Raw genomic sequence first — 67,183 nt, 5'->3', positions numbered from 1 at the left:
GGCAACTCCCATTGTAACATCACTGTTAAAGCATTTTGAAATAAAGACTTTGATTTATTCCCTGTACCTAGAGGTTTTTAGAAGGAGAGCTGTTTGACATTAACTACTATCTGAGAATAAAGGGGGGGGGGGAGAAGTGTATGTGTATTCACAGTCTAAAGGGAGCAAAGGAACAGCAACAATGGAAAATACAGCTTGTCTTGTGCTGACTTTTTTTTTTTTTTTTTTTTTTTAAACCATAACCTCATGGCTGGAGAAATTAAGGTACAGTACCTGTATCTTTCTCAGCTACTTCAAGGCCTGGTAAAGGTGTTCCAAGACAGTAACTCCTTGCTTAATGTGGTAGTTATGGTCTTAAAAAATGCTACTTTAAGCAAAATTATGTGAAGCAAATCCAATCTCCCCATAAGAATTAATGTAAATACAGGGGTTAGGTTCCAGGAAAACTTTTTTTGCCAGGCAAAAGACATTTTATATGTATATGAAGTATAAGTTTTATAAACAATTTAATACTGTACACAGCAATGATTGTGAAGCTTGGTTGAGATGGTGAAGTCAGAGGGTGGGATATTCCTCAGTGAATACCTTACTGTTAAATGACGAACTAACACTTGGCTGAGCCCTCAAGGGTTAACACATTAAGGTAGCCTCACACTCTACAAGGCAGTACCAATGGAGACATCATGGCAGAGAGAGAGACACACATGGTGTGAGACACCCCCCCCCCCCACACACACACACACACAGAGTGTGTGTGTGTCTCAGTCTCTCTCACATGGTTTGGGGGGGAGGAGGGACACACACACACACACCATTTTGTGAGGAAAAACGCACATTGCCCCTTTAAGTACACTGCCTTTTTAAGTAGATTAGCAAGTCGAGGCAGCTGCTGCCAGCAAGCTCCCTCCATCCTGAGCCCTGTCATACACCCCTCCCCCCCCGCTCTGTGGAGATGGGGGTAAAGGAGCAGGGGGGAGGGGGACACCCTGACATTAGCACCCCTCTTCTTACCCCCCCATTGCACAGCAAGCAGGAGGCTCCCAGGAGCAGCTTCAAGGCAGAGGGCAGGAGCAGCGCATGGCAGTGCGGGGAGGGACAGCTGAACTGCCTGGCAATTGCTGTTGGGCAGCTGCCACACAGGGAACTTAGGGGGGCTGCCAGTCCACCCTGGTTCCAAGCCCCCACCAGCTAGCTCCAACGGGCTGCTCTTTCTGCAAGCAGTGGACAAAGCAGGCAGCTGCCAAATAATAATATTATAAGGGAGCATTGCGCAACTTTAAATGAGCATGTTCTCTAACTGATCTGCAACAAAAGTCCCGATTAATGCAGTTAAGTGAGGCGTTACTGTATTGGGTTGTGCATGGCATTATTTTTTTGGGTTGAGAGTAGGAACCCATGTCCCACATTCTGAGTGGGGTTCAGAATTTAGCTGAAAGTGGTGCCAGTGCTGTTGTCATCCATTCTCTAGCCTAGAGGTGGGCAAACTATGGGCCACATCCAGCCTGTGGGCCCGTTCTGCCCAGCTCCTGGCCTGGAAGGCTAGCCCCCAGCCCCTCTCCTGCTGTCCTTCCTCCCCTGCAGCCTCTGCTCACTGTGCCATGGGTCCAATGCTCTTGGCAGCAGGGCTGTGAGCTCCTAGGGTAGCAGAGTCTGGCCTGATCTGGTACTCTGTGCTGCATGCAGTGCGTGGCTGGCTCCAGCCAGGCACCACAGCTGTAGCGCTGCCAGCTACCGGTGCTCCAGGCAGGGAGCGGGGGAGAGGGGTTGGATAGAAGACAGGGGCATTCAGGGGTGGGGGCGGTCAGAGGGTGGGGAACAAGGGTGTTGAATGAGGGTGGGGGGTCTGGGGGTGGTCAGGGAGAAGGGGTGGTTGGATGGAGCAGGGGTCTGGGGAGGGCAGTCAGGAAGGAAGGCGGGGGCATGGTCCCTGGGGGAGGTGGTCAGGGGAAGAGAGCAGGAGGGGTGGATGGGGTAGGAGCCAGGCCATGCCTGGCTGTTAGGGGAGGCTGTGCCTCCCAAAACTGGCCCTCCATACAATTTCTGAAACCTGATACAGCCCTTAGGCCAAAAAGTTTGCCCACCCCTGCTTTAGCCTGATTGGTTCAGGATGCCTTTCAGGATCAGGATGATGAAGCCCCAAAGGTATCCTGATGGATAGCAGGGTCCCAAGAGCCAATGGGTGTGGCAGTCATGATAAAGCTCACTCCTTTCGGGTCCCCCATTAACTGACTAGGAAGGGGCAGTAGCCTCATCCCATTAACATTAACCAATCAATACACAGGTGACTTCAAATTCTAGAACTGGGAGGAAACATTTATAGTTGAGCTTGCAAGATCAATTAGTGCCTCTACCAATCCTGGAAGACCCCTTATCCCTGTTCTTGTAAGCAATCCAATTTGAACCCGTCTACTTGTTTTTGACTCTTACAAACAATTTTATATAAAGGTTAATTTGGATAGTTTTAGAATTTAGGCCTCTGCATGACGACATCCCTTCTCATTATGAATTAAATTTGTGTAGTAGTTCTGATGTTATATAATTGGTTATGTTTTGGCTATATACAGTGTATGTCTTGTAGTATGAATTAAGGTATTGGAATAAATGAATAGGATAGTGGATGCTAGTATTAGCCATTTTCTTTTTATTCATGATTTGCAAGTAACAGACAGGATCTTGTCTGTGTCTATGTTAATTAGATTAGAGGAATTTCAAAGGTCTAGGCCCCAATGTAGGAAAAGATACTAAATCTGTCAACTAAGGCATAATTTACAATGCCTTTTTTGTTTAATATAAAACACTATTTGTTACCTTTTTGAAGGTCTCTGTAAAGAACTGTTTGTGTGAATGAGGAATGCATGCATCAGGAAAAGATAAGGTGTGAAGACCATTGTTGAAGCCAGATGGCCAAGGGAGAAGGACTGAAGAGACAGGCATCCATGATTGAGGAGGGGCAGATTGACTGACAACCCTGAGGTGAAGGCTAGCACCTTTAAAACACAAGATAATAGATTAAATCTAAACCAGACAGGATGACCCTCCTGGAGGTGTTTTGGGCCATAAAAGATAACATTCACATAGGAGTAACCACTGACACAGCAAAATCTATAGACTTCAATGGAGAATAAGGACTATCTGAACAGGGTACTTTGCTATGGGGCTTTGGGTTCGTCTTGCCAACAACTCCAGGAGCATCGGATTGCGACCGACAGAGATCTGCTACCCTCTGTGACCAATCTGGCTGGCCACTAGATTGATCCAGACTCTGAACTGGTAACTATAACATCGACTGGTGGGACTGTGTGCATGGTGTGTGTGACTGAATAGCATATGCTAATTGCTATATTTTCAATAAATGCGACGTATTGCCTTTCCCCTATAAAAAAAGATCTCATGTGCTTTGTTTAAGCATAACCATGTTGGTTCATAAATTACAAATATAAAACGAAGTACTTTGTATTTTAAGGTTTGCAGATTTGGTATCCCAAAATTGGAATTTACCTTTTGATTAGATGTTATAAAACTTGTTAGCTCTTTTCAATATTAAAGCTTAAAAATGTATTGCATTTGTAGTAAACGGAAACCCTAACCTGGTGTTGACAGTGTGTTCATAGATGCATAAAAATATGGTAGGGCTAACTACTTTTTTTGTCTGTATGCCTAGACTGGGTAGAGAGGGGGGGGGGGGAGAGAAGAAGGTGGGATATAACGCCCTTTCCCTTTTTTAAGCCTGTACAGGTAAAGCTGCACACTTACACAAACTGAGAATTCTATGCAGAAATGGTTAAACTTGCTTACTTGGAGAAATGTCTAGTGTTTAACAGTCTTTTTACCCAAGTATAGTGTTTCAAAAGAAGCAACAAATTCATGATCTTTGGAGCCATTTTTTTTGGATTCATCAGCCACTTGCAAAACCAGAGGTAGTAAAAATAGGCAGGCATTTTTATTTCATGACAGATGTTCACCTGTTTTACCCCCAGCATCTGTGTGAGGACATCATGGCAATTTAGCCCATCTCAGGAATCTTAATCTGCAATACTACGCTGACTTACATGCATAAAATAAATAAAGCACATTACAACAAAGTTTGGTGCTGCACTAGCCTTTAGTTCAGGTGCTTGACTGCAAACCTGCAAACAGTCTCTCATTGTGGTAGCAGCAGACCTGAATCAAGATGGCATTCTGTTAACAGGAGTTGTTACCTCTGGTGTTAATTTAGTATGGGTGTGGGAGGTTTTTTTTTTTTTTGGTTTTTTTTTTTGTTTTTTTTTTTTTAGCAATTTAAGGTTAAGATTTTACCACTTTTTGTTTGTTTGTTTAAAGCTTATCCTTTACATGAATGTAGGTTTTCTGATTGGCAACAAACTTGAAAATATATGAAAGAAAAACACAAAGCATTGGTTAAGAGTAAAATTCCAAAAAATATTAAACCCTTATTTAATGATTTAAAAACCTTTTTTGTTTTGCATGCTTAGCCCAAACATACTCAATGTGTTCAAGAATTTTAAAACAAGCTTTTGTGTAAAGTGGATAATGGTGACAGAATTTACAATAAAGGTTTCCAGTTTTTATAGTGCTGATCCTTTTAATGCTGCATGTGAATTATGCTGTGTACACCCAGAAAGATTTGGATCTACAATTTTTGATTTACAAGGGCAGATGTAAAGGCCACAATTTTTGGCTTAGGGTGCCAATTGAAAAAGGGGTGTCTTGGACCCAATAGGAGGCTAATAAAACCCCACACTTAACGTTTCTGTTTTGCATGTCATTTTATGACTAGCAACTCCCATTGTAACAAGCACTATTATAATTTTGTTAACTTTTTATCAAAGACAGAAAAAGAAGGAAAAATAGATAAAGCAGCTGAAATGTAAAATATTTGTGACCAATGCACCCCTGTATTCATAGCCAACATACCAATCTTTGTACAAAATAGCCTATAATGCCGTGGTGAAATGTGTCACCATTATATGTAAAGTTACAAATTCCCCATGTATGATGTTGGGAGTATATGTTCAAACCCATGTCGCCCTGATTAGGCAGGAGTGGTTAAGCAGGTCTATCTTAAACAAAGAAATGTGTTTACCTCAATTTACATATAAGTAGTAAATGAGGAGGTCCTTGAGACAGCCAAGTGGAGACCAGGCAAATCTGCATTTCACCAGAGACAGGGAAGATGAAAGCCTGGGGCCACTTTCACTCCCAGACTCCACATTGAATAAACTTTGCCTTGAGGGATAATCCTCTAAGGAATCCACTTTAAATGGGAATTGGACTAAAAAGTGAGATGCAAAAACAGCCCAGGTGTCTCTTCTCGCTCTCAAATTCTTTTACCTAAGAAGGCAAAGGCAGCAGCCTTTTGGGGGCAGATGCTGACTTGAGCATTTGGTCCGCTATATTGTTGAGCATGTTGTAAGAATTTTTACCTGGAACCAAGTCTGGTTTGTCTTAGTTACTAGCAAGTGTTTATCCTGTAATCATTGCTAACTTTTTAATGGCTTATACTTGTACTCACTTAAAATCTTTTATTTAAATAAACTTGTTTTATTTTTTTTAAACTAAACTAAACTTAAACTGCAGCAAGGGAGGTTTAGGTTGGACATTAGGAAAAAGTACTTAACTGTCAGGGTGGTTAAACACTGGAATAAATTGCCTAGGGATGTTGTGGAATCTCATCTCTGGAGATATTTAAGAATAGGTTAGATAAATGTCTATCAGGGAAGGTCTAGGTCTAGACAGTATTTGGTCCTGCCATGAGGGCAGGGGACTGGACTCAATGACCTCTCGAGGTCCCTTCCAATCCTAGAATCTATGAATAATCCAGTGTTCTGTTTAAACTGAATTGGTTATCTCCAGTTAAAGTAGCAAACTGTTGTACACTGACCCCTTACAGGAGCAACAGACCTCTATCTCCTGTCCAGGACGGGCTGGACAGTGCAGAAAACACATTTTGTGGAAAATTCTAGAGTGGGATTGTGCTGGAGATCACTCTGCAAGTAGTAACCAAGGCTGCTGGAAGCCAGAGCATGACTGGTGTGTGGCTGTTTGAGAGTGGCCCAGGTTGGGAGCTAGAGCAGAAAAGCATTGTGAGGCATCTACGGTTACAGGGCTAGTGGTGACACAACTCCTCACTAATCTGGATTGCACCCTGGAATGTGATAACATTAATTAAGACAAGGAGGGTGAGGTAATATATTTTATTGGACCAACTTCTGTTGGTCATTGCTACAATGACGTTATGCTACAGCAGGGGTCAGCAACCTCTGGCACGCGGCTCGCCAGGGTAAGCACGCTGGCGGGCCGGGCCAGTTTGTTTACCTGCCGCGTCCGCAGGTTCAGCCCATCGTGGCTCCCACTGGCTGCGGTTCACTGCTCCAGGCCGATGGGGGCAGCAGGAAGCCATGGCCAGCACATCCCTTGGCCTGCGCCACTTCCCGCAGCCCCCATGGACCTGGAGCAGTGAATGGCGGTCAGTGGGAGCCGCGATCGGCTGAACCTGCGCATGCGACAGGTAAACAAACTGGCCCGGCCCGCCAGTGTGCTTACCCTGGCGAGCCGCGTGCCGGAGGTTGCCGACCCCTGTGCTACAGGTTTTGCATCTATTGTTCTGGCAGGGTGTGGTACCACTTTGAGTTGATGTATCCCAATCTGTGGGGAGCTTGCTTCTCATGATGAACTTAGTGAGGCTGGGAAATTGTTTGAAGTCCAGAATACCGGAAAGATTTATTTCTGGATGGGGTCCCCATCAAGTATGGGTTGCAAGTGTTGATACTCTGTATGGGTTCCAGTGTGGCACTATATACAAGGACTGAATGGTCAGCTATGAAGTCTTCATTTTGCAAAGTGAAGAGGTCATGCAGAAATGAAAGGTGGTGTGTTTTTTGCATGAGAGTTAATTCAAAAGCATAGGGATTGTATAGTTTCACCCACATCGTAGTTGTTGGGGCATTTTATGCACGTGTGGTGTACCTCATTCTGTGCTATCTCTGCGTGTGTGGTCAGTGGGTATTTTCTGTATTGAAGCAGGTCCTCTCAGGATATGATGGTTGTGACGGGTTGGATCACAGAAACCCCTTTGGGAGCTGCCACCCAATGTGCAAAAACTACCCCTGCTTCTGTTTTCCCTGCCAGCTCAGGACTCCAGCACCCTGTCTTGCTGAGCCAGACACTCCCATCTGCTCCAACACAGACCCAGGGTCGGAATCACTTGCCGCAAAGCTGCAAGTTTTCCTGAAAACAGCTCACAGAAGTGTGCTTGTCTTTAGCACTCAGATGCCCAACTCCCAATGGGGTCTAAACCCAAATAAATCCGTTTTACCCTGCATAAAGCTTATGCAGGGCAAACTCCTAAATTGTTCGCCCTCTATAACACTGATAGAGAGAGAGGCACAGCTGTTTGCTTCCCCAGGTATTAATACATACTCTGAGTAAATTACTAAATAAAAAGTGATTTTATTAAATACAGACAGTAGGATTTAAGTGGTTCCAAGTAGTAACAGACAGAACAAAGTAAGTCACCAAGCAAAATAAAATAAAATGCGCAAATCTATGTCTAATCAAACTGAACAGATAATCTCACCCTCAGAGATGCTTCAGTAAGTTTTTTCTCACACTGGACACCTTCCAGGCCTGGGCACAATTCTTTCCCCTGGTACAACTCTTGTTCCAGCTCAGGTGCTAGCTAGGGGATTCTTCATGATGGCGCCTCTCCCCCTCTGTTCTCTTCCACCCCTTTATATATCTTTTGCATAAGGCGGGAACCCTTTGTCCCTCTGGGTTTCCACCCTTCTCCCTCCCCCCGGAAAAGCACCACGTTAAAGATGGATTCCAGTTCAGGTGACACAATCACATGTCACTGCAAAACTTCATTACCCACTTACCAGCACACACATATACAGGAAGACTAACAGGTAAACACAGCCATCTGCAGACAATGGTCCTGGTTAATGGGAGTCATCAAGATTCCAAACCATCATTAATGGCCCACACTTTACATAATTACAATAGGCCCTTTGAGTTGTATTTTATATTTCTAGTTTTAGATACAAGAGTGGTACATTTCTACAAATAGGATGATCACACTCAGTAGATTATAAGCTTTGTAATGATACCTTACAAGAGACCTTTTGCACGAAGCATATCCCAATTACATTATATTCACTTATCAAATCTTTATAAAACTATCCCAGTTATGTTATATTTACTTATTATCATGCTTTTATAAAACCATATAGACTGCACAACATCACAATGGTGTTAAGTGGCACCAGACTTTGCCATAACAACGGATGCAAAAATCTGTGGCCAATGATCCATAACCCTGACAACACAGCCATGTGTAGGAGCCATGAATCCTGAAAGCTTCCCAAGGAAACCTGTACAACACCTTCAAAGAATGGGCTTCAAAATTTAAATTAATTCTGCTAGACAAAAATCATAGACTCAGTAGAAACACTAGTTTAATATCTCATTACAGAAATCTGCAACCCACTAACTCTTTCCTGACTGAGGAGGTGTTAAGGGCCCACTTCATTTTGAATGGGTTCTTGCAACACGCTGGCCAAGACCCTGAGAGCCCAGGGCTACGAGGTCCAGATACACGCCCTGCTCGTGGGAGCCCTGGGCTCCTGGGACCCCCACAACGAGCCGGTTCTGAGAGCACACAGAGTTGGTCGACGCTACGCCCGGCTCATGAAACAGCTCATGGTGTCCGACACTATCAGGTTGTCCAGAGACATTTATACGGAACATGTCACAGGACACAGTCAATACCACACTGAGTAACCAAGACTGCCGACCAGGGAAATGTCGCTACTTTAGGTAAAAAAAAATCGGATGTGGCAGCAACATGATCTTGTCTTTAGCAAACACGGTGTAAGGAGGCTCAGCCATAGGTGCTGTGATTTTGCTGATTCGTCTAGCTGAGGTGATTGCTACCAAAACCATGACTTTCATAGTAATATGAAGGAGTGGAAAAGTCATGAATGGTTCAAAAGATGCTCTGGTGAGGCATTTGACTACAAGATTTTTCAAGTCCCATGAGGAGCTAGGTTGTCAGACTTCCGGGTACATGTTCTGTATTCCAATAAGGAAGTGTCTATTGCAGGGGTGGGCAAACTACGGCCCGTGGGCCAGGTCCGGCTCACATCCCATTTTAAGCCAGCCCGTGAGCTCCAGCTGGGGCACTGTGTGGTGGGCTGCACCACGTAGCATGGCCCTGCTCTGGTGCTCTGGCCAGGGCGCTGGGTCGCAGGGCTGCCCAGAGGATTCAGGGGGCCCAGGGCAAAGCAATTTCGGGGGCCCCTTCCATAAAAAAAAGTTGCAATACTACAGAATACTATATTCTTGTGGGGGCCCCTGTGGGACCTGGGGCAAATTGCCCCACTTGCCCCACCCCCGGGCGGCCCTGCTGGGTCGTGGGCCACACCACACAGCTCGGCCCCACTCCAGCGCTCCAGCTGGGGCACCGGATCAGAGGCTGCACCACGCAGCTCGGCCACATTCTGGTGCTCCGGCTGGTTCAGGGGCCACTCCAGCGCTCCAGCCGGGGCGCTGGGTTGGGGGACCGCACCATGTGGCACGGCCCCACTCCAGTGCTCTGGCCAGGATGCTAGGTCACGGGTCGCACCACGTGACTCGGCCCCACTTCGGCACTCCAGCCGGGGCGCAGACCGCACCACGTGTGGCTCGGCCCTGCTTTGGTGCTCCAGCTGGGCGCAGGGTCAGGGCCGCACTACGCGGCTCCCGGAAGCTGCGGCATGGCCCCGCTCCAGATCCTAAGCGCTCCAATGGGAGCTGCAAGGGCGGTGCCTGCTGATGAGGCAGCATGCAGGGCCGCTTGGCCGCGCCTCTGGGTAGGAGCCAGAGAAGGGACATGCCACTGCTTCCTGGAGCTGCTTGAGGTAAGCGCCACTCAGAGCCTGCACCCCTGAGCCTTTCCCCATGCCCCAACCACCTGCCCCAGCCCTGATCCCCTTCCCACTCTCCAACCCTCTTGATCCCAGCCTGGAGCACCCTCCTGAACCCCAAACCTCTCATCCCCAGTCCCACCCCAGAGCCCACACCCCCAGCTGGAACCTGTACCCCTGCCCCAGTCCTGATCCCCTTCCGCCCTCCAAACCCCTCTGTCCCAGCCCAGAGCATTCTCCTAAACCCCAAACTTCTCCCCAGCCCCACCCCAGAGCCCGCACCCCCAACCCCAATTTTGTGAGTATTCATGGCCCGCCAAACAATTTCTATTCCCTGATGTGGCCCTCAGGCCAAAAAGTTTGCCCACCCCTGGTCTAGTGGTTGGGTGAGAGAAAACTGATGTTCCCTCCACCTTGTGGTGAAAGGCTGTAATAGCCGCTACGTGTACTTTGATTGAGCTTATAGATAAATCCGATTCTTTGAGTTCCAGTATGATCGGTAAAGGCACCGTGACTACTGTTAAATTTTTTTGTTGGCACCATAGTGAAAATCTCTTCCATTTTTGGAGGTAGGTATGGTGAGTGGTGGATCTCCTGCTATTTAATAACACCTGTTTCACTCTTTCCGAACAGGCTAATTTGTTGCGTTGGAACCATGTACAAGACATTCTTTGAGGTGAAGTTTCTCCGGATTTGGGTGGAGAGTCTGGCCTTTGTTCTGTGAGAGGAGGTCCGCCCTCAAGGGGAGAACTCGTGGGCACAAACTGCCAAGCACATCAGGTAAGGGAAGCAAGTCTGTCTGGGCCACGTTGGAACAATCAGTATAATATGGCCCTGTCGGTCTGTAACTTGTGAATGACTCATGGGATTAGAGGCATCGGTGGGAATTCGTACATGAGTGCTGTGTCCCACGTGTTCAGGAAGGCATCCCCTAGGGATTGGGGTGGTATTCCCTCTCTGGAGCAGAAAAGTGGGCACTCGTGGTTCGTTGCTGACCTACACAGATCTACTGATGGAAAGCCCCATTCTTGGAATATCGCTTGGAGGACACTGTCATGTGTCACTGATAGTGATTGAGGCCCACCATGAATCTTAGAAATCATCATGTGAGAGCCGGATGTATGGTAATATGAAAATAAGCATCTTGGAGGTTGAGGGCTGAAAACCAGTCCCCCTTGTCAAGCGCTAGGATGATAGTGGCCAGTGTGACCATTTTGAATCTGTGATTCCTCACAAATTTGTTGAGCTTCTGGTCTCCATCCACCATTTTTCTTTGTGGTGAGAAAATAATGGGCGTAAAAGCCCTTCCCTTTGTATTGAGTTGGAACTTGTTCCATAGCACCCAATTGTAGAAGATAGTTCACTTCTTGCTGTAAAAGGTGCTCATGAGAGGTGTCCCTGAAGAGGGACGGGAAAGGGAGAAGAAAGGGATGGCGTAACCCAATTTTATAATCTCCAGTACTCCTTGGTCCATTGTTATTGCTGCCCAGGCATGATAGAATGGGTGCAGGCAGTGACCATAAGGTTGGGTAGGAGTATCTAACAGTGCTGTATTGCGGGGAAGGTTATTCATGCCCTTGACCAAGACTTCAAAACTCTGGCTTGGTGGTAGATAGTTGCAAAGACAAGGACTGAGTTTGGAGAGCCCTATGTCTTGTGAGTGTTATTTATTTCTGTTCTGGCCATTATTGTGCGCGATGGAAAGAGGTGTCTCTACCCTTTTGGTATGGTTGATATCGACATTGTTTGTTTTGGTGGTGTCTATATGCCTAAAGTGCATCGAGTGGCCCAAGAGTTCTTCATCAAGTGAAGAATGTCGTCAGTTTTTAGGGAGAAACTTTTCTCCACAAGGTAGATCCTCCGCCTTGAGTCGGAGCTCTTTTGGGATCCCAGACAACTGCAACCACAAGGCCCTGTGCATTATAACAGCTGTCGCCGTCATTCTCACAGCACTGTCCGGTATGTCCATTGAAACCTGTAGGGCTGTACGGGCAATTAGTTGCCCCTCTGTCATGATAACATTGAGTTGAGGGTGTTTTTCCTCTGTTAAGACCTCAAGGAATTCTTGCAGGTTACCGTAGTTATCGAAATTGTACTTGGCTAGAAGGGCAGATTAATTGGCTACCCTGAATTGGAGTGTAGCCGATGAGTATACCTGGACTGGAATTGTTTGCTGCGGTGATTGGCGGCTTCCAGAACTAGGGAATTGGGTTGTGGATAAGAGAAGAGAAAGTCCATCCTCTTAGCTGGGACAAAGTACTTTCTGTCAGCTCGTTTGCCGGTAAGTGGTATCACTAATTAATAATTTACTAAACTACAGCTAATCTATCTCTTTCTATAGAGAGAAAAAACAAAGAGGCAGCACTGCCACTGAGCTTCGTCTGCAGCTGAGGACAATTAAGAAGGAACAGAAGAGTTGTGTCGGGAGCGCACTACATGAGGTGCCAACAGCACCATGAGATGACGCGTGTCCTGACCAAGCACTGCTATTGAAAATCTCCGATCTGTGGCGCAGGGATGCACCGACACCTAAAGTGGAGCACCTACAATGACACTACTCAAAGAAGAAAGCTGGGTTTTAAATTTTTCTGCTTGTTATGGACAGCCAGAAAACTAGCAGGTTTATTTCAGAGGAGCAGCCGTGTTAGTCTGTATCCGCAAAAAGAAGAACAGGAGTACTTGTGGCACCTTAGAGACTAACAAATTTATTAGAGCATAAGCTTTCGTGGACTACAGCCCACTTCTTCGGATGCATAAGCTTTCGTGGACTACAGCCCACTTCTTCGGATGCATATATGCATATATGCATATATGCATCCGAAGAAGTGGGCTGTAGTCCACGAAAGCTTATGCTCTAATAAATTTGTTAGTCTCTAAGGTGCCACAAGTACTCCTGTTCTTCTTTTAGCAGGTTTATGACCATGGAGAAGCCATGCAAATGAAACCTGAACAAGTGAGTTCTATTCAGACTTTTCCCTTACTAGTCTCTTGTGAAAGATGTTGGGGTGCATTTTAAAAGGTATTTAGGCACCTAAAATGCAGCTAGACACCAAATGGGATTTTCAAAAGCACCTACGTGCCATCGATTTCAAAGGCACTTAAGCACTTTTGAAAATCCCAATAGGCACTAATCTGTATCTTTAGGTGCTTAAATACCTTTAAAAATTTGGCCCTTTGACAAAAGCTTTCTGAAAGCTCAGATGAATGATAGGCCAAATCCTGTGCTCCAGCTAAGCTGTTCTTGATGAGACTGGTGCTGGAGGAAAAGGTGGCTTCTTGCACCTGTAAAATCTTTTGGTGTGCAATCTGACTGGTTGACCACATCAAAATGGCCACACAATCAGCTGAATAACACTGTGCCTGACCCAATTCCTCGTATAAGCCCTAGAACTCCATCACAGACCCAATCTGGTGCTTCTGCTTCAATTTTTATTAAAAAAAAAATAATGCTGCTGCATATTGAAAAAATAGCCCAAAGTGAACTGAACTGAATATAAAAATAAGGTATTGAAGGGAGGTGGGAATGAAGAGGAGTGGGCTTGGGGGCTGAACAGTGTACAATCTCAGGATTCCTGCTGCTAGTGTAGTGCTGCATGTGACAAAGGGACTTAGCCCTGGTCTACGCTATGAGTTTAGGTTGAATTTAGCAGCGTTAGATCGATTCAACCATGCACCCGGCCACACAACAAAGCCATTTTTGTCGACTTAAAAGGCTCTTAAAATCAATTTCTGTACTCCTCCCTGATGAGAGGATTAGCGCTGAAATTGACCCTGCTGGGTCGAATTTGGGGTAGCGTGGATGCAATTCGATGGTATTGGCCTTCGGGAGCTATCCCAGAGTGCTCCATTGTGACCATTCTGGACAGCACTCTCAACTCAGATGCACTGGCCAGGTAGACAGGAAAAGCCCCATGAACTTTTGAATTTCATTTTCTGTTTGGCCAGTGTGGCAAGCTCAGAGGTGATCATGCAGATCTCATCAGCAGAGGTGACCATGGAGTCCCAGAATCTCAAAAGAGCTCCAGCATGGACTGAACGAGAGGTACTGGATCTGATTGCTGTATGGGGAGAGGAATCTGTGCTATCAGAACTCCACTCCACCCCAGAAGGCTGCCCAAGCAACAGAAAGCTGGCATTCAATAAGTTTTGAAGTGCAGTGTGGTCTTGTCCTTCCCTCCTCCCCTCCTCCATCACCCCTCCCGGGCTACCTTGGCAGTTATCCCCCCATTTGTGTGATGAATTAATAAAGAATGCATGAATTTGAAACAACAATGACTTTATTGCCTCTGCAAGCGGTGATCAAAGGGGGGGGCGGGGAGGGCGGTTGGCTTACAGGGAAGTAGAGTGAACCAAGGGGGTGGGTTTTCATCAAGGAGAAACAAACAGAACTTTCACACCGTAGCTTGGCCAGTCATGAAACTGGTTTTCAAAGCTTCTCTGATGCGCACCGCGCCCTGCTGTGCTCTTCTAACCACCCTGGTGTCTGGCTGCGTGTAATCAGCAGCCAGGTGATTTGCCTCAACCTCCCACCCCACCATAAACATCTGCCCCCTTACTCTCACAGATATTGTGGAGCACACAGCAAGCAGTAATAACGATGGGAATATTGGTTTCGCTGAGGTCTAACCGAGTCAGTATACTGCACCAGCAAACGTCCAAATGCACATTCTACCACCATTCTGCACTTGCTCAGCCTATAGTTGAACTGCTCCTTACTACTGTCCAGGCTTCACGAGTCATGGGAGCAAGGGGTAGGCTGGGGTACGGTGCCCTAGGCTGGGAGAGCAGGCTGAGGCAGAAGCCTCCAGCTTGCATGATATTCCAGGCAGGACTGAATCTCCATGAGACGAAACTTAAAAAAGAGAATGACCTGGAGTCACTCCCATTGATGTCCAGGCGCCCCAACCGACCTCACCAAGGTCTGCCAGGAGCACACATGTCTGCTCAGGCACCCCTGACCGACCTCACTGAGCACCCAGGATATGACTATGACAGCTAGCAGTCGTACTGCACCGTCTGCTGCCGTGAAGGCAAGGAGCTGCTGCTGTGTAGCAATGCAGTACCACGTCTGCCAGCAGCACCCAGGAGACGTACGGTGACGGTGAGCTGAGCGGGCTTCATGCTTGCCATGATATGTCGTCTACATGGGTAACCCAGGAAAAAAGGCGAGAAACAATTGTTTGCTGTTGCTTTCACGGAGGGAGGGAGGGGGGTCTGATGACATGTGCCCAAAACCACCCGCGACAATGTTTTTGCCACATCAGGCATTGGGAGCTCAACCCAGAATTCCAATGGGCAGCAGAGACTGCGGGAACTGTGAGATAGCTACCACAGTGCAGCACTCCGAAAGTCGACGGTAGCCTCAGTACTGTGGACGCACTCCGCCGACTTAATGCGCTTAGTGGGGACACATACAATCGACTGTATAAAATCGATTTCTAAAAAATCGACTTCTATAAAATCAACCTAATTTCATAGTATAGACATACCCCTAGTTAAAGGTAACTTCATTGAACAAATCTTTAAAATGATAAATTAGCAGGAAAAAAACCAGTTGTCAGTAGTATAAAACTAATATATATTTTAAATATTTTGCCTATTAACATAGGAATTGCTTATTTCCATAGTATAGTATCTGCACAATTTATTGATATAAATACATAGCTTGAAAACAAATGAGATTTTTGACATGTCCTGCAACTTAATTGTACTGTAGTGACATATATGTGATATTTATGGTTACATGTAAGAGATTAGCAACAAGAATTAACTACCTAACCAATTTAGACACACCTACTGTTTCCTACAAAAGGGAAATTGCATAAGATCTCAACAGCAAGCTATTTCCTGGAATAATTTCTGTACATAAAATGGTTCTGCTATCTCATACTGGCTTTGGTGAAATCAAAATTTAAGTTCTCACTGTGCATCTAATTTTTTGCCACAGGGAATCAAGGATATCTTTAATAGAGGGTTGAGAGTCACACATGATCTGGGGCTGGAAATAACATTTTTATTTCAAAGGTCAAATGAGCTATCACTTATCCCAATCCGCGTGCTCTCTGCAGGCAAAGGCAGACAAAGGAGAGAGGCAGTATTCTGACAGTTTGCAAGCCTGATAATTTGTTCTGTGTATTTGGGACAATGCCTGAAATACTGATGGAAATGGAACAGGTAAGGTTCTATATATTTATTAAGAAGATGAGCAAAATACTTTCATGTATTGCTGAAACCTGGGGGTAAGGGATGGTCAATGAGGGAGAGAGAGACTTTTTTAACTGCCCCGTCTGTCAGAGTACCATAAAAACGGCCATACTGGATCAGACCAAAGGTCCATCTAGCCCAGTGTCCTATCTTTTGACAGTGGCCAATGCCAGGTGCCCCAGAGAGAATGAACAGAACAGGTCATTATCAAGTGATCCAAAGATAAATTGAAAGAGCAAGTTGACCAGCTATATCTTGTTTGCTGTACCTCTGGGTGACCATTTTGTAAATTACATTGTAACTGAATGTCAATTGCACTGATTCTAATGTTCCATCTGATCATAGTATGCAAGTACACATACAATGATGTAAACTGGTAGGAAATACAGATTAGATTTATATAAAAGTTACTAAAATTCTGTGCACATTACAAAATAAGTATGATTTCAGGATTCTTTATCCTTCTATGCTTTTTAAAGATCAATTATTAGTTACAGATAAAATTAGTTACATTGTAATGTCATTGTAGTATATTGGTAATGAAAATGCACATAAATATATCAGACTAATATACCAGCTTAACACTCAATTTAACACCTATTCAGTGTTACTGCTTCCTGGATCACAATAAGTTTGTAATAATAATAACAATACTTAATCATTAATCAAGGATTTCAACTTTTGTTCTTTAAGTTTTCAATGTTTAGAAAACTTAAAGCCCCCCAAAGACTTCCTCTAATGAAAAATGTATTAAACTCCTGTTGTTTTGTGGTATTTATTGTCTTGTATTATACAGAAGAGTTTACAAAGGGGCTTAAAAGTTGTATATGATCCACTAAATTACTTTTTTTATTTAAAAAAAATATATAAAGCAATTGCATGTATATGGATTCTAATTTTAAGAAAAATAATGGAAGTGCTGTAGCAATCATGAGGGAGAAGGTGACTGTAGAAAATCTTGAGGTTGCTTTTATACACACCTTTTTTTTTTTTTTTTTTAAATTTTAAATTTCAATGTCAAGTTGTCAACAGTTTACAATAAATAAATACTATATCCCTGGATCAATTCAGATTATAGAATCAACAACTTTCCCCCCTAATTATTCTTATCTATATATTTCTATTCAATTTTGTATAGCTTTCTTTCTTTCTTTCTTTCTTTCTTTTTTCCCCCCTCAGCTTGTCGTTTGCTTTTCAGGTTTGTGTTAGTTCCTAAAACATCAGCTATTTTTCCTCCCTAGATTTGATCAGATCAGCAGATTTGTTATTTGCTGAAGTAATAGTAGGTGAAGACATGATTTGTGTGAGTGTAGCCAAAAGATTGTCTTTGACCTCCATCCTGCAAGCATTTATACACATCCTTAGCTTTACTACCATGTGTATACTAAACTTAAGCACATGCATAAGTACGTGCAGGACCAGGGACTTAGGCTTTTGTGAGTGCCAGAAGAGTCATGTGATAGCAATACAAATACGTCTTTCATTTCGAAGTTGTTCTCACAAAAGCTATCATAATTTAAGATTTAATTTGTTTTTTTAATATAATTTATATAAATAATTATTTTTGTGCCACCTTGTCATTGTAATGTGGTCTAAGGACGGTTGTAACAATGATCGCTTATATATGTCGGCTCATAATATAGCAGTCATGAGAAAAACACTACATTACCCTCAGAGAATATGATGGAAATTGTGTCAGTGATGTGCAATACATTTTGCTTATTTCAGGGTTTTCTCAATTGTTTTTGCAAAAGTGACAATTACTTCTAAAGTTTGTTTCCTTACTTGATTTATTTAAATTATTTTTCGTTCATAATTGTAAGTAGAGAGCTATACTTTATTTGTATCAAGCATCAAATGTTTACAAGAAATGTGTGGATGGTTTTTCTTAGGTGTGAAATGAGTTATTAATAGTTGTATGTTGGCCTGGAATTCCAAGACCTCTTTTTAATTATATAACTGTAGGCCTTGATCCTAAAAACACGTACGTACATGTTTAATTTTATGCAAATGAGTAGTCTCATGGACTTCACTGAAATTTAGAACTCTACAAAAGAATATAATTATGATTTAAACTGGGTTAAACATTCTTATCAAAGTTACTCAGTAACATAAATTATAACATGAGAAAAATAAATATTAAAAATAACCAATAGATTTTTTTCCAAATGACCAGGATCCAAGTTTCACAACTTCTATAAAGCACAGAACCCAATTATCTCCACACCTGGATAGAATTTTTCCTAACAGTGATAGAAGACAGAACATTATTTACTATTTATCATGGAATTCAGTAAAAGAGTTTTTCTCGGTTGTAAATTTTGGGATAGAGAGCAACTGACCTTCATCCATTCTATAAGGTTTTAAACTTCCCTATGCCAAAAAAGCATCTTTAATGTCTGTTTGTTATAATGAACAATTATTCCTGGGATTTGCTGGGTAATGTCGAGGCAATACAACTGAATTCTTACCTTCAGAAATACTAAGACCCTGTGACTATCAGTTTATTTTTGCTTAACTATGCAAAAGCAAATGATACAACCAAACCTATAAATTCATAAAACTGAATGCATGCCTGTAAATAGTAGAATGTCAAGCATTTTCTAACAAAACATTTTTTGTCAGGAAACGTCACTTCATTGAAACTGAAATTGTTTATGGGAAAGTACACCTCTACCCCGATATAACGCGACCCGATATAACACAAATTCGGATATAACGCGGCAAAGCGGTGCTCGGGGGGGCGAGGCTGCGCACTCCAGTGGATCAAAGCAAGTTCGATATAACGCGGTTTCACCTATAACGCGGTAAGATTTTTTGGCTCCTGAGAACAGTGTTATATCGAGGTAGAGGTGTATCTACTTCAATTAACCTCCCAAGTAGAAAAATATTTGAAAAAAAAAAAAGTTTAGAAATTGCCAAAATATTCCATTTTGACATTTTCAAAATGAAAAGTTTAATTTTCTGGTTCAAAATGACTTTTTTTTGTTTTAAAATGTTTTACACTAAAAAGATTAGATTTTTAAAGGTTAAAATCAAAATGAAACTTTTCAAAATAATCCAAACAAAATGTTTGTTGACCTAATCCTTTTTTTTTTTTTTTTTTTGCTTATTGGTTTGTGAATATGTTTGAAATTGCAAATTTTCATCCTGATTTGGATTAGGTAAAATTTCAATCTTTAAATTTCTCATGGGATGGGAAAACAGTTTCCTATCCAACTCTAGTGAATAGTAAAGGAACCTAATTGTGTTTTTTTGTTTTGTTTTGTTTTTAAATAAATCCAAAAGAGTAATTCCCCTCCCCACTCCTGGTGTTTGGTAGGAATGTTACACTAATTTTGATGATGCTACCATTCTGAAAATCATATGTGCACAGATCACATTTATTTAACTGGATTTGTGAAACACTGTATGTTGAGCACATCTTCAAGGTGTTGGTCACAGATACCCTCAACTCCCACTGGAAACACTGAGAATTGAAGGAGCTCAGCAGCTGTAGAATTTGACTTTCTACTCCTAGTCCTTATGTTTCAGTAGAGACCAGGAGTCTTGTTTGATGAGGCTGTATTTGCTTGAGAAGAATGATCGTGCTGTCTTACAATTAAATCTACTTTTGTTTACGAGCAGGAAAGAACTAATCTGTTCCTTATCTAGTTCAGAGTCTGGAGGCTGATTAATTTGTACTATCTGAATAGAGTGGCACCAATCCTTGTCCCTCCCACATTTGTACTAAGAGGAGAATGGCCAGCTGTTTCCTGTGGAGAGCTAATTTCTGCAGTTGGAGCCACTGTGGATACAAACAGTTTCTGATATAAACAAGTAGAAGCGAAGTGAAGGCAACAATACTACTTCCAGTGAATTCTAGAAAGAATTCTGACTACAGAATTCATACTTACCAGCATCAGAAAGTCATAAACAGGTACACTTGGGAAGACAAACAGGAACACACATTTAAAATTAACTTAAATTCATTGGCTTGGGAGAGACTCAAGCCCTGTCTTTGCTAGAAAAACTATCATGAGTCTAGTTTGCAGTGAAAGATTATTCAGTGTAATCCAAGAATAACAAGCTCCAAATATTACACGTCCCATCTATTCCTTTGGAGTCAGGCTTCAGAATTGTCATCTACAGCAGAGTGGCTAAACCTCAACCGATATTTTCTTCTCACTCTCGCTCACTAGGAATGTCACTTTTATTTATTACTTGTAAAGTCAACAGATATGGGGCCTCTAAAATGGTGCCAACTCTCTTAATTTTAATATGAGTCTCATTATATTTTGTGTTTTTTTTAAAACACTACTCCTGGAGTTGTTTTTCTGTGAATATTTTACATTTTTTAAAGTTAGTTTCTAGACTTTCTGGTTGCTGAAGGAAGCTTTAAAATTTGACTAAATCAGGGTGGATAAAAATCAATGATTTAAAAAAAATGATTTAAATTAAAAATCTGATTTTTTTTATTTAAATTGGATTTTGTTGATAAAATGCTTTTTGAGGAAAAACCCTATCTAAAGATACATTATATCTTAATTAAAACTATCTCAAAGATATCTCATCATGAAATAGGGATTATAAATTCTAATTCTATAGTAGTAGACAATATATTCATGTAATGTTTAAAAAAAGTTTTGTAAATGAGTTCCAATAGTTCATGGATTAGGGACCCAATCTTATGGAGTTCCAGGGGCTTCTGTATAGATTATTTAGGTTAATCTTTTTATCTACCCAATGGGACTCAGTGCTCAGTCTAGAAGATACCATCAGAAATGCTTAGTTTTGCAGTTCTCAAACTGTGGACTTGTGTCTCGAGAGATAACATGCTTGTTAACAGCAAAAATGTTTTTAAATAAATAAATAATATATAGAGGTGAGAAATAACAGACCTCAACCCTCTTGTCTCTCTGCAAATTTGTGTACACAATCCCTTACCTTTCTCTAAAAGTGCAAAATTTCTAAAAGTTCAATGAATAGAAGATAGTTGGGGGCAGAACAGATCTGGACAAGGAGAAGAAGTCTGGAGATAAATGTGAGATGGGAGGGACGGGCAGTAGAAACAAAAGTGAAACTTTGAGCAGCATATTCCAGAAGTCTTGAGGTCTGCGTGTAGCCTTCATTGATTTGAGATCCACCATACCATTCTCTCACTAGAAGGGAAAACCTATAATGGCAGCAGGCTGTAAAAGAGACCCAGTTTGGGAATATTTTAATGAAGTTCCTCTACCTGTGGGTAAGACAGGCATGTGTGCAAAATGCAAACAGTGCAACAAAGAAATGCAAGTCCTGGTTGCCCAAATGAAACAACATCATGAGAAGTGTTCAACGCAGCTTCCTCCTGAGAAGGATGATGATGAAAGAAACATGTCTGAACATGCAGGATCTTCAGGTAAACTTTTTTTATTTCATACTTCTTTCTTAAGGACTGCCTGTCTTCCTTCTGGACTATTCTTGAATTCTCATGTTTGAGCAAAAAAATATAGTAGATGTTCTATGATATTATAATTTTATATGCCATTGTGATAAAAAAATATATACCTGAAGTAGGCAGATCTTCCTTTTACAATTTCACCTGCAATGAGTAATACTAAATGAGCAGTAAGGTAATAATAATTAAATAACTGCATTGACTTATTTTGGTTAGGAGAATCCATCGTCAACATCTGAAGACTATCCACCTTCAAGATCACCATCATTTTCTATAGTTTCAGAGTTATCTACCAATGATAATGTATGTCACATAGCCACAGTATATCCAGAAACAACCATAGATAAGTTTGTGATAAGAATCAGCAGATTACAAAAAGAGGTAATCGATGAAAAAAATTGCCTGGTTTGTTTATGCAACAAACTCTCCTTTCCATATGATTGAGAACCCACACTTCATTAACACGGTTTAATTATTAAGACCAGGATACAGTCCACCCAACAGAGCAGATGTCGCAGGCAAATTGCTGGATAAAGTGTATGAAAGAGAAATTGAGCAGTGTGCAAAAGGCCTAGAGGGTAAAATTGTCAACTTGAGTCTTGATGGGTGAAGCAATGTCCACAATGATTCTGTTGTATGTGCTTGTCTGACAACAGAAGAAGGGAATGTCTTCCTTGCAGAAACAATTGATACACCAGGAAATGCACACACAGCAGAATGCTTACAAGAAGTAGCAGTAAAAGTTATAACAAACTGTGAAGAAAAATTCAAATGTTTAGTATGCAGCTTGGTCACAGAAAATGCTGCAAATGTATCCAAGATGAGAAGAAATTATTTAGAAGAGAGTCCCAAGCTAATAACATACAGTTGCAGTCTCATTTGATGCACCTCCTAGCTAAAGACATCAGTGTTCCAGAAATAAAGGCTAATGTTGAAATTGCAAAATACTTCCATAACAACCACTTTGCAGCAGCTACTCTGAAAAAAGTGGGAGGAACCAAGCTAACTCTCCCACAAGACGTGCGATGGAACTCAGTAGTGGACTGTTTTGAGCACTATATCAAGAACTGCTCTAATCTGATGACGGTTTGTGAACAAAATCATGAAAAAATAGATGGCACTGTCACAGCCAAATTTCTCGACATTGGGCTTAAGAGAAATATTGAACACATGCTGAGTACCCCAAAGCCTATTTCTGTAGCCTCGAACAAAATGCAAGGAAATAGCTGTTTTATTGCTGATGCTGTTGAAATTTGAAAAGAACTGAGTGAGATCTTAAAAAGAGAAATATGCAATGCCAGAGTTAAATTACAAGCATTAAAAAAAACGAATGGGACAAGCACTATCTCCAGCTCATTTTCTTGCAAATATTCTCAATACTCGGTACCAGGGTTAAACCTTAACTGCTGAAGAAGAGGAGTTGGCTATGACATGGACATCCAGCAATCATCCCTCCATAATGCCAATTATAATAAACTTCAGAGCAAAGGGTGAACCATTCAAGAAATATATGTTTGCTGATGAAGTTTTAAAGAAAGTCACACCAATGAACTGGTGGAAGTCACATAAACATTTGGATTCAGAAACTGTTGAAGTGATAATCTCACTTTTAACAGCAATAGGTTCTTCTGCCAGTGTAGAAAGAATATTTTCTTCCTTTGGACTAATTAATTCCAAATTGAGAAACCATTTGGGACCTGAAAAAGCAGGATGGCTTGTTTTTCTTTTCCAGATTATGAACAAACAGGAAAATGAAGTGAAGATGACTGAGTTAGCTGCAGAAGCCAATATTTTGAGTTTCTCAGGTTGACCTGGCTGACATAGTCGATTTAATTTTTGTTTTTTAAATACTTCAGTATCTTTTTACTGTCAAGAATGGGTAACTTTTCCAGTCTAGAAATAGCAAAATAGGTACCCCAGCCTAATGCACTAAATAACCTTGCCTTACACAGATTCAAGGTCCTGTGGGGAAAAATTACATTGCTTAAGTCACATATTTATTCACATAAGGAGGCAGAGTGAAGGTTACACAGGCAACCTTAATTTTGACACTTCCTGATTTTTTTTATAGCCTCACTTTCCAATCTTAACACACTTAATATTTTAAAATATTTAATATATTTTAATTGAATTTCATATAAAAGGCCGAATTCTATGCATAAGTGAGTTAAGTGATTCTAGTTACAGTCAGAGATTCTTCTTCATTGAAGCACGGGTATAGTTATAATTTAAGGACACCCAGCTACACTGGCCATCTCTGAAATCCTCATTATTGGGTACTATGATTTTAGAAAACCAGTGCCAAAGACTCTAATTGTTCAGCCACTATTTTGGTAGGAGAATTTTGTTCCTGGGAGTCCAGGTATCAGGGATGGCACCGCCAATCTGTATGCAGCTTGAGAGTGGTTTGAGAAAGTAGCATTAGGGTAACAGCTCCATGTGCAAGGCGGCAGATGTACTATCACAGCACAAGCTGTGATGGACTGGGGTGTCAGAAACCTCCAGGACACTTGAAGTACTGCAGAGCAGCAGTTCCCAAACTCCATTGCACCGTGACCCCTTTCTGACAACAAAAAATACTACGTGACCCCAGGATGGGGGACTGAAGCACTAGCCCGTCTGAGCCCTGCCACCCTGGACTGGGGTGCCAAAGCCTGAGCTCCACTGCCTTGGTCAGGGAGCCAAAGCTGAAGGACTTCAGCCCCGGGCAGGGGAGCACCAGTAATCTGAGCCCTGACAGCCAGGGTTGAAGCCCTTGGGCCCCGGGCAGTGTGGCTTGGGCCCTGGGTGGTGAGGCTCAGGCGTTGGCCCCGTGCCCCAGCAAATCTAACGCCAGTCCTGATGACCCCATTGAAAGGGAGTCCTGACCCAGTCTGAAAACCGCTGCTGTAGAGGGTTAATGGAGCTGCAGCATCCAAACAACCCCCTGTGGCTGGGAGGAGACAGGTGGTCTCTGCCACTGCACACCTCAAACTGGCTCCATTCCCTCTATCCAGGTCTAGGCAGGGGGTAGGGTGACCAGGTGTCGGGTTTTTTATTGGAACATCTGGGGACCCTGGCAGTTCCGGTCATTACCGCCAACCGGGCCGTTAAAAGTCCAATCAGTGCTGCTGGGGAGCTAAGGCAGGCTAATACCTACCAGTCCTGGCTCCGCGCTGCATCCCAGAAGCGGCCAGCAAAGCGGGCTCCTATGTGTGGGTCGGGGAGGAGGACAGACGACATGGGGCTCCGTGTGCTGCCGCCACCGCGAGCACTGGCTCTGCACTCCCATTGGCCGGAAACTGTGGCCAATGGGAGCTGCGGGGGTGGTGCCTGCAGGCAAGAGCAGTATGCAGAGCTCCTCCACCTAGGAGCCTAACTGCAACTGGCTGCTTCCAGGGCACAGCGTGGAGTCAGGACAGGCACAAAGTCTGCCTTAGCTGCCCCGCTGACTGGGAGTCGCTGAAGGTAACCCTGAGCCCCGTCCCCAAACCCAGAGTCCCCTCCTGCACCCCAAAACCCTCATCCCTGGCCCCACCCCAGATGAAGCCCTCCCCCTGCACCCCAGCCCCCCCCACACCCTGAACCTCTCTATCCCACCCTAATCCAAAGCCCACTCGGCACCCTAAATCCCTCATCACCAGCCCCACCCCAGAGCCTGCACCCCCACACAGAACCCTCACCCCCTTGCACCCTAACCACCTGCCGCAGCCCAGAGCTCCCTCCCACATCCTGAACCTCTCTGCCTCACCTAGGGTGACCAGATGTCCCGATTTTACAGGGACAGTCCCAATTTTTGGGTCTTTTTCTTATATAGGCTCTAATTACACCCACCCCAAACCCCTCATCCACAGCCCCATCCTAGAGCCTGCACCCCCAGATGGAGCCCTCAGCCCCTCCCACACCCCTACCCCAGCCCACTGAAAACGACTGAGGATGGGGCTGCCTTAGTTAGCAGAGGGGGCTGAGCTCTGGCACGGTGCTGGAGCCTGCCCAGGTCCAGGGACCAGCCCTGTTGACCCCGATGCCCTCAGCCCAGCAGATGGAGGGCTTGACCCGGGCCCCACCAGCACCTCCCCCTGCCGCTGGGCTTGTCTAGACCAGGGTGTAGCTAGCACCAGCCAACTCAGTCTGATCTAAGTGTGGCCTAGGCGGCACCAGCTGCAGCCGAGTCCCACGCTGTCACTGCACCCACAGTGGGGAGGAGCGGGGCTGGACGAGTTCCCCTACCTTCTCCTACTAGTCAAAACAAGCGTAATAAGGCTGCTGCCCCTTTAAGAAGCGTTGTGTGCCTGTGAGGCCCCCGCCGGCCAATGGGCTCGTAACTGAGCCCCGCGCGTGCGCCGGCTGAGAGCGGGGCCAATGAGCTGGCGGGATGGAGCCTTGCGTGCCTCACGTACACCCCATCTCTTCCGGCTGAGGAACCAATCAGCTGCCGAGCTGCGCAGTGAGCTCGGAAGCGGTCGTCGGCCGCACCCGGAGTGAGGGGATCAGTGGCGCAGCGGGAAGCGGAGGTCGAGGCCGGCGGGGATGGTTGGCCGGGAGAAGGAGCTCAAGATCCGCTTCATGCCGGGGCAATGCGAGCTGGTGGAGGTGAGCGGGTGCCTTGGCGGTCCGAGCGCTGGGGCAGGGCGCGTAGAGCGGCCGGGGGCCTTAGGCTGGCTCCCCGCGCCTCCCGGGGGCAGTGGCGGGGGAAGATCAGCCCGTCCCGTAGCAACCCCTGGCGGGGGCTCTAGCCACCGTGACCGACTCGCCAGACCCCTCCCCAGCGGGCGGCACCTGCGGCCTGTTTCTAGTCCCCCTCCCCCCGATAGGCCATCACCCCGTAGAGCCATCGCCTTGCGTCGGCACCGCCTCGGGCAAGCTCCCGGCTGGGTCGGGTGGCGCTGTCTGCCCCCACCACTAGCAGCGGGGCTCGGGGAGCGGGACAACTACCCGCTTGTGGCATGACTCTGACTGGAGACCCGGCTCCGAAGTAGCCTGCGCGCTCATCAGCGAGCCTGCCCAGCCCCACCCCAACTCTCCAGGCCAGCCAGGGTCACCTAGCGCCCCAAACAAGCAGCCCACTGCACAATGAATCCCCTCGTCTTGAAATAAGTGTTCCTGCTGCCATGTCTGATGTAGCCCTACACCAAACATAGCCAGACAGCAGCGCTCATCGGTACCGCATTATAAACATCACTGGACATAAAGCAGGAAAACAAGTCTAATTAGATTTCTGGGTGGTAAGAGGTAGTTATTTATGAAACTGTTATCAGATAAACTGATGAAAAGGTTCCTTCAGCTTCCTGTTCCTGGGGGAGTAATCTCTTTCTGCATTATCTAAAAGTATGTTTCCATTTACTTGAAGATAATGTTACATTTAGTGAGATCCATTACTACCACTTCTGTTGTATATGCTCTTCAATTTGATTTTAATAAATCAGGCTTGTGCCTCATCCAGATGTTTGCCTCCGGGGTGAACAATAGTACTCTTTTTGTGATGGTCTAAGACTCCATCCTTATCTGAGGGAGAAAGGGAGTCATTCTTCACAAGATATTTTCTGTATAACCACATCACCAATAACTTTGCAAACATCTAAAGGTAGACATGGCATACAAAAAGCTCTTGCCACTTGTACAAATGGCTCAGATTTTGTGTCAGAATTTTTTTTTCCAAATAGTCTGAGGGCACCAGTTATATCATTTGAGTCCCCCGAACTTTGCTGGAGACATTGGCCTGGGATTAGAATTTAGAAATTCTGACTCCTAGTAACTTGCTAGGTAATGGTTGTGGTCATATCTTTTTCTTTAGCTTGAGAGAATTTACAAGCTTCATATACTTAAATGATCTGGGACCCGTCTACCTTTTTATTCCATCACAACAGTGAAGAACCTAAGGAATGCTTTTACTTTGCAGAAGAATGTTTCCAGTGCAGGCCTCTTATTTTAATTTGCTGCTTTGGAAAATCCACCTGTGCCTATTTGGTCCTGTAGGTTTTCATTGATTGATGGAACATAGGTTAATGACTAATTTTCTCATAATTTTGTTTTATAGTCATGTTGTAGCAACGTTTTTACTACTGATTATAGGTATCTTTGTCTTTAATATTTGCATTGTAGTTTTTAAATACTGTTAGAAGTGTTTTTCAAAATTTTGGTAAATAAGTGAGAGAGATTAAATTTCCTTCTAATCCAGGGGTGGGCAAACTTTTTGGCCCGAGGGCCACATATGGGTAGGGAAATTGTATCCTGGGCCATGAATGTAGGGTTAGGGCAGGGGTGTGTGGCATGCAGGAAGGGGCTCAGGGTAAGGGCGCGGGGTGCAGGAGGGGGCACAGGGCAGGGAGCTGGGGTGCAGAGTGTGGGAGGGGGCTCAGGGCAGGGGGTTGGGGTGCGGGCTCCAGCCTGGTGCCGCTTACCTCGAGCAGCTCTGAGATGGCAGCGGCACACAGTGGGGCTAAGGCAGGCTCCCTGCCTGCCCTGCCCCACGCTGCTCCCAGAAGTGGCTGGCATGTCCTGCAGTGACTCCTGGGGATGGGGTGGGGCAGGTGGCTCCGCCCTGCCCTTGCCTGTGGGTACCAATCCCAAAGCTCCCATTGGCTGCGGTTCCCCGTTCCCAGCCAACGGGAGCTGCAGGGGGTGGTGCCTGCAGGCAAGGGCAGTGCATGGAGCCCTCTGCGTGCGCCCTCTCCCTTCCCCCCCCAGGGGCCTCAGGGACATGGTGCCGGCCTCTTCCGGGAGCGGCTTGGAGTCAGGGCAGGCAGGGAGCTTGCTTTAGCCCTGCTGCGCCATAGGGCTGACAATCCCGCGGGCCAGATTGAAAGCCCTGATGGGCTAGATCCGGCCCACTGGCCGTAGTTTGCCCTTCCCTGCTCTAGTCAAATGTTTAGATATGTTCGCTTTTCAGTCTTTACAATTAAAATATGTCAGTCTTTTAATCACTTTTACTCTTTTCTGAGTTCCCATTCATTTTTGTTGTTGAGGGTGTCCAAAACTAACTGGATTATTCTGGGGATAGTCTTGATGGTGACTTCCCAATTCTGATATTTATGTGCATAGTACAGCCCAAAACTGCATTGGTTGCCAATTCATAGTCAATTACTGTGTGTTGTCATCACTAAATTATATTAGCTTTGAAATTTAAAGGATTTTAACAGTTGGATTGCATCATTGTTGTCATGCTGTCAAGCTCATAACTCCTTATGTAGTCTAGATTTCATCTAAAATATTTTTATAACAGTTTCAAGGTGAAAGCTGAAACTTTCCACCTCTTTTGAAAACTCATACTCTTAAATTACATTCAAGTAGTGTCTACAGAGGAATGTTGTCTTTTAAAATAATCTGTTTCTCAGCTTTTGGTGTCATTGCATATTCATTCTTTTCTTTTTATCTGAAAGAGAGATCTCTGATTAAAGTTCTTTTGATCTTATTTCAGACTTTACTGTTAAATAACTCAGGTTAACATCCTAGTTCGTGCTTCAAAACTTCCTTTGCCTATATCCTCAGTGAACACTGAACTTCTAGAAGAGTGAGACATATCTGTACCGTGCTTTCTTCTACCACTCAAATAGTGGGTACAGTTGCAAATTAGCTGGTAATGGAACTTTTATATTCATATTTGGAAGTGTTTGAATGCAAGTGACTGCTTCTCAATTATAAAGAGTGCCTGGAAATTCTGGCAACAGTGAGGCTTCCTTGAACAGTAACTGGAATCTGTTAATATGATAAAATTTGTGTGTAACGGAATGACACTCAAACCATTACAGACTACTCTTGATGTTGTTTTATATTTTTAACTTAAGTCGTATAGCGAGAAATCTTATCGGAAACCTTCATAGCCATAACTAGCTTTTTGGATGCATCCTCTTATCAGGCAGGACTACAGTAAAACTCAGGCTGACATTCAGCAGTCATGTCACAGTTTTAATATTAAAGTCAAAGTATCCACCTTCTTGTAATTTGATATAAAATGGGATTGGTAATTTTAACAAGCTCAAAAAAGAGTTAGCAGACCTGTGCAGTTTAAGTTACCTAAGCACAGCAGTTGCCAGACATAACTTGAATATACACCTCTACCCCGATATAACGCAACCCAATATAACACACATTTGGATATAATGTGGTAAAGCAGTGCTCCGGGGGGGATGCTCACTCCAGCAGATCAAAGCAAGTTCAATATAATGTGGTTTCACCTATAATGTGGTAAGATTTTTTGGCTCCCGAGGACAGCGTTATGTTGGGGTAGAGATGTATAATATTCACCCCTGCCCCTTTAGCTAGAGAAATACAGGAGCAAACAGGAATCTTTTCTTACAGAAAGGGGAATGTGGAGCAAAACCAGGAGTTAGGATTTAAGCTTCCATATCTTTTGGTTTTAAAGGAAAAACTTCTGAATGGGTTCAGATAGGGTGTTGTCATTCTGAGTCTGCAGAAAGAACGCTCCAGTACCTCTGTAGCTGATTTCCCAAGGAACCTTAAAATTGACAAGACTTGTTACTTCTATTGGTTCTGTTCACCCTGTCAGTGCTGCTACTGACACACAAAACCATGAACACCAGCAAAGGCAGCCACTGGATCTGCTTGCAGAGCAAACATTGTTGCTTCAAGGAGGCATTCAATAAAGAATCAATGCAATGCTTATTGTGGATGGGTTATGTATAGAGGTTGGAAAATCTGATCTTTTTCATACTTAGAATAAATTTGTTCTGAAACTATGGCAGATGTTTGCTATCTGCTGGCAAGCTGAAAAGACCCATGATTGTTTATCCAAGTCTGTTTGAAATGGTTTCCTGGTTGTAAACTTGCTTACTCATTTGTGCAAGGTAGAGTAACAGAATACAAATTGCATCTACTTAAACTGTTAAAGATTATCATTTTGTTTAGATTTCATCTGATGTGTTCTCCGTTTCTAGTGCAAATTTAAATGAGCATCCAATTTTTGACTTGTAAATTCAGAATGATTCTCTAAAACATCATCCAGTTATTGGACTAAATTTAAGAATACCATATTTTTGCTTATAATTATAGGGGAAGCAGCTCACAACCCCTATATTGCGGTTACTAGTCACTTTTCATTATTAAAGATTCTTGCACTCTCCATTTTGTATGTAATTTGTATAAGTTTATCTGTACGTAATCTTGTTAAGCACTGAAGTATGCTTTAGTATACCACATGGACATTTGGAGCAGGTTGAATAATCAAAGCATTTTTCTGATACATCTTGTTCAACTAAACATGAATTGTGTGAGTATTTTATTAATTATGTGCCTGAAATATTCAATTTACATCTCAATTCTGCAGTGAGTGCCTCATGGGAATACCTCTGCAGAATCCTTTTGTAGTGACTGGAACTCTTCCTGGGTACAGAGGCTGCCCAGAAGGAGCTCATTGCAGGATTAGTTCACAACTTTTTCAATGAAACATTCAGAGCCAGATCTTCAGAAGCACTCATCACCCAGCAGTTCCTGTTGTGCAATGGAGCTACTGAATTATGAGCTCCCTTAAATATCTGACCCTTTGTTTTTGATATTTTTTCATTCTTTGTTCACCTCTGCTGACATAAGTTTATGAATGAAGCTTTACAGTTCAGATCTCTGAAATGTGTATCTATATTTGCTGCTGTAACATTATCCTGTGTTTTCAAGTATTTACATTTTACAAAGCTTTATAGGGCTCCATGTATCACTTAATCATTACATTTTTGAAAACAGTGAAGAAAGCAAACCTGAATGTTTTTCAGGAATAATATGCTCACACTCATTCGCACTGATTATGGTTGCATCCAAATAATAAAACGTTAACTGAGACATTAAGTATAATGGAAAGAAATAAAAATGTGTGTTCTTTTTTTTCCCCACCCAGGAAGATGTTGATATTCCCAATAGACGTGTTCTGATTACAGGAGCTACTGGGCTTCTTGGCAGAGCTGTGTACAAAGAATTTAATGAAAACAATTGGCATGCAGTTGGCTGTGGATACAGTAGAGCTCGACCCAAATTTGAACGGATTAATCTTCTGAATTCTGTTGAGGTTCATGACATTATCCAGGATTTTCAGGTAAGATTACTGGAAGGCAAGAAGAAGCAGACAACTTGCCATATTGCACTGGAGACTATGTGTATCCTTCGTTAAACAAATAAGTTTAAGGTGCCTTACATCATTTAGCTCATATGATCCCAGTGGCACTCCAAAATCCTGTGAGGTAGTAGTGTGGAAGAAGATGGCAGTTTTGTTGTTCCCCTAATTTGTACAGTGACTACTCTGTGTTTGTGTAATATCCCTAGATACAAAATCAACAACAAGTCAGTGTAAACACACACATTTGGTAGTTAAATAAAAAGCTGTTACATTTCTGTAATGATTTGTATGGAGACACTGCAATGTTACAATAAGGTTTCATTGCACTAAAGATACAGAATAATTATTTGTATATCTTGTTTCTGTCATGGCAGAAATCTCCTTGTAACAGTCAATGCTGTGTTTCACAAACTTCCAAGCTGTTTCACAGCTTCCAGGGAATAACTTTTTTAAACACTTATTCTAGAATAAATAGGGACCTAGCCTAGAAAAGAGTTATAAACCTCTTGTGCCTGGTCTACACCTGCCAAGCAAATCATTTATGAATTCTGCATGAATACCATTTAAATCTAATTTGGTTAGCATTGTTTAATTACCATTGTGGATGATTGGGTATTGAGTCTAACCCATATCATCTTTAACACTCAGATGAGAACAAAACTCCTTGCTGTAAGATAGATATTATTGAGGGCCATGACTACAAAATTACTGAATGAGATTCTTAGATATTTATTGTAAAATCTTAAGGCAGCTTTATTCTATTGCATTTCCAAAGGAAAAAGAGCTCTTTGAGATTTCACAATAAATGATGATTGTTGTAGAGCAGTGCCACAATTAAATTATAATACTATTTAGTTTCTCTGTAGATTACAGACTTGGTTTCTATGTTGAGGGCACAATTGCTATTTTTTTATTTTGTTTCTCATTAAAATTGAGTCTTTAATTTTCAGCCTCATGTGATAGTGCATTGTGCTGCTGAGAGAAGACCAGATGTTGTAGAAAGTCAAGCAGATGCTGTTTCTCAGCTCAATGTGACTGCTTCAGGGAACTTAGCAAAAGAAGCAGGTAAAGAGACAATGAGATGGATTCATTTTTTTTGCCAGGATACTGCATTAATTTATACAGTGGCATAAGTATGCATAACACTTCACACTTAAACAGCCAAGATCCATCATTGCCTCAACAAGCTTTCTATCTAGCTTATGTAGGTGAAGACAACACATGTGTATGTGTGGAGGATTAGCAAAGTGACAAAGTGAGGGAATGAAGGGGTGAGAAGGCAAAGGGGATAGTATTGAATCTAGAACATGCATTTTTTTTTCCATCCATGAATGTAGTTTCGTACTGAAAGTATGAATTATAGTGAATTTGAAATAGAGTACAAATGTCTTTAGGTGCAATGAATAGCAATTTCCCCCCTTTCTCTCTAAAGGCTCATAGTAAGTTTTCTTTATCCCCCTCCCCATCTTTTATCTTAGCTGGAGTTGGAGCATTTCTGATCTACATTAGTACAGACTATGTGTTTGATGGAACAAATCCTCCGTATAAAGAGAGTGATGCACCAAATCCCCTAAATCTTTATGGTAAAACTAAATTAGAAGGAGAAAAGGCAGTCCTTGAAAATAATGAAGGTAAGAATACAATTGAAGTTTTTTTCTTCTCACTTTGTTACAGATGAGCTAATAGGTCATATTAAATTAATAAAATCATAGAATCTAGATTTGAAAAAGACCTATTAGAACATCTAATCTAACTTCCTGTCCCTGTGGGATTGTTTCCTCTTTCCTACCAGTGGAATCTAATTTTCTTTGCTGGTGTTCCTGAACTCCGTAGCTGCCTTTGTATTATTTCTATCCTAATAGTGTTTGCAAAACCTCCCAATTTAGTATCATCTCTGAATTTTATTAAGATGCTGTTTGCTCCCTCTTCTGGATTGGTAATGAAGGTAAAACTGGACCCAACACTAGACACCTTCCCCAACTCAGTACTTTGCTGTGTTTCATAACCCTTTGGTTATGGTCTTTCAGTCAGTAATCAGTCTGTAGCAGTATTCCTATGTAAGCAGATTTAAGTTGATTTTGAGTAAGATATCATAATACATCGAATCAATTGTTTTACTAAAATGCAAATAGTACATGGATCACTCTTTCAACTATTAAGTCTGTAATTCTATAATAAAAGAAACCAATCAAGTTTGTGTTGCAAGATATTTATATATTTGTATTGTGAATACTTCTATTTACAATTAGGTTTTTAGTGGCTTTTCTTAGATTTTTGTTTGTTTGTTTGAAGCAGTGAGAGATCACTTTGCTTCCTTTTAAAAAAACAAAAAAACCCAACAACCCAAAATGGTTCTTTGTTCTTTCTTCACTGTCTCAGTTTTGATAACCTGTCAAAACAGAGTGTCAAAGCAAATGGTAATTCCCTTGCTATCTTAGGGAGTATATCATCCAGGCAGCAGTCTTGTATATAGTCACGCTTTGCAAGTGTTCGTTAATGAAAAAATCTCTTATACTGTCTCAGCAACTTATATTATGATGATCTTCACTTCCTAATTGCCTAAATTTACATATTTTCTTTGATGATTTTTTTTTTAAAGTAGCCACTTGAGTTAATTTAATTCCCTCTGTTGACTAATTTCTCACTTTCTCTGCAATATTGTCCCCCATCCCCTCCTACTCCCCACCATGGTTCCCTTGTGAGATGCCTTTTTTCCCCCTCTCATTCTTTTTATATTGTCCTTGTCTTTTCTCTGCAAGTCTTGGGTATTCACCTTTAGGTGTCTCTCCCTGTCCATTAACAGTACAGCTCACTGGCATTATAAACACTTTGAATACAGGTATTAGCTATATAAATGTCTGCTTTATACAAAAAGGAATAGGTGTTTTTTGGTGTAATTTTAGCAACTCTAATTTACTGTATATAAATGTTCTCAGTTCTATATGAAATTTGAAAACTTCATATTGACTAAAAATGAGATGACAGCAGACCGTACACAATCACAGTTAATACTGGTTTTCTTTTAGGTGTCTGAATATATGTAATGTTTACCAAATGTCTAAAACAATTTTTATTCACATTCTGAAATTGGCTTAGGGTTATTCTCAAGGCTTCATTAGGTCCTAGCTATTCATAGTTTCCTTTTAACCCTTTAAAAATATATTTTTCCTCTTTAGGTGCTGCAGTGCTCAGAATTCCTATCTTATATGGGGAAGTAGAAAATCTGGAAGAGAGTGCTGTGACTGTTATGTTTGATAAAGTGCAGTTCAGTAACAAATCAGCCAATATGGACCATTGGCAACAGAGATTTCCCACCAACATCAAGGATGTAGCCTGTGTTTGCCGGCAGCTATCAGAGAAGAGAATGTTGGTGAGAAATTTTGTTTTTAATTTTCCTTTCCCTGCTGTGGTACAGTTCAGTATCAAATTGAAGGTTCTGGTTCTAATTTTCAGTGCACTGGGCTGAGCCTCTGTTACTTCAATAACCGCTTCTCTGTCCATGACCCTCCATGAGTGTTGTGCTACTTGGGAAATGATGAAATTGTAAGTTGCAAGGATGACAGTGGGAGAGCAGGACACACAGCTTTCTTAGCTGTTTGCGCACAAGAAATTATAATGACCATGAATCTTACCGTCTCCAGGACTAAAAATGCAAGTCATCAGTTCATCACTGTAGTATTTCTGCAATAAATTGTACAAAAAAACACAAAGGGAAGAAAATTTAAGATCAACGTTGATTAGACTTCATGGTGGACACAGTTCTTCATGCAGTGGTGCTGAGTGTGGTATAAAATATTTGATGGAGCTGCAGAGAGACAGAAGGGGGTGGATATTGATAGGTCGGGGTTTCAGAGAAACTGTAAATGCTCCAATTTCTCTGAAATGGAGCACGAGCTCTCTACCATCTTGTTACTTTCTTATACAATCCTCATTAAGCCGCCACTACAGAGCTCTTCCAGCTGAGTTGTCCGAGTAGGACCATGGAGGAGGTATTCATATGTGCAGATAACCCTGGTAATAACATTTAGCTGCTGTAGACAGACTCCAGCTGAGAAGGTAAGAAGGCCAAAGAGAAGCTTGGGGAAGCACTCCCCTGTAACAAGTTTCAAACATGCTGGGCCCAGGAGTGCATTTTGGGGCTCAAAATCTAGGAAGCATTAACTGAATTTTCTCTAATGATCCCAATTTCAAACAAACACAGTTCAGGGGAAATAAGGGCTCAGAGGGCTAGCTAGGAGGCAGTAGCTCCCAGTTTAAGAGGAAGCAGCCCAGAATCTTTATGCAGAGTGCACACTTCAGAGTTGTGCAGGCACAGTCAGTTAATCTGTCCATTGTGCGCACTTCTAGACTGTACATATTCAATGGATGGTTTTCAAACTCTCATAGTTCTGCAAAACCAAAATAAGTTGGTTTTTCCACTCCTCCTCCCCCCCCCACCCCAAACCTGGCAGAAGTACAGCTCTCCAGAGAGCTACTTACATGTCCAAGAGCCATCTTTCAACCTTCAGCTGTTTCTAACTATCCCAGTGCCATCACTCTTCTAAAAACTGCAGTTAGAATTTTTTAAAATGGTAAGTGTATTTTTCCAATTTAACTCAAAACTGGCAGGCATAATTTCCCCCCAAAAAAATATTGATGGGAACCATGCATGGAAAAATTCATGTTGAAATGCAAAATTGTAACTTTTCAGCAAGCTGCAAACATGTGGAAATGCTAAACTGAAATTGTCTTGCAATATTAGCTTTGGCGGTCACTACCCAGAAATCGGTATGTGTGAGGTGACAAGTAAATTGACTCAAAGTGTGGTATACTGCACAGCCAGCCATATTATGTGGACAGGATTGGACTTGTCAACACCTATATATATAAAAAGCTATGCCTTTGTTCAGTCTGAGTACTTCTACATCGCCTCATTTGATGTGAGGGAGAAGAGGGTTCATGGTGTCTGTCACACTTGCATTATTTGAATTTTGATAAATGATTGGCTTAGAATGGATTTTTCTATACATTTAACTTTTTATGTCATGTGTCATCTTTAAGAGCGCATTCGATTCATGCACAGTTGAGTCAAGCGTATTCAGCGTCTCTGAAAAGTCAGGCCAAATATGTGTAGTATCAGGACTGTGCCCGTCCCACTGATAGCTTTATAAGGGCTACATTTTTCACTTCCCAAACATCTGCTCAGTCTCTACTCTGGAAATATATATTCATTCCAGAAATATTTAAATTAATTATTAACTTGTTTTTCAGGATGGCATCATCTTGTTTGAATGTCGGCTTGTACATTCTGTTTCTGTAAAAGAGCCAGCCTAACCCTTCATCTGTGCTTGTTTCTTTCTAGGATCCATCAATAAAAGGAACATTCCACTGGTCTGGTAATGAACAGATGACCAAGTATGAAATGGCCTGTGCTATAGCAGATGCTTTCAACCTTCCCAGCAGCCACTTGAGACCAGTAAGTAATGTTGAGGCTATACAAAAGTATAGAAATTGCTGAATGCTTTCATTTGAGCCACTTTCTTGTACTGAAAATACAAGTGAGCCACTGCTCCTGATAGTATGAACAATTACATCTTAGTATTGCAATAGGAAGAGTCCCAAAAATCCTCAGTATAGTATGATGTATTGCCAACAACATTGTCAGATATCTTCTACTGCAAGGAAATGACAGCTGCTAGAACAACAAGGAGTCTGGTGGCACCTTAAAAACTAACAGATTTATTTGGGCATAAGCTTTCGTGAGTAACAACCTCACTTCTTCAGATGCATAGAGTGAAAGTTACAGATGCTGGCATTATATACTGACACATGGAGAGAAGGGAGTTACTTCGCAAGTGGAGAACCAGTGTTGACAGGGCCAATTCAATCAGGGTGGATGTAGTCCACTCCCAATAACAGATGAGGAGGTGTCAATTCCAGGAGAGGAAAATTGTTATTGGGAGTGGACTACATCCACCCTGATTGAATTGGCCCTGTCAACACTGGTTCTCCACTTGCGAAGTAACTCCCTTCTCTCTATGTGTCAGTATATAATGTCTGCATCTGTAACTTTCACTCTATGCATCTGAAGAAGTGAGGTTGTTACCCACGAAAGCTTATGCCCAAATAAATCTGTTAGTCTTTAAGGTGCCACCAGACTCCTTGTTGTTTTTGTAGATACAGACTAACACGGCTACCCCCTGATACTTGACAGCTGCTAGGTTAACTGGATTCTGATTTCCTATAACAGATGTATTGTTTCAATCAGAAATCAACTTACCCATAAGTACAGTATATTCTTATAGAAATGTGCAAGTCTAGTGTATAAAGTACTTCTAGGATACAGCTGACTAACGCAGTCTTTTGATATTTTTAAAGTGAATAATAACCAAATAGCCAGCTACTTAATTAGCAGTCAGATTTAATTTAGCATACCTTAGTTTCGCAGACTACTTTTTGTAAACTGAGCAATTTCTCTTAGTAATCAATGAAGTTGTAACTAATTTTTGCCTCTTAGTCTTCCTTTAATGAAAAAATCTCTCTTCAAATTAAGATACAGTAAATTTTGTAATCTCCTTTGTATTGTCGTAATGTTTAAGTTACTATTATTTCTTTTCAAATTCCATTCTCTGAATAGGTCTTCATTGTTGAGAAATACCCATGGATATTTAGAATGGTGGATTTAAAAACTCAAAAATTTGAGTTTATGTAAATTTAAACTAAACAGGAAGAAATTTGAGGAAAAGGGGCAAGTTGAAAATGCTTAGCACCTTGGGATCAGACTTGTTTTAAAAAAAAAAAAAATCTACTACATATGTTAGTAGTGAGATGCTGTTAACTTCTAGGGTTTATATTTAAAGGTAAAGTGAGACTTAGCTCACAAGTTCAGGGATTCTTAATTAGTAAAGTTAGTACTGAAATGTGACATGGAAGAAAGACCCCTTACACTCAAAAAACTAGGTTGGTCTGAGATCATATATTTAACAGCCTTTATTGTTGGTGGATGAAGCAGGTCTCCTAAAGCATTTTTCATCCCACGAATGTGCACTTCTCATCCGTTATCCACATCTACTGATTTCCTGGCCATTGTCAGAGGAGTGGGGATAAGATATGGAAGAGAGGAGACAATGATGTGAAAAAACATTAAATGGCTCACTCTTTACCAGTTAAGACAGGTGTGATGCATTTTGTAGCTGTCTAACTGAAGGGGAATTCTTCCACGTGTCATAAAGAGGATTCACACGAGGAGTACAAGTAAAATGGGATTTTCTGTAGGCTGGTTAATACACACCATCCCTAAACGCTCTACAAAATGAAAATTTGTCTCCCTAGTTTTTCATTGTTCAAAAATTTTAGGTAAGTGAGAAAATGGATTTTAATTTGAGATAAAGTCTGAGATGGAGAGAAAGGAAGGGCATTTCAGGTGGCAGGAACTCCTTATGTAGGCTCTCTCCTGAAGGGAACAAACCTATTGAAAGCAACAAATGATAGTGTGCACACTTATTTAGAAGCCTCCATTTTTAACTGTATATAGTGTTTTTTTTTTTAAAGATTACTGATAGCCCAGTAGTGGGTGCTCTTCGTCCGAGGAATGCTCAGCTCGACTGCTCCAAGCTAGAGATGCTGGGAATAGGACAACGAACTCCGTTTCGAGTTGGGATCAGAGAATCACTTTGGCCTTTCCTTGTTGACAAGAGATGGAGACAGACTGTCTTCCATTAATTTGTAAACTTTTTAATGAAAGTATGGTATGTGGCACTTTTTTAAAAAAGGAAAAAAATAGTTTTGTATGAGTGTTCTTAAAAATTGTGACACTTATGAGCTTTCATTGAATCAGGTAAAAATATGGTCTTGCACTAGTGAAATTGTTAGCCTAAAAAGCTCAGTGGCAAAAAATGAACCTTGTTTAAAGTGTTTTGTTTTTCCTTCTATTTGTACTGGTCTAACCTAATATCTGATCCTAGTGAATTATGGTTCTTAGTCTTCAGTAACGTTTGATGCTAAGTATGAAACAGGTCAGCTGGAGACTTCCTTTTGGCTGGAATATACTGTTGATGCTTAGGGTCTTTGCTATATGTACAGTATCTCCTTTGAAGGACCTGGCCAGTTTCTTTATCACCAAAAAAGATTCCACTTTTTTAATTTTAAAGTTATTGTACTAATGTGGTTTAAAGCGAGAATCATTGAGGTTTAATATTCATTTGCTTTGAGCTTGGATCAAAATGTTTAAAAGAATGTGAAACTTTATTTTTGCAATTACTGAGTGTAGTTTTTATGCTTGAGATATATTTTCACAATGTTCTATATCTTGGAACTCCTGCAGCTTCATATATTTGTTCATTGTATGCATTTGTCTCTTTTTAAAGATGACCTGTCAAGTGTAGGGGAGGGGAAGAAGAGAGGGAAATGGGCTTGGGCCCTCCTTTGCTTTGTGTAAAGGCTTGAAGTGTATATTCATTTTCCTGTTTGTTATACTAGAAACTCAGATCCTGTATAGGCTGGAACACTGTGTGGCAGGAGAAGTAGTAAAACAAGGACATCAAAAAGAGTAAAAGTGAAAACAGAACAATTGAGGGGAAGAAAGTCAAAAACTTGACTACAACAACATAGTTTCCCCTGTGAAAACTCCTGAGGTAGGCACATACACTGATGTGGAACTTAACACTTATTTGAATTCAGTGCCCAGTTAACATTTCCAAGAATGATGTATACTAACGTCCTTGTTTAAAGATTCAAACTACCAGTAAGATCTTGATGTTTACAATATGCCTGTTCTGAGATCTTCCAGGGAGACCACAGAAAACTGGATTTGATATTCTAGATTTGAGGCAAAAATAAATAGAAAAAACCTGGAAACCCTTCAGGCCTTTATGGATCAAAAAGGCGGAAGATCACCAGTTTTAAAAATCTTTTACAGGCCAACTTTAAAATCAGTTCCTCTTATTTCTTCTCTGATGTGAGTTAAGAGTTTATAATAAACTTGTTTGTTTTAGTCTGAAGTCCTGATATGTATACAGTAAGTTATATCTTGAAAATGACAATAAATATATGTTGCTGGCATCCGCGTCAGTGGTTGATTCAAGAATTTTTTCTAAATCTTAATTAGTTACAACCCGCTTCACAATGTTCATATGCCCTGGAGGAAATAATGGTAAAATCATGTTGATGCACTTCAAGTAAATTTAACTCCCTAGTCATAGGCTAGAGAAATGTTTCTCAACTGATGGGCTACAGTCCCCAAGGGAGGGGTGGAGTGCTAAGTTTCCTGCAAGCTGGACAGCTGTGTAACAGCCTTTTTAGTGCCGCTCAGGGAACCACCCGGCCCCAACCTAGCCTGGCCCCCAAGCTGCTGGGGTGGCTCAGACCCAGCCGCGGTGCCCCTCCCTTGGGCCAGACTGGCTGGGAGAGAGGCGCCTGTTCTGTAGCAACTGCTGCGGCGGGGAGAGGTGCCTTTCTCCCTCAGCCCACGTGCTGCTGTGGGAGGAGAGAGCTGGGGGGAATCCTCTCTTCCCACCGTAGCCCCAGAGCACCCTCCTGCACTCCAAACTGCTTATCCCTGGCCCCTTTTTAGAGCCCGCCCCTCCAGCCGGAGCCCTCACCCCCTTCACCCTCATGGTCCAGCAAGAGCACCCACTTTATGTCCCAGCTCCTCAGTCATCACCGCTCTTGGGCTGAGACCTATATCTGCATCTACACTTTGCTTTCTCTTTAGAGGCTATAAACAGCATAATTGTCCACAGTTATAAGTTACCACATAGCTTTTTCTAAGCAAGCATATTTACTATTAAGGTGAAAGCCTTAAGTAGACAATATTAAAACAATAAAAGAACCTACAGAGATCACACCTCCAGCAAGGGTTCTGGGAGGTGAGTCCTTCAATTCCACGGGGGCATTTTTCTGTGGTTATGAGTTCATAACAGCTGTTAGCTCAGAACAAGCACTCATCCTGCGCAGATCTGTCTGTTTTTTTTCTACTGCTTGGGCCTCTGAGCTTGTCCTCCTGCAACAGGTGATCAGACATTGGTTCTCTTTTTAGGGTGTAATTTCAAAAGGCTTTTTTTTTTTTTTTTGGCCATTTATCTAGAGACTTACTAGGAAACCCACTTAATTTTGTGTCCAAAAGTTTCTTTCATGTCTGAGACATTATTTAAATAGTTCTTTGAAGCTCAGAACACTTCCAGGGGTTTACCTTGGTCATGTTTCCTTTTTAGAGAAGTTACATATACCTCCACAATAATACATAAACTGTGCATTGTTAATAGAATGGACTCCACTGCTACTAAACTTTAATGCAGTAAGGTTTTTCAAGGGTACTGCAGGATGTTGCAGTATTCGTCAGAGGATTCTGAAAGGCAATAAGAGGCTTATGAAGCTTTGAAAATTTTACTACAATCCAGTGCAAAGATTGTCACTCCTTGTATATTCTTACCCTTCAGTCAAGCATTTTGTCAGCCTGTGATGGGGCGGCTGCCCCTGCCTGGCAGAAAAGGGGTTAAAAGCAGCCTTAGGGAGGCTGCGCTGGAAGCAACCAATTTGAAAGGGGCTGAGAGGAATAGCCAATCGTGGCCTGGCATGCTAATACAAGAAGGGCTGCAGGGCAGAGCAAAGTTCAGTAACTGACTGGAGGTTGAGGGGAGAAGACCAGGCTCCTAGCAGAAGGAAGGTGTGCCTGCACCCTGGGCAGAGCAGTGCTGCCAGCAAGGACCAGGGGAGCAAGAGAGAGAGCTCCTGGCTGAAGTCTTGAGGTAAGGACGAAGAGGTGCTGGGGGCCACAGGAAGTGGCCCAGGGAAAAATACGGAAAGGTTTTAGGGCACACAGCACATGGTTGCCATCTACAGGATCCCTGGGTTGGGACCTGGATTAGTGGGCTGGCCCCCACTTGCTGTGATTGCCGCTAAGGGTATGGCTACACTTGCAGATGTACAGCACTGTGAGTTAAACCTTCCTTCGTACAGCTGAGTAGGGAAAGCACTGCAGTCTGTCCACACTGACAGCTGACAGCACACTGTCCTGGCCACATTTGCGGCACTTGCAGCGGCATTGGGAGCGGTGCATTATGGGCAGCTATCCACAGAGCACCTCTTCCCATTCTGGCGTCGTGGGTTGTGGGAAGGAGGCGGGGGGTGCGGGGCATTCTGGGTCCTGTCCCAGCGTCCCATGATACATCGCTTCGCATCCCAGCAATCACTGTGTTTCCATCCATATTTGGCGCCATCTTTCAACGGTTTCTGTGCAGCGCGATCTGTGTTCCGTTTTGGTCTGTGGGAAATGGAGCCCGAATTACTGAGGAGTATGCTGATGAGTCTCGCCAGCACATCACGTTTGGCAGTCGAGCTATTCCTTAAGATCCAAAGTGACAGTGAGGAGTCTAACAATGATATCGAGTCGCGTAATGTGTACAACACGAAATTGCTTGTGGCATTCACGGATATGCTCAGCACCGTGGAACGCCGCAATATGCAATAATAAAGAATGTTTTCAAAGCCAAAAAATCCATTTATTGAAAAGAAACACAACTGTTTGGGAATCAGAAAGGGCAAGGGGGTGGGGTGGGAAACGGTACAATCACAGATTTGCGTATGTCCTGGCTGGAGTGCTGTGTAATGAGCGCTGCACTTCACGATGGCTATACTGCATGGTGATGGGGGTTGAGTGCAGAAGGTAAGGGTCGTAGTTTTCAGGGCTGGGTGGTGAAGATACAGGTGTTGGAGGCAGCTGGGGCGGTAAGAACCTGGATGTTGGGGAAAGTGGGTTGGAAGTGATATGGGGGCACAAGGGAAAGAGTTTTGGGACAATTGCTGCGGGGGGGTGTGGGGCGGGCGCGGTAGTGCTCCACCTGCATGGCGGCAAGCGCCTGGATAGAGTCTGCTTGGCGCTCCATGATGCTTATCAGTCGATCCGTGCTTTGCTGCAGGTGCTCCATTCTTCGCTGCTGGTGCGCTGCATTTTCTTGGCGGATCCTGCTTTCGTTCTCCCTCCACTCCTGCGCTTTTTGATTCTCTTTAAGAGATTGATGCATCACTTCTTGCAGCATGTCGTCTTTGCTTTTTCGCGGTCTCTTCCTGAGTTTTTGCAGTCTCTCAACCGCTGATAACACGGACGGCTGAGATCTCAAGGTTGCATCTGTAAAGGCAAAATGCAACACTTAACAGAGGCAGCATTATTTATACCAGACAGAGTAATGATTCCCCCTCACTTAAGGAGGGCGCACACAGTCTACATAATAGCATAATTTTCCCTTCCCAAAGAGAGCGCACATAACTCTCGGGAACCCCAAAATGGTGAGTAAGGCGGACTGATTGTTTCGCTGCTGTACTGCCCTCTGGGTTTCTGTGCCTTAGGGAGAGCCAACAACTGCAGTGGGCACCTACACTGAACACTGTCCCAACATTTTCCACAGTTTGTCCTAGAAGATATTTCGCTGCTCAGGGTGACCTGGGAAGCAAGGGAGGGTCTTCTACTGCAATGCGGCTTCCTCCCTGGCCCATATGCAGCTTGCCTGTGTGCAGCAATGGTCCCCTCGCGGCACAGTGGCATGGACACGTTAGCCTGACTGGGACAAAGACCACGGTGGCTCTCCCAAGAAATCTGCGCAAGCGCATTGCCCACGTTCTGGATGAGACTTTTGAAGAGATTACCGAGGCCGATTACCGCGATGTGATAGACCACATCAATGCGCTATTCCTCCTCTAGGCATTCAGGAGCCCTAATCCTCCTCTCCCAAAGAGCCCGCACCAAAAAAAAAAAAAGCCGCTTACCGGGAACCTGCTCTTCTGCTTGTCCTCCACCAAGTACTGGTCGCTGTGACTGGCTACCTTCCTCCTGGCTCGAGAAGAGCTCTTGGCTGCATGCCTCCAGGGATTCCGGGGTGTCTCCTCCCTGCCCCAGCACCCTCACTCCCGCTTTCCTCCTCCTCCCTCCACTCTGAAGTGTCCATGGTGGTGCTCAGAGTGGAGGTGGGGTCACCCCCAAGTATCGCGTCCAGCTCTTTGTAGAATTGGCAGGTCACGGGGGGAGCACCCAATCGGCCGTTTGCCTCGAGGGCTTTGCGGTAGGCACTCCGCAGCTCCTTCACTTTAATCCTGCACTGCAGTGCGTTCCGATCATGGCCCTTGATATCTGCCCAAAGGTATCGTAATTCCTACGGCTGAATCTCAGCTGGGACTGGACAGCTTCCTCCCCCCAAACACTGATGAAGTCCAGCAACTCGCTATTGCCCCATACGGGGGCTCACTTGGCGCGAGGAGACATGCACCTGGGAAGATTCGCTGATAGCACTCCACGCCTGGCTGAGCAAACAGGAAGGGGATTTTTAAAATTCCCGGGGAATATAAAGGGCGGGTCTGATGGTTGGTCACCTGAGGCCAGGGCAGTAGAGTTCGAACTGACCAGAGTGGCTAGAACAGGTATTGTGGGATACTGCTGAATACTTCTGGAGGCTAATCAGAGCGTATTAGGCGGCCACACTGGTGCCGCAGCAGCGGCAGCGCAATACTCTTTATTCCTCTCGGGGAGGTGGAGCCATGGAGATACAGCGCTGTACGTGCCTTGCCAGTGTGGAGGGGGAGTGAGGTACAGCGCGGTGGGTGGCTTTATTGCGCTGTAACTTGCAAATGTAGCCAAGGTCTGAAGGAAGTGGCTGGACAATGGACTGTAGTTCCCCTGGAAATGCGGAGAACCAAGTGTCTCTGTGTCCTGACGAGGACGCCGCAGTCCTTGGGATGACTCGGATCCAGGAGCAGAGGTGCTGGCGTACGAGACACCACCTGAAGAAGGTGCAGAGCTAATTCCCAAGATAACACTGCAGCACCTCCTACTGGCTGAGTCCCACCCCATCACACCGCCTCTTGAAATATTTTTACTTATGCTTTAATAGTACACGCAAGAAGATGGTGGACTCACTGCCCTGAAAAGGTTCAGAAACACTGGATAAGCTATAGGGTTACTTTTCAAGCCTGTACGTTATCTCAACATTGGGGCGGAAGGTCAGTTCTTGTTTGATAAAGTAACCTCAAATCGTCCACATATGGATTTTTTATTTCCATACATGTATACAGGAAAATCTAGTTTTAGAAAGCAGCATAGTCTAGTTTCTATTCCTGGCTTTGTTATTGGTTTACTGTGAAACTTTCAGCAAGTCACTTACCTTCTCTGTGCCTCAGTTTCTCCCTTTATACTGGAACATTTATTCACTTTTTTAAGGCACTTTGGAGTCTCTGGATTTCACCATCTTCCAGGTACAGACCTTGAGGCTCTTCCCAGCCTTTATCATAAACAAGACTGCTGTCCTTACTAAGGCTCCAGTCAATGTTTTGTAGCATGTAGGATAAAACCACTTATGCCCACAGTAAAGTTGCTTACAAATATGAAATGTATGTTGGCCTAAACTTTTCTCCTTTCACATAAAAGCAGCTAGTCTGTTTTTTTAAAATCCCTTTGAGAAAAAGTTTGATACCTGCACCTTTAGATGTTGGGAGCATCAGGAAAATGGCATGAAGACCCAGAGTAGGAGCAGGAGACAGGGGCACCAACAAGGCAAAGAGTGCTGGGGTGAAAGTGTAAAGTGACAAGAGCTATAACAGAGTGACAGCCTCCCTTAGCTACATGGGCTAGGAGCCTAGTGGAAAATCTCTGACAAAATCAACTGTTCTGTTCTGTCACAGATCTGATTGAGTTTTATCTGCTGGACACTGCCACATCACGCTCCGTCAGTAGCTTTCTTCAGCTTGAGCTAGTGGAAATGGCTGAAGACCTTATTAGACCAGCTCCTGCCCTTTTATAACCTTCCAGTCTCCTATCTGGTGACCTGAGTAGCCTCAACAGGTGAGCACAGACCCTACCAGGTGCCTTTGTTCTAAGACCACCTTTCCCCTAATAAATCAGTTCTCATCGGTCGGAGCCAGCCTTTTGTCTAGGGTGAGGACTATCAATGTTTAAAAACTCTCTATTATTAGTCCTGTGGCACTACCTCTTGGACTTCCAGTCCAGCATGGAGGGACACCTGAGGACAAATAAGCCCCAGATTCAAAATGTAAACAGTAGTCTGACACAGATGCACGTAAAAGGCCCCCAAAAGCAAACAGAATTCATAAACTGTTCAGAGACAGATTCTCCAAATCAGCGCCCATTTTCAGTAGAACTTCTTTCAAAGGTTCATAAAACAACTTTCTCTGGAACATTCAAAGGCATTCTTCAAAAGGGCTACTTCCCCAGCTGAACTTGAGCTTTAAATCTGGGCTTTTGGGTACTGAAAAACTCTAGCAGGATCATAAAAAATATTTTTTTATAACTGAAAAATGAGTTTGAAAAAAAAAAAACACTATTAAAGACAGAACAGGCTTTGCTCAACCATTTAACAAAATAATTGCATTCAGGCAAGGCCTAAGCATTGAAAATTGCAGCCTAAAAAGAAAATGAGATGATGAGAAATGACTGAAAACAAGTTAGAGGGGGAGTGCTTATGCCAAAGTTACTATTTAAATTTGCATTACAATAGAGCATGAGACTGCAATCAAGACTGGGACCTTGAACTGGCAGGTGCTTAATACTTTAAATGGGAAATCCATAACGTCTGTTTGTTTTTCTACACTAAATATATCAGTAACATTCTTTACATATTTAAACAATATATAGGAACACCAGTTCCTCTTTTCTTTCTATGCCAAGTGTAGCTCGAGTTCAGGAATCTGTGGTATCAACAATCAGAGGAGAAAAACAGCTGAAATAGTGCAAAGAATGTGCAAAAATGGGTTGTCATCTTCACTTCTGTGAATGGAGAGGATGTTGCTGAGGCAAATCATGTCAGAGGGGAGCTTCTGCTGCTGCAGCATTTTCTACCCCACTCTTTGGGACCCTGTAAAAGCTCATCTGTGGGCTTGTTCTCCCCAAAGTTTTGGAGAGGAGCCATTCTCTATAGCATTCTTCCTCTCCTGAGGTCATGGATAAGTGAATAGCCGCATCACTCGCACACCATGCCTGCACCATCCTTTCGGTGACAGACATTTTTGCATCCAGTTAGCTAGGGTGAAAAAAGCAGAGGTCAAAACTATTTTTCAGGCTGCAGATTCCCATGAAGCACATTGCAGAGGGGCTTTACCATTTACCTCCTCTGTGGCCTCTAAACCCAAGGTGAAGATATGCAGGAATAGGAGAGTACCTCCTCACAGTTTCCTGGCTCCCCTACCCTGGGAGGGTAGGTTTAGGCTCATAGATATTTTGCTGTCAGCAGGAAAGATCTGATTCTCAAATAATTTATTTTAAAATGCAAGTTCTTAACTCCGCCCATGTATTCTGGTAAGGAGGTGGAATCTAACTTACTGTTGTATACATCCCATCTGCACAACACATGCATATTCAGCTACTCACAGAATTCTACCCCTTGCCAAGCAGGCACTCCAGAATTTTCACGGAAAAGGCAGTTTTTTTGATCTGCTGCTGAATCCTTCTTATAACTTTCAGAAGTACCTTCAGTTCCTGGGCTTCAAGACCGTTACCTTCATGCATTACTTTTTCTAGCAAAGAGGATCAAGGTGTGATAATGAGAGCATAACAAGGCTTTGATTTGTCTCTCCAAACCCTGCCAGATGTCCTTTGTGGTTCATTGCTGGTCAACATAAACTTTCACAAAGTTGTTACCACCTCACTTGAGTCCATTTTGCAATTAAAGTTTGCCATAAATAACTTAAGATATATGAATCAGTTCCAATAATGACACAGTTCACTGCCTGCAGCTGATAAACTCCAAGACCATCAAGCAAAGGTACAGGCTCCTTATTGGACTAGCAGACTCCAAGCCGTGAAGCAATATCTACTACCAATTTCCCAGAAAGTTGGGCACCTGTGAGTTCAATAAAAATATGACATTTTTCAGATGTGAGTCATTTGGGGAAATTTCTTGGCTATTTTGGAAAGCACTGAAGCATTAAAAGCATTTTGCTTTCCAATAGAAGTTCTGTAGCATTTCACTGCCAGCAATGTAATCTCTATGGGCCTTTGTGCAGTGCTGAACTTCATGGCCAATAGATTTCTGAGAAAGGTGGAATGTTGCTAGTTTTCTAAAACTGAAACTTAAAGTTTGAAGAAGACTCCCAGCAGTGTCAGCCCCCAACTTCCATATCTAGTGAGAGTTTTGTTGACAAACTCCAAAAATAAAATTTAATTGGATGCAGTTCCATGTTCCAATTTAATAAATACTCCACAGGATAGTGAAAGTGAAATTAAATTGATTTCATGGCTCTAATCTCTTTATTTCACAGTAGAACAATGGGGTTTATGGGGAGATGGGATGGGAAATGAAACAGGAAAATCTGGCCCCAGGTACAAAATTCATTTCAGTGCTTTATTAAGAATCACCTTCCAAAAACATATTTGAAAGTTGCTAGACACCATACAGCTACAGATCAAAGCCAGCTCTTGGCTTATGTTGAGTCTCATGTGTTATGGGGGAGATTTCTAAACAAAATGAGATTCTCAAAAGATGATGATGACACTTAGCTTCACATTAAAGAGAGTATAAGTCTGTGAAATGGCAGACTGGCAGATATGCCCTCTTCCACTTTCAATTGTTCAGTCCTCTTGGAAAAGGATCTGAGAACAATGATCCATGCATTCATCACCTCTAGATGGATTGGTGAAGCTGACTATATGTGAGGACATGTGGGCTACCAGCTTGTGCACAATGCTGCAGCCCCCCCTCCTGAACAGGTGGGGACACTGAGCACACCATTCCCAGGTGTAGATTCCTCCACTGGCTCCTGATCTGAGAGGCCCATTCAAAGCTTTGGTCTTGATTTTCAGTTATGAATGGGTTAGGTTCCAGCTGTGGCAGGGACAACTCCATCCATGACCACCACAGCAGCTGTGTTCTTCTGAGAAAATGCAGCTATAACAAAGCCCAGGATGAAACATGAGAGCTACCGCTAAAGCATTCTTAGCTGATGGGGTTAGCTATGTAATGAACTCGCAGAGAAGATTAGACTGAAACGTCAGACTGCTTTTAGGAAATGCTGCAAAGCTCTACTTTTAGACAAAGATCTACATCTGTAACTTGAAGGATTTAGCGAATGTATATATCTGTGTGTATGTTTACATAGACAAAGCCTCAGACAGAGAGCTCCCTAGATTCTGATAAGGACAAAGAGCAGACTCCTCCATAAAGTCCACTGTGGGCTTTGCTATGCAGATTTTGATTGCCTGTGTCGTGCTTGGGTTCTCGGGAGATGTGCCCAAAGAGAAACTCCTGTCTTAGGGTTTTGTAAGCGATGGCTGTCATGATAGATTACCTACTTTCTGATTGCAGAAAACCAAACACCCTTGCTCCACCCCTTCCCTGAGATCATGCCCGTGCCCTGCCACTTCTCTGAGGCCCTGCCCCCACTCACTTCATCCGCCCTCCCTCCATCGGTCGCTTTCCCCCACCTTCGCTCACTCGCTCATTTTCACAGGGCTGGGGCAGGGGGTTGGGGTGTGGGAGAGAGTGCGGGCTGCGGGAGTGAGTTTGGGTGCGGGAAAGGGCTCAGGGCTGAGACAGGGCATTGGAGTGCAGGAGGCAGTTCAGGGTGTAGTATCTGGGCGGCGTTGACCTCAGGTGGCTCCCGGAAGTGGCTAGCTGTCCCTCCTGCTGCTAGGCACAGGAGTGGCCGGGGGCTCAGCATGCTGCCCGTGCCCACAGGCGCTGCCCCACAGCTCCCATTGGCCATGGTTCCTGGCCAATGGGAGCTGCATAGCTGGCGCTCAGGGTGGGGGCAGCGCACAGAGAAATGTCATTAAAAATACTTCACATTAATGATTAGACTTTCCTGGCCATACTTTCCTAAGGCATCATTACACTTCACAGAGGGCTGAAATCACTCATCCAGCTGTGCATAACATCTCTCAGCTGTGCTGTGATCACCCCAAACATTCACTGCCTTTTTGTGTTTTACTGTGTAGGTCCAAGAACAGGTATTTAAATCTATTGTATTTACTGAGTGAAAACAGAACACACATCAGATAAGTATACTGTGGCAGGTCTGTGGCTGCCTGTCAGGTGTACTTAGTTTCAAACTCTGTCACTCAGTTCTGCCCTAGATTTACATAAGGGTGGCTTACATTAACTCTCTGTTATAAATGATCAAAATTCTTGCAGCTGAGATTGTGAAAAGCATTATATGCAGGAAAGAAATGAATCCAGCATTATTTCACTCTTCCTTCTATGTTTCTAATGTTTTTATTATTTGGACAGAGAGTTTGGTATCTGGCTATATTTAATAGCAAAAAAAAAAAATTGGTAAAGGATTTATAATGAGAAAATACCTTCTACCTCTTTGGTCTGGTGTACACACAGTTTTTATATCTAGTATAACTATTTTGCTTATGGCATATGATTTCTTTTTAACTGAAAGTTATACCAGTGCAAACCTGACTGTGAATGTAGTTATATCAGTATAAGAGTGCCAGTATAGCAGTACAAGAATAGCAATACCAGCATACGCACTTTTATACCAATACATCTGCAAACTGGTGGGGAGGGGAGTTGTTCTGCTCTAACTATACCAGTGTTTTTAATATAATGTAGTGTGGTACCAGTATAGGTAAAACAGTATAACTTTTGTGTGTGGACAAGGCCTTAGAACCATTTTGTGTATCGGCACCTCAGAGTGAAATCATGTGCGATAACATCCATAGCCAAAGACAATGGACATGCAAATGAGAATTCAATCACTTTGACTTTTGAAAAACAAAGTGACTTTGGAAATGCTGGATTTGGAATCCGGAACCAGAGACTATTTCATTTCCTGTGGAGAATGTGCCTGATCAGTACTTTGAGGAAATGCTTATGCCACCTCAGCCTGACATAAAACCTTTTGAGATAAACAGAATCACTGAACAGGCTCTTGATAAACAGGGCTAGACACAGAGACACAGAAAGAAAATGGTGTCTTCATGCTGTTTTAGCAAGAGGGTCGAAGTGGGTGATGCTTTTTAGCAATGTGATGTATTTTCCTTCCAATATTCAGTAACAGAGTTCCTTATAAAAGCAGCAAAGAGTCCTGTGGCACCTTATAGACTAACAGACGTATTGGAGCATGAGCTTTCGTGGGTGAATACCCACTTCGTTGGATGCACGTTCCTTATCTACTTTATTGCAGGAGAGGTTTCATCTAAATACATCCTACTGATTGTTTCTTGATTTACTATAGTTCTCCCTCTGGTTTAAGAAGAGGATGGGAGTCTTAGGATATTTTTTTTTTTAAAGCATCTAAGTGATTTAGGGTATTCTGCACTAGAGCTGGAAGTGTAATTTCCAGCTGGTCGAGGTACCCAGGCTAGCTCTAACTTGGCTAATATGCTAAAAGTAGAAGTGTAGCTGTGCCACCATGAGCAGAGGGAAGGTCTAGTCCCCCTAAGTGTGATCCAGCCTAGGACCCTAAGTACATACTCAGTTCGCTAGCCCCTCCCCCCACTCATGAACTTCTATTTATAGCTCTCTAGCATGGGCATGTCTACCTGAGTTGGGAATTATACCTCCAGCTCCAGTGCAGACATACTCTTAGGAGCTTAAATCCCATTTTCAAAAGTGACATAAGGACTTAGGAGCCTAAGTGTTACTGAAAGTCAATGGGATTTAGGCTTCTAAGTCACTTAGATGCTTTTAAAATCTTTACCCTTACACTGATTTAGGTAATTTCTCATAGTCTGTCCCAAAGAGAGCAAAACTCCCTCATTCTCCCAGGAAATGCAGAGAAGGATAAAGTGTCGCTGAAGTCTTACGTGCCTCAATCAAAAAGGTATGGATGAAGCTGTCCTTTCCCATCAGGTGTTTTGGAAGAGTCTGTGGTCAGGTGACCACAAAGGAGAATAGCCTGAGGATGGATAGAGAAGCAAGCTGCAGAAGGTGCTGGTAATGTGAGGTCCTCGGTACAGGTTTTAAAGGTCTGTCTCCTGTTGGGCCTCAACAGCTAAGGAGTTATGGATCTGTGAGATCTTCCAAACTAGCATCCTACCAAATTTAAGTACTATTTACTAATCACTGAAAATAAATCAGGGCCAGATTATAATCCAGCTCCCTGCACCATTTATGCCATTCTAGAAATTAATAGCTCCAGTTATTGATGGAAGAGTAGGCCTAGAAGAAGCAAATAGGATTCTTGCTAACTTGCCTATTGTCAGCTAAAGATCCAATGGGAGAAAATACCCACTATTCTGTTTTACAATTTGCTATAATTATCTCAAGTCCAGATGTTTATATTATTATTTATGTGTATTATCATAGCTCCTAGGGGCCCTAAATCATGGACCAGTTCCTGCTGTTAGGTGCTGTACAAACAGAATAAAATGGCTGTCCCTGCCCAAACAGTTTACAATCTAAGGCCTGGTCTACACTAGGAGGTTATGTCAAATTTAGCAGCGTTAAATCGAATTATCCCTGCACCCGTCCATACAACGAAGCTACTTAGTTCGACATAGAGGTCTCTTTAATTCGATTTCTTTACTCCTCCCCGATGAGGGGAGTAGCATTAAATTCGACATGGCCATGTCGAATTAGGGTAGGTGTGGATGGAATTCGACGCTAATAGCTCCGGGAGCTATCCCACAGTGCACCACTCTGTTGACGCTCTGGACAGCAGTCCGAGCTCAGATGCTCTGACCAGCCACACAGGAAAAGCCCCGGGAAAATTTGAATTCCTTTTCCTGTCTGGCCAGTTTGAATCTCATTTCCTGTTTGGACATCGTGGCGAGCTCAGCAGCACTGGCAACGATGCAGAGTTCTCCAGCAGAGGTGACCATGCAATCTCAGAATAGAAAGAGGGCCCCAGCATGGACTGATCGGGAAGTCTTGGATCTGATCGCTGTGTGGGGTGATGAGTCCGTGCTTTCGGAGCTGCCCTCCAAGAAACGGAATGCGAAGATCTACGAGAAGATCTCAAAAGCCATGACAGAAAGAGGATACAGCCGGGATGCAATGCAGTGCCGTGTGAAAATCAAGGAGCTGAGACAAGGGTACCAGAAGACCAAAGAGTCAAACAGACGCTCCGGATCCCAGCCCCAGACATGCCGTTTCTACGAGGCACTGCATTCCATTCTAGGTGCGGCCGCCACCACTACCCCACCACTGACCGTGGACTCTGAGGATGGGATACTGTCGATGGCCGCTTCCTCGGAGATGTTAGCAGACGGGGAAGTTGAGGAAGGAGATGAGGAGGACGAGGCAGTCGACAGCGCTTACAACGCTGATTTCCCCGACAGCCAGGATCTCTTCATCACCCTCACGGAGATCCCCTACCAACCCTCCCCAGGCGTTAACCCGGACCCTGAATCAGGGGAAGGATCAGTCGGTAAGTGTTTTAAACATGTAAACATTTATTTTGAACAGAACAGGAATATTAACAATGGGTTTTTCATGATTAGTTTGCCCTAGGCGCTCTACTTTTTAGTCCTTTCCAGTACAGCTACTGGAAAATAAGGTCTATATGTCCGGGGATAGAGCTGAAATCCTCATGGGACATCTCCACGAAGCTCTCCTGGACGTAATTGGAAAGCCTTTGCATGAGGTTCCTGGGGAAAGCGGCCTTATTGCGTCCTCCGTGGTAGGAAACTTTTCCGCGCCAGACTATCATCAAGTACTCTGGGATCATTGCCTCGCAGAGCATGGCGGCATACAGCCCTGGTTTTTGCTGGCTTTCACGCAGCATGCCGTCTTTCTCTGTGTCAGAAATCCTCATCAGAGTGATGTCGCTCACGGTGACCTGCTTTGAATTAGGGGAATGTTAGTATTGGGACTGCTTGCCTGTTCCTTTACATAACTGTAACCGGTGGTTTACAGCCACGCGGTGGAGGCGGGAGAGGGGCAGTATACAGGGATCTTTCCTGGGGACAGCCGCAAGGGGGTGGGACAGGGGCAGAGTTCATGCTTGCCGGATTGCTGGCAGCAGGAACTGGCCAACGCTAGGAGCATTACTTTGAACGTGAAAGGAGGGCACTGATATAATTTAAGTTTTAAGCAGCCAAAAGTCTACAGCTTACCATGTCAGCCTGCTACCTGAATTCCGCTGTCCTGCCCCGCTTGTCTGATCTCCACTGTAAGACCCCAGGCACTGAATGCGAAGGCTGAAAATTCGACCTTGTCCTGAGTGCGCATGTGATAGGTGCTGTGCATGGTCTTGTTCACAGAGAAAGACTATGTTCATTGTTCACAAAAATGTATCTTTGTGAGGAATTCACTCCCTTTTTCCCATCCCACAGTTGCGACTGTCTCCAGACCTACCGCGGCATCCCCCTCCCAGAGGCTGGCGCAGATTAGGCGGAGAAAGAAAAGGACACGGGACGACATGTTCTCAGAACTTACGGGCTGCTCCTGAGCCGAGGCGGCCCAGCAGACCCAGTGGAGGGAGAACATGTCGCAATACCAGTGATCACACAGCGAACGGGAGGAGAGGTGGCGGCAGGAAGACCAGCAGGCGATTCAAACGCTGCTTGGACTAATGAGGGAGCAAACGGACACACTCCGGCGCCTTGTGGATGTTCTGCAGGACCGGAGGCAGGAGGACAGAGCCCCGCTGCTGTCTATCTCTAACCACCCTCCCCCGCCACAAAGTCCCATACCCCCCTCACCCAAAGTCCCAAGAAGGAGGGGTGGCAGGGGCCGTGAAAACTGTCACTCCACCCCTGCAGACTGCTCAAGTACCAGAAGGCTCTCATTCCCAAAAATTTGATAAGTCCTTTCCTTCCCGCCTCACCCAAGCCCCCGTCCCAGTTTCATCCCCTAACTGTGTAGTTGCTAATAAAAAATACATTTCTGTTAATTACTGTTTCCGTCATGTTCTTTTAGAGGAGAGTGTGTTTGAAGGGGGGGAGGGGTTTGGTAATTGGAGAGGACAGTCACCTTTACCAGGGTACAGACATGGGGGCAGGTTCAGCAGAAGGTCACACACACATTGCAGTCACTAGGCACTCTGGTCAGTCTGGGAGATGGTTTTCATGTTCTGTGTGGGGGGGGCTATGTCACTTTGTGGCGGGGGAGGGCGGTTAGAGATCTTTTTCAGTGGTCCTTAACCTGGATCACAGAGCCACGCAGCAGGGGATCTGTAACCGTCCTCCCCCGCCACAAAGTCACATAGCCCCCACACACAGAGTCCTGAAAAGGAGGGATGGCAGGCTCCGTTGAAACAACCAGTCCACCACTGCGGACCGCTCTAGGAGCAGGAGCCTGTCATTCCTCGAGTTTAGAAGCGTTCTTTCCACCACTACGCCCGCTCCCCACCACGGTCTGCCAGTTTCAACACTTTACCGCGAAATCTGCAATAAAGAAAACGGTGTTCATTAACAAAGTTCCATTTATTTTATTTTTAAACGTGTGTTGGAAGGGGGAGAACGGGGTGAACGGGGTATGTAGCTGGAGAGGATAGTCAACATTAACTGGGTAAAGAAACGGGGGCAGGTTCAGCTTCTCTTTAAACAAACGTAATAGTCACAGGTTACCCTGCTCACTGAGGAACCTAGCTTTCAAAGCCTCCCGGATGCACAGCGCGTCCTGCTGGGCTCTTCTAATCGCACGGCTGGCTGGGCATAATCAGCAGCCAGGCTATTTGCCTCAACCTCCCACCCCGCCATAAAGGTCTCCCCCTTGCTCTCACAGAGATTGTGGAGCACACAGCAAGCTGCAATAACAATGGAGATATTGGTTTCGCTGAGATCAGAGCGAGTCATCTCCCCTTGAGATGTCCAAAAGCACACTCCACCACCATTCTGCACTTGCTCAGACGGTAGTTGAAGAGTTCTTTTTCACTGTCCAGGGTGCCTGTATAGGGCTTCATGAGCCAGGGCATTAGTGGGTAGGCTGGGTCCCCGAGGATCACTATAGGCATCTCCACATCCCCAACAGTTATTTTGTGGTCCGGGAAGTAAATGCCTTCCTGCAGCCATCTAAACAGACCAGAGTTCCTGAAAACACGAGCGTCATGAACCTTGCCCGGCCATCTGACATTGATGTTTGTAAAACGTCCCCTATGGTCCACCAGTGCTTGCAGCACCATTGAAAAGTAGCCCTTTCTGTTAATGTACTGGCTGGCCTGGTGGTTTGGTCTCAGGATAGGGATGTGAGTTCCATCTATAGCCCCACTGCAGTTTGGGAATCCCATCGCGGCGAAGCCATCTATGATGACCTGCACATTTCCCAGGGTCACTACCTTTGACAGCAGTAGCTCAACGATTGCGTTGGCTACTTGCATCACAGCAACCCCCACGGTAGATTTGCCCACGCCAAAGTGGTTCGTGACTGACCGGTAGCTGTCTGGCATTGCAAGCTTCCAGAGGGCTATGGCCACTTGCTTCTGGACAGTCAGGGCTGCTTGCATCCGGGTGTCCATGCGCTTCAGGGCAGGGGACAGCAACTCACAAAGTTCCAGGAAAGTTCCCTTATACATCCTGAAGTTTCGCAGCCACTGTGATTCATCCCTGACCTGCAGCACTATGCGGTCCCTCCAGTCCGTGCTTGTTTCCCGGGCCCAGAATCGCCGTTCCACAGCATCAACATGACCCATTGCCACCATGATGTTCACAGCGTGGGGTCCCGTGCTTTGTGAGAGGTCTGTGCCCCTCTCAGACTTAATGTCCTCACCGCGCCGCCGTAGCCTCCTCGCCCGATTTTTCAGCATCTAACTCTGAAAAAGGTGGACGATAAGGTGCGAGGTGTTGACAACGGCCATAACTGCAGCGATGATCACAGCGGGCTCCATGCTCACAGTGCTGTGGCGTCCGCGCTGTCACTCACCAGAAAAGTGCGCGAACTGATTGCCCGCCGGTGCTTTCAGGGAGGGAGGGCGGGAGTGACGGTTGAATGACGACAGTTACCCAAAACCACCCTCGACACATTTTTTGCCCCAGCAGGCATTGGGGGCTCGACCCAGAATTCCAATGGGCAGCGGGGAGTGCGGGAACTGTGGGATAGCTGCCCACAGTGCACCGCTTCCAATGTCGACGCTTGCCCCGTTAGTGTGGACTCACAAAGTTGAATTACTGTCCTTAGTGTGGATACACACGTTCGACTTTGTAATATCGGTTCCACAAATTCGATTTAAGTAGAATCGAACTACTCTCGTAGTGTAGACATACCCTAAGTATAAGACAAGAGACAGTAATGGATACAGATAGACATGTCAAAGAGTAGAAGGAAACAATGAGACAATATTAGTCAGTATGATCAGCTCTGGTATTTGCTTACCAGCTGCCTAACAATTTTTGAGTTTTTGTTGGCATCACAGCAAAGGCTGTGATTTTTTTTACTGGGCATATTTTTTAGTTAGGCCCTGTCTTGGATGAATGTGTTCAGTTGACAATCAACCACTACAACATACAAATGCATTTGAACCACTGGGGATTTGAATGTAACAGGAGTTGAGATCACAACCATAATAGGATGGCACTATGCAGCCTGGTACTATGTCTACTGTTTTTGATGAGATTTTGGAGTTCAAAGCTAGAGCAAATGATAGGTTTAACACTCTTGAGGGACACTGAGTTGTAGCCTTGGGCTGAGGAACTTGTGGCTTTTCAGTATTGTGTTTACTTTGCAACTTACATTTGCCTAAATTTGCTTTTAATAAAAACCTTGGAGAAAAGAATTCTGCCTGAGTTGGCTTCTTTATAACCCAAGAAAGGGCTCTGGAGGAGTATTTGGTGGTTTTATGACAATAACATCCCAAAATAATTACTGTTGTGTAAGGCTTCAGGTGATTTGTCAGCATCAGAAATTGTACTCGGGAACTGTGAAAAGAGAAAGCATGTAGCTCCAGGACTTAGTTATTGTATTTCAATAATGTGTTAGGTCCCAATCCTGCAAAGACTATGCACGTGCTTACCTTTACATTGATTTAACTGAGATTACTCACTGTGCATACAGTTAAGCATGTGCATAAATTTTTGTCTCATCAGAACATGAAAGTTCCTTGAGAAGGAGCAAGACTATGAATATTGGTCCTGATTCTTCTCTCAGATTGGGTTTTAATAGTGTAGTTCTATGGGACTCAGTAGGGTTTACATTGGGATAAAAGAGGAGGAGGAGTTTCCATATCTTTGCATTGTAGTGTCAGGGAAGCTGGTGGCAACCTCACCTGATATAACAAAGGTGAGTGGGTCTGTTAAGAGAATCTAGGCATGGGCTGAGCAATTCTGCAATAGCAGCAGTAAGAGCAGCCTGTTGAGAAGACTTGAGCTGCACTTCACATTACAGTTCATTTCTTTGTTAATGAAACAAGTCGTGGGAAGGGTGAGTTCTTGACTGTACCCGAGGTGTGGGCTTTGTTGTAGAGCAGCCTGGGAAAGGCAGGTGCTCACACAGGCTTTAAAAAAAATCACTGGGGTGAGAAAGCAGGGGATACAGTGAGGGGGAAGTGATCTACCAATTTCCAAAGCACAGACCTTTACCATTTCAGCTAAGGAGTAACTCATTTAGCCAGTTGCTGGTAATAGTAGACACTTATCCCTTCATGTGTGTCAGTCACTACAGGAGAAAAAAGACATCCTGGGTCTAGGTATTACACATTTTCTCTGTCCCCGGGAGTTCATCCTAATTCTCCGAGGTCTGCAGCAGTTTAAACCCCTGTACAGATCACCATTAGAAAGCCTCTCCCAACCCCTTCCCCCCATTTAGCTCATCAAAGAGAATTTGAATTGCTGTGGACCTGATGTGTCACGCTGTCTGGAGTGACTCACAATTGTGAGGGCCTACCTCAGGGCCGACTGTCCAAACAAGGCAGACACCCCCAAACTGCTGGTGTGTTCTATAGTTTGATTTTACAAAGCCAGTAACATTATGAACTTCTGCATCACTATACCAGTCTTACCATGGAGTCACAGACAGTCTCCCCTCAGACTCTCCAATCTACCTCACCACCCAGACAAACTGGGCTTTATGACAAATGGTTACTTGCACCAAGAATCACACCATATTCAGGTTGCTTCCAGTCCCAAGAGACCAGTCACTTCTCTCAGATCATTTGGTACCCTAGATTTTTTACACCAAAGACAATGCCAGTAGCCAGTCTTGTAATAAACTATCTAAAGGTTTATTAACTGAGAAAAAGAAATAAGAGAATTATTTATAGGTTAAAACAATAAACATATACAAACAAATGAATTACCATCTAAAGCCTAAGACGGACAGGGTTGTAGCTGTAGATGATCTTGATTGTTCCTCCTGAGTCTGAGTCAATTCAGAGTATCTCTCAGTGTAACCCCTGGAATCTCTGGCTTCAGTTTGGTGTCTCTAGCCCTGTCAGAGTTCAAATAGCAAAGAGATGGAAAACTTTCCTGTGACTTTGTTTGATTTCCTTCATTCAGCTTCCAAGTCTACAGGATGAGCTTCTTTGCACGTAGCATTTCCCAGGTGCACTAGGGCCATTAACCAACCCTTTGTATTGCTATGTTCCTTGATGGCCCATTTGATTTTGATAGTCCTTCTGGATGGGTGGAGGGGGATGATTCCCATGTCTGGACTCACAAGTTCAGAACAAATGTTTCCAAATATTTCCAAAGTTATAAAGCAAAATTTACATATTTTTTTACAACATGGAATACAGACATTACAAGTGAGATTAATGAATGCAGCAATTTACAAGCATTTCACAGAGTCTAAACTCTAAATACATCATAAGACTAATACCTATTCTGAGCAAAACTAACATACTGGTCTGGTGTCCAGCTCTGAGTCGGTCAGTTCTTAGCTGCTACCTGCAGCCTGGGTAAGAGCTGGCATCTGGTCTGCCAGTGTCACATCCAGAAGCTAGCTAATTAGGTTTTTCTTTCCTTCTTGTGGCTGATCCATGTAAAAGATAAGCTCCTATTACTGCTATTAGTACAGGGGATTTCTCCTTCAGCCAAACAAATGAGACCTGTACTTTGCAGCTGAAGGTCCCAGGTTCAGTTTCTGCTGTTGACTCAACTACGTGATTGTTTTGTACTTTGTTGTGGTCGTTTTTGGAGCCAACTAATATATGACCTCATTTTCAGAGGTGCTGAACATCATCTAACAGGGACTTTAGTGGATGTTGAGAATGGTCAGCACCTTGAAAGCCAGGCCAGAGTTTTCAAAAGTCCTGAATTAGGGAGTTCAGACCCCAATATGGAGGGGTCTATTAGAAACCAAGGAAATGCAGAAGCTAAAAAGGAGAGTTGGGTTCTGTTATCAGTGATAGCCACTTAGTTCTGCGGGGGTACGAGTGCCACAAAAGTAGTGCAACTCACTCTCAAGGGAATGGAGGTTGACTCAATAGTATTGGCCGTGCATTGGTCAGCTCAGCAGCAAGACCCCAACACTTTCTCTATATCTGGGCGGATAATGACCATGACACTGGTGGTCTACTGAGATGTTGATGGGGAAAGGGGAAAATGGGATCTTTTTTAGAGATATAGATGTGCTCAGTGGAGAGGGGAGAGTTAAAAGAGCCAAGGAAATCAAGAAAGAAGTGAAAGGTAATTTAAATCTATAAGCAGCAAACAGCTAGAGAGAAGTCATTGGGGAAAGATGAAGATGGATGATGCTGATGTTGCCAAAAGCCAGAATGAATGAATGTGTTTGGCCCATTATTCATGAGCCAGGCTGAAGAAAGTCAAATTCTGGGAACCAAATTGAGTGAGATGTTAAAAGGTTTTATGATTATGCTGGGGCAGACAGACAATTAGAACTATTAAAAGCTGACAAGGTACAAAGTTGACAAGGTACAGTGACAAATTTCACTGTTCTAATGGGAATAGGGAAGGAAATGTTCTGGGTAGCACATGCTTTGTGAAACCAGAGGTAGGCAATGCAGAGGTAGGATTGGTGGAGCAAGGACAGAAATTTTTTTTTTTAAAAGGGGTCTCAATATGGAGGGGTCTTTTATTTGCTCTAATTTCATGGGGGATTGAGAAGAAGTGGGGGATCTGTCTACATAAGAGCAAAAAGAGATCTCTTGCCTTCGATCAAAGTTAATTAATATAAATAGTAAATTAACAGTCCTACAATTGCTACATGCAAAGAATAGTCAATATGTGCACAGTCAAAGGTGGCAGTAGAAACAAGTGCTGGAGTGTCTATCAGGCTAATTCTCAAATTGTAGTCAACAGGTATTGTGCAGAACTGCCTATGCCACAGGGGGGAAGCAGTGGCTTCAGGCAGTGATGCTTCCTGCTAATTGTAACCCAGCATGAATCTCAAAGGAGATTCTCAAAGGTGCAAAGGAGAATTATGCACCCAACACCCAGATGTCAATGGGAGCTGTAAGCCTAATACCTCTTTGTACCTTTGAAAATCTCCCCCCTTCTTAATAGTTTAATCTGTTCATTAGAAACAGGATAATCAATTAGTGGTGGGTTTTTACACGGTGCCGCATTCTTAGGGTGACCAGACGTCCCGATTTTATCGGGACTGTCCCGATATTTGCTTCTTTGTCCCGCGTCCCGACCGATGTTTGGTCGGGACGCGGGACAAAGAAGAAATTTTCCCTTCCGCTCCGGCTCCGCCCCCTTCTCCCCCCATTGGCTCCCTCCTCAAATCCCCGCCCTGGCCCCGCCTCTTCCCCAGCATTCCTCCTCCCTCCCAGGCTTGCAGCATGGCGGTGCAAGCCTGGAGGGAGGGACTGGCGGCGGCGGTGCCTGGATCCTGGAGCTGGTAAGTCAGCTCCAGCACCCGGGCACCGGGCAGGCAAAGGGGGCCTGGCAAGGGAGGGAGACGGTGGGCTCAGCTGTGAGCCCCCCCGCCGCGCCAGAGGGCTTCTTTTCCCGCGGGCTGCCTCACCCGGGGCCGGGAGTGCAGCCTGGAGGCTGCTCCAGCCCTGCAGCCCGCGGGGCAGCGCGGTGGGTCCGGGCGGGGGCAGCGCGGTGGGTCCGGGCGGGGGCAGCGCGGAGCGGGCGGGGGGTGGGTGGGTGGCGCGGGCTGAATCCCCGCTGCTGCTGGGGAGCCCCGCGCCTCTCCGTCCCGCTCACGGCCGCGGCTCCTTCCTGGCCGGACGCGCCCCCCCCCCGGCTTGCCCCGCGCACATGCGGCGCACATCCAGCTGCTCCTTCCCGGCGGGAGGGAGACTAGGCGCAGGGGACGCGCGCCGCATGTGCCCGGGGCAGCGGGGGGGGCGCGTCACGTCGGGAGGGAGCCACAGCCGCGAGCGGGAGGGAGAGGCGCGGGGCTCCCTGGCAGCAGCGGGGATTCGGCCCCTGCCACCCACCCGGCTCCTGCCCGCTCCGCGCTGCCCCGCATATGTCCGTGGCGGGCCAGGGGGTGGGAGGCTCCGCGGGGAGGGCAGCGCGCGGGGCCTGCTAATGCCCCAGGCCCCTTAAATTTTTTGGCCCCGCCCCCTTTTTTGGCTCCGCCCCCGTCCCGATATTTTAGGCTTGTAATCTGGTCACCCTACGCATTCTCCTAAAAACTGGGAACACACTGGGTGCCAGCCTGCTGCTGAGAACAAATATCTCTTATTTCAGCAAGAAGAAATAATAGCATTTCCTCAGCTCCCACAACCTGGCTTGGTAGCTGATGCTTCCCAATGAGACCCAAGAGGTTTTACTGATAAGTGCAAGCACAGCTCACAGATCTAGAAGCTCTGTCTTCAGGCCTCACACTAGCAGGTTGATGTCCATCACTGTGGTAGCAGAGATCCATACAAGACGGGAGTTTGTTATAAACACACAGTCCACACAAAAGGAGAACCTGAGCTTGGAGGGCCTGGAGCCTATATCTAGGTCTTCACTAAAAAGTTCAGGAGTCTCTTGGCACCTACCGACTCAAATGGAGACACATATCAGGAGTTGCCCCTGGGCTAGTCACCAACTGCACCCAGCAAGGACCCTTTAATCATTAGGCCCTCAGGGCTGGTTGGGCCAGTGGGAAGGCCAGCAGGATGTTCCTCTCAGCTTTTCGTCATTCTTTTAGTTCTATTATTAAAATGGAGATCTGGATTTTGGGTTTTTATTTGTTGTGTTGGTTTGGGGAAGGCATACTCAGTGGGTATGGGAGAGGAGTGGTGAGAAAAGGTTGGAGAGGTGCGGGATGAAGGAAGAACCACAACATGGCAATACAGCAAACAGAGAGGACAAAATATCCAGTATCCGGGCTTCAGAGTTGAGTGAACGATGATGTCAGGAAGCTGTGAAAGGTCCAATGGGGCTGCAGGGGTGGTAAAAGACCCTGACTTAGCCCTTGGGTCATAGCTGGGATGCTGGATGCTTTGCGGAAGTGCTCGGAGGGACTAGAGTGCTCCAAAGTCCACCCTCCTTGCTGGTCCTCATATGGAGTGGGAGAGAAACTGTTAGGCCTGGTGCCCATGTGGGTCCCTCTGAGTCCAGTGGGGGCAGTGAATTTGGACAGCTTTACTGCCTGAGCCCTCCGCTGTAGTTGGGGCTGGCTGCTTTCAGTTTTTAGTAATTTATTTTTGATTTTACTGACAATTTACTAAGGGAACAAAGAAATGCACCAGGCACTGTAGGGCATCTAATAGCAGAATGACTAAGGAAGATTGAGAACACCGCATGCTCATAAATCTGATCTCAGCTGTGGAAAATACCTGGAGAGCAATTATGCACACACAACATTTAGATATATGTAATTGCTTAAGGGGGAGTCAGTGCAGAAAGGAAGATTAGGCCAGATAAATGTGCTTAGTTTCTTGAAGTAGACAGGACAGAGAGAGTAGATATAATTTATCTGGATTACCAGAGGAAGGGGGGAATATCTCTTTATCCAGGCCAACCAAAATGTGACTAATTTTCAAAGTCCATAAATATGGGTTACAAAGAGATTAACAGAAGTAGAGACGATGAGAACCCAATGTAACAATAGCATTACCAACATGCCTGATATGAATTGTGGAAAATGTTTAAAGGGACCTGGGCAAAACCCACCAACAAACAAAACCACCTTTGGGCCAGACTCTAAAGGAGCTATGCTGATTTACATCAGCTGAGCATCTGGTCCCATATGCCTTACTAACACCACTGTGAAGTCATATTCTCCTTTTCACAGGATATAAATAACTTCAGTATTGTCCTGGGATTACTCCAGTCACTATCCAAATGACACACGCACACACACACACACGCATATGAGTAGTCCCATTTAAGTAACTGGACTACACAAATGCATAAGGTTAAGCATATGCATAAGTGGTTCTGGGTCATACCCTACTTATCACTGTTATTAATTTTTATTATTATTCTATTTATTGGTAGCGTGATAGCATGTAGGACCGCAGTCATGGACCACGACCCCATTGTGCTAGGGACTGTACAAACACAGAACACAAAAGGTGGTCCCCACCTTAAAGAGTTTACTGCCCTAAGCACGAGCAATGCTGTCTCCATCATAAAGCAAACTAATTTGACTTCAGTCGGAGCTACTGTGGAGGGAGAGAAGGACCACTAGACTGACATACTTCGACAAACTTGATTTCCTTTTGCACTGCATGGCTTGTTTACAACCTGAATATCTCCCAGCTGAGATAGGGAAATTAAACTGGTTAGATTAACTTCTTGAATATAGACAGTCTCATTTTCTAGTTCTCACACACTAACAGTGCTGTTTGATTTGGGCTTCCTGCATTGCAAGGGAACGTTTAAATAACACAAACAGCACCTGCTTTTTCTTGTATGTATTTTCAATTTAATAAATTAAATTTCTATTCAAACTGGATTTTAGAGCTCTGTCTCCACATGCATCTGCCTGTCTTTTTTCTATAGATTAGCCCCTGCATTCGTGGCCTAATCTGCTAGACAATATCCCCTTAAATTCTTGTGACATTTCAATGCAGCAGATGGTACTTGAAGTGTAGTGGGTTAAAGTAATCAGAATGCTGCAACTTTTATTTCCCATTATAAACACTATGCTCCCTTAGCCATCAGGGGGCACCGGCACCTTCCACAAGTAAAAAGAAAGCAGAACAACAAAGCATGAAACGAAAGATAGTAGGGTTGCCAGGCATCCGGCTTTTGACCAGAACACCCAGTTGAAAAGTGACACTGGGGGCTCCGGTTGGCACTGCTGACTGGGGCGCTAAAAGTCCGGTTGGTGGCGCAGTGGGATCCGGGGCTAAGGCAGGCTCCCTACCTGCCCTAGCTCTGTGCTGCTCCCGGATAGGCCGCCCAGTGGGGGGGGGGCGAAGTGGGGCAATTTGCCCCAGGCCCCGGCCCCCACAGGGGCCCCCAGGAGAGTGAAGGGGGGCCCGGAGCTTCTTCCGCTCCAGGTCTTCAGCGGCGGGGGCCCCCGCTGCTGAAGACCCCAGGCCCCCTGAATCCTCTGGGTGGCTCTGCTCCCGGAAGTGGCCACCACGTCCCTGCGGTCCCTAGGCACTGGGATAGCCAGGGACTGGCATACTGCCCCCGCCCTGAGTACTGGCTCTGTAGCTCCCATTGGCTGGGAACCACAACTAATGGGAGCTGCGGGGGTGGTACCTGTGGGCGTGAAGGCAGTATGCACTGCGCAGAGCTGCCTGGCCACCCATGCACCTAGGGGCCGCAGGGACCTGGCGGTTGCTTCCTTAGAGCTGCGGTAAGTGCATGCCACTGCACCCCAAACCCCTGGCTAAGCACTCCAAAGACCTCATTCCCAGCTCCACCCCCAGCCAGAATCCTCAACCCCCCTGTACTCCAGCCTGGAGCCCTCTCATGCACCCCAAACTCCTCATCCCTGGCCCTTCCCCAGAGCCCTCACCCCCAGCCAGAATCCTCACCCCCCCACACACACTGCACCCCCCTACCCTAGCCCAGTGAAAGTGAGTGAGCGACAGAGGGAGGGGGATGGAGTGAGCAGGGGCAGAGCTTCAGAGAAGGGGCAGGGCATCGGAGAAGGGGTGGGGCATGGGGGTGTGGCAAGGGTGTTCAGTTTTGTGTGATTAGAAAGTTGGCAACCCTAAAAGATAGAGCAAAAAAGAACTTGGATTTGCACCTTCTGTTCTGTTCTAATTAGGGCCGGCTCTAGGATTTTTGCCGCCCTAAGCAAAATCAATTTTGGCCGCCCCCCCCCCCCCCGTTTTTTCTTACCCCACCCCCCGGCCCCGCCTCAACTCCGCCCCTTCCCCAAATCCCCAACCCTGCCTCCTCCCCCCAGGCTCTCAAGCCTGGGAGGGAGGGTGAGCAGCGGCACGCAAATCAGCTGTTTCGCATGCCACGGCCGCTCGGGATCTCCCCCTCCCTTCCAGGTTTGAGAGCCTGGGAGGGAGGGGGAGCAGCGGCGTGCGAATCGGTGCGCGAGCGGCGGCAGCAGTGGAGGTGAGCTAGGGCGGCCGGGGCACATTTTTAGGGGTGGCAGGGGTGGCATTCTGGCGCCAGCCATGCCGCCCCTAAAAATGTGCCGCCCCAAGCACCAATTTGTTTTGCTGGTGCCTAGAGCCGGCCCTGGTTCTAATGGAAGATAGCAGTGCAATACCTCTGCCACCAGGTGGGGTTGTGTGCATTTATAAATGAGCTGAACTCCTCACCCTCCCAGACTCAGTCACAGGATTCAAAATGGCACCAGTGAGCAGGTTTCTGCCAGGTGTTCACTGCTCCTCCACCCAGGAGGATACGGGAGTGTTACCAAGCCTGCAGGAACCTGGCTTTTCATTTCTTTGCACTGCGCATGGAAGAGTGCAATGCTGAAGGAACCAGGAACTCAGCAACAGGTTTTTCCCCTTTACTTCTCTATGCAGCTGGGGTCA

General features: G+C 44.5%; 1 protein-coding gene across 1 annotated transcript; it reads left to right on the top strand.

The window, feature by feature from the left end:
- Positions 1–25,783: 25,783 nt before the first annotated feature.
- Positions 25,784–40,608, top strand: MAT2B (methionine adenosyltransferase 2 non-catalytic beta subunit). The gene is made up of 7 exons (XM_005297977.5): positions 25,784–26,100; positions 31,352–31,546; positions 32,518–32,632; positions 33,046–33,198; positions 34,744–34,937; positions 36,909–37,022; positions 39,098–40,608. The coding sequence occupies exons 1-7, from the start codon at positions 26,038–26,040 to the stop codon at positions 39,266–39,268; spliced, it is 1,005 nt and encodes a 334-aa protein (XP_005298034.1). The 5' UTR covers positions 25,784–26,037; the 3' UTR covers positions 39,269–40,608.
- The last annotated feature ends 26,575 nt before the right edge of the window (positions 40,609–67,183 follow it).

Source organism: Chrysemys picta, chromosome 8 (genome assembly GCF_011386835.1).
Source record: "Chrysemys picta bellii isolate R12L10 chromosome 8, ASM1138683v2, whole genome shotgun sequence".
Classification (NCBI taxonomy): domain Eukaryota; kingdom Metazoa; phylum Chordata; order Testudines; family Emydidae; genus Chrysemys; species Chrysemys picta.
This window is presented reverse-complemented; position numbering and strand designations above follow the sequence as displayed.

Excerpts from the sequence above, each read along its gene's own strand:
- MAT2B (XM_005297977.5), top strand. The coding sequence starts at position 26,038 with ATGGTTGGCCGGGAGAAGGAGCTCAAGATCCGCTTCATGCCGGGGCAA. Across the intron at positions 26,101-31,351 it reads GGCAATGCGAGCTGGTGGAG|GAAGATGTTGATATTCCCAA; the intron begins GTGAGCGGGTGC and ends TTCCCCACCCAG. Across the intron at positions 37,023-39,097 it reads CCAGCAGCCACTTGAGACCA|ATTACTGATAGCCCAGTAGT; the intron begins GTAAGTAATGTT and ends TTTTTTTTAAAG.